This window comes from Hordeum vulgare, chromosome 1H, assembly GCF_904849725.1.
Source record: "Hordeum vulgare subsp. vulgare chromosome 1H, MorexV3_pseudomolecules_assembly, whole genome shotgun sequence".
Lineage (NCBI taxonomy): Eukaryota > Viridiplantae > Streptophyta > Magnoliopsida > Poales > Poaceae > Hordeum > Hordeum vulgare.
The window spans coordinates 411030960-411103048 of record NC_058518.1 but is presented as its reverse complement, the minus strand read 5'-3'; the positions used below and the strand labels follow the sequence as shown (position 1 = coordinate 411103048).

Genomic DNA, 72089 nt, shown 5'->3' with positions numbered 1-72089 from the left:
TATCTTGCCGAATCAAGAAGGCAGAGATCGTCATCAAGCTGCACGTGTGCTGAACGCGGAGGTGTCGTCCATTCGGCACTAGATCGTGATTGGATCGCGGGACGGCTTGCGATTTGGATCGCGAAGACATTCGATTACATCAACCGCGTTTCTTAACACTTGCTGCTTAGCGATATACAAGGGTATGTGGATCTGATCTCGCCTCTCGTAGATGGTCATCACCATGGATAGGTCTTTCGTGTGCGTAGGATTATTTTTCCCATGCAATGTTCCCCAACATGCTAAGCCAACACCGCATCTATCCAATAGATGGCTCACGTCCTCGTGAAAAATCAGCAGCAAGGCACGAATGGCAATGGCCATTCCATTGTGTCAGAGTTCATGAGAAATTCGCCCCCGACCTTGACCGAGGCTGTTGAACCTCTGGATGCCGATGACTGGGTCCACACCATCGAGGACCTCCTTGCATTGGTCAACTACAATGAGGATCGTAAGAAGGTTATCTATGCCTCTCACTACCTCGGAGGTACCGCCAGAGCTTGGCGGGATAGATTCAAGGTTATGCAAGGCGACCGTGTGGTCACCTGGACCGATTTCAAGTAAGGATTCCACAGTGCTCACATTCCTTCTGGGATTATGACCATCAAGAAGCGGGAGTTTCGAGCATTTAAGCAAGGAAGTGGCTCTGTCAAGGGGTACCTGTAGAAGTTCAATCTCTTGTCAAGATATGCACCTCAAGATGTCAGCACTCAGGCAACCAAGATAGAACGTTGCATGGAAGGACTCTAGCAAGTCCGGCAGTATCAAGTCGTTGTATGTGACTGTCGAACTTTCTTCGAGCTCGTGAACAAGGCCCGCATACTTCAGGACAAGCGCCATGCCATGGAAGACACTCACATGCGCAAGATGATCAGCAAGGGAAGTTCCAGCAACCAGAAGCCTCGCCCCTGGCAACCAGCCTGACCGAAGCCAACTTATCAGCATCAGCAGGCTAGGACTCGTGCACCTCGTCCGAGCTACCAGCCTCAACAGTATGCCAATCCAAGTTAGGCGTACAACAACCCCAATAACAACACTGGCATCAAGAACAACAACTTCGGGCTGGTCACGTGCTTTGGGTGTGGTCAGCCTGGACACATCTCGAAGCAATGCCCCAACAAGAAGCCACATGTATCACGCCCCAATGCGCCAAACCAAGGACAAGGCCGTGGAGCACCGCCAAGGAACCAAGCTCCCTGCAACCATCCCAACAATGGCAAATGTCGTGTGAACCACGTCACTACCAAGGAGGCCCAGGAAGACCCATATGTCATATTGGGTACGTTCCTTGTCAACTCAACCCCAGCAATAGTTTTGTTTGATTGTGGTGCTTCGCATTCTTTTGTCACCCAAAATTTTGCACTAGAGAGTGGTATGAAGCCTACACCTCTGAGTAGTCATATGATGGTTTGTACCCGGGTGCTGTATTAAGGACCAAGATAGGGTGTAAAGGAGTTGGAATTAACATCAAAGAGGTAGACTTCCTAGAAGATCTTATCATATTAAAGTCGCAAGGCTTGGATGTGATCCTTCCCATGGATTGGTTGACCAAGCACCAAGGCTTCCTCGACTACACTAAGGGGACTGTTACCATGAACAATAGCCAAGGAGTTGAAGTCAAGTATGTACCCAGCCCTACCTCCACTCAAGCCCTTCAAGTTAATTGTCTGTCTGGAATTGAGTTGGATCAAGTGCCAGTGGTATGCGAATACCCATATGTCTTTTGTAATGAGCTGGCCGGAATGCATCTTGACCACGACATTGAGTTTATTATTGAGCTGATGCCCGGAGTTGGACCCATCTATAAGACGCCCTATAGAATGGGATCCAAAGAGTTGTCTAAACTAAAGAAGCAACTAGAAGAGCAGCTCAGAAAAATGATTTATTCGTCCTAGTGCCCCTCCTTGGGGATCACCTATTTTATTTGTGTCAAAGAGGGACGGAACCATCTGACTCTGTGTCGATTGCCATTATCTCAATGAAGTCACAATAAAGAACAAGTACCCACTCCCCAAGATTGAAGACATGTTGGATCAGCTGAATGGTGCCAAGGTGTTCTCCAAGATTGATCTCAGGTTTGGGTACTACTAGTTGAAGATCCGACCCCAAGATATTCCGAAGACGACATCCGTGACCCGATATGGCCTGTATGAGTACACGGTCGTGTCATTTGGGTTAACCAATGCCCCAATCTACTTCATGTACCTCATGAACAAAGTCTTCATGGAGTATTTGGACAAGTTTTTCGTTGTCTTTATCGATGACATACTCGTCTTCTCCAAGTCTGAAGAAGAGCATGAGCAACACTTAAGGATGGTCCTGGATAAGCTTTGAGAGCACCGACATTATGCCAAATTCAGTAAGTGTGAATTCTGGCTGCATGAAGTTTGATTCTTGGGTCATGTGTTGACAGCAGAAGGATTGTCAGTGGATCCTGCCAAGATTGAAGTCGTGAACAAATGGCAATATCCAAGCAATGTGAAGGAATCCAGAAGCTTCCTCGGACTCATGAGATACTACCGCAAGTTCGTTGAAGGATTCTCAAGCATCGCCCGACCTATGAGTCAACTCTTGAAGAAGGACAAGAAGTTTGAATGGCCACCAAAGTGCGAAGAAAGCTTCCAGGAGCTCAAGAAGATATTGACGACGGCCCCAGTTCTGACCACTCCCGATATTCACAAGGAGTTTGTGATATATTGTGATGCATAAAGGACCGGGCTTGGTGGTGTTTGATGTCTACTATGCAACCTTCTCCTTGTAGACGTTGTTGGGCCTCCAAGTACAGAGGTTTGTAGGACAGTAGCAGTTTTCCCTCAAGTGGGTGACCTAAGGTTTATCAATCCGTGCGAGGCGTAGGATGAAGATGGTCTCTCTCAAGCAACCCTGTAACCAAATAACAAAGTCTCTTGTGTCCCCAACACACCCAATACAATGGTAAGTTGTATAGGTGCACTAGTTCGGCGAAGAGATGGTGATACAAGTGCAATATGGATGGTAGATATAGGTTTTTGTAATATGAAATTACAAAAACAGCAAGGTAACTAGTAACAAAAGTGATCACAAACGGTATTGCAATGCATGGAAACAAGGCCTAGGGTTCATACTTTCACTAGTGAAGTTCTCTCAACAATGATAACATAATTGGATCATATAACTAGCCCTCAACATGCAACAAAGAGTCACTCCAAAGTCACTAATAGCAGAGAACAAATGAAGAGATTATTGTCGGGTACGAAACCACCACAAAGTTACTCTTTCTGATCAATCTAGTCAAGAGTCCGTAGTAAAATAACACGAAGCTATTCTTTCCGTTCGATCCATCATAGAGTTCGTACTAGAATAACACCTTAAGACACATATCAACCAAGACCCTAATGTCACGTAGATACTCCATTGTCACCTCAAGTATCCGTGGGCATGATTATACGATATGCATCACACAATCTCAGAATCATCTATTCAACCAACACATAGAACTTCAAAGAGTGCCCCGAAGTTTCTACCGGAGAGTCAAAACGTGTGCCAACCCATATGCATAGGTTCCCAATGTCACGAAACCCGCAAGTTGATCACCAAAACATACATCGAGTACTCACATGAATATCCAAACGTGTGCCAATCCATATGCATAGGTTCCCAATGTCACAAACCCGCAAGTTGATCACCACAGATAGACACGTGCAAGACATACATCAAGTGTTCTTAAAGACTCAATCCGATAAGATAACTCCAAAGGGGAAACTCAATTCATTACAAGAAAGGAGAGGGGGAAGAACATCATAAGATCCAACTATAGTAGCAAAGCCCGCGGTACATCGAGATCAAGACATCTCAAGAACACGAGAGAGAGAGAGAGAGAGAGATCAAACACATAGCTACTGGTACATACCCTCAGCCCCGTGGGAGAACTACTCCCTCCTCGTCATGAAGATCGCCGGGATGATGAATATGGACACCAGAGATGGATTCCCCCTCCGGCAGGGTGCCGGAACGGGCTCCAGATTGGTTTTTGGTGGCTACAGAGGCTTGTGGCGGCGGAACTCCCGATCTAGGTTTCCTTTTGGGGGTTTCTGTATTTATAGGAATTTATGGCGGTGGAATTACATCGGTTGGGCCCACGAGGAGGTCACAAGTCTGGTAGGTGCGGCCTAGGGGGGTCGCGCCTCCCGGGCTTGTGACTCCCTCGTGGCTCTTTTGGCCTTGTTCTTCAGGGGTCTTTTTTGGTCAAAAAAAATCATCGCAAAGTTTTATTACATTTGGACTCCGTCTGAAATAGGGTCAAAACACGGAAAAAACAGAAACTGGCACTAGGCACTGAGTTAATAGGTTAGTCCCAAAAAAGATATAAAATAGCATATTCATGCATATAAAACATCCAAAGTTGACAAGATAATAGCATGGAACCATAAAAAATTATAGATACGTTGGAGACGTATCAAGCATCCCCAAGCTTAATTCCCGCTCGTCCTCGAGTAGGGAAGTGATAAAGACCGAATTTTTGATGTGGAATGCTACCTAACATATGTGTCCTTTGTAACTTATTTCTTGTGGCATGAATGTTCAAATCTGTAAGATTCAAAACAATAGTTTACTATTGACATGAAAGCAATAATACTTCAAGCATACTAGCAAAGTAATCATGAACTTTTGAAATAGCAAGGCCAAATAAAGTTATCCCTACAAAATCATATAGTCTGGTTATGCTCCATCATCCCCACACAACGAATTTAAATCATGCACAACCCCGGTATTGGCCAAGTAATTGTTTTTGCACTCTTACTTTCTAAAAAAATTCAACTCTCACGCAATACATGAGCGTGAGCCATGGATATAGCACTATAGGTGGAATAGAGTGTGGTGGAGGTTGTGAGGCAAAAAGGAGGAGATGGTCACATTGACTCGGCGTATCAATGGGCTATGGAGATGCCCATTAATAGATATCAATGTGAATCAATAGGGATTGCCATACAAAGGATGCACTAGAGCTATAAGTATGTGAAAGCTCAAAAGGAGAACTAGTGGGTGTGCACCCAACTTGCTTGCTCACGAAGACCTAGGGCAATTTTGAGGAAGCCCATCATTGGAATATACAAGCCAAGTTATATAATGAAAATTCCCACTAGTATATGGAAGTGTCAAAACAAGAGACTCTCTATCATGAAGAACATGGTGCTTTTTGAAGCACAATTGTGGAAACAGATAGTAGCATTGTCCGTTCTCTCTTTTTCTCTCATTTTTTTGTTTGGGCTCTTTGGCCTCTTTTCTTGTGGGAATCTCTCGCCTCTTTTTTATTTATTCCTCACATGGGACAATGCTCTAATAAAGATGACCATCACACTTTAATTTACTCAAAGCTCAATGCTAGAACAATGATGACTCTATAGGAAATGCCTCCGGCAGTGTACCGGGATGTGCAACGATCTAGCTTGGCGTATGAATCGCTTGCTATCTTACGATCATGCAATGGCAATATGAGAGTGACGGCAGAAGTCATGAGACGGAACGGTGGGAGTTTCATACGTCAATTTTGCATCATGTTTTCATGTTGATATTTATCACTTCTTTGGCTGTTATTTCACTTCACGGTACAATTCTTATGCCTTTTCTCTCTTATTTTTCAAGGTTTACATGAAGAGGGAGAATACCGGCAACTGGAATTCTGGCCTGAAAGTGGAGCAAAGTTGAGATATCTATTCTGCGCAACTCCAAACGCCGTAAAAATCAACGAGGATTTTTTCCCGATTTATGAAAAATACTGGGCCAAAGAAGTGCCAGAGGGGCGCCACGGGGTGGCCACAAGCCTGCACGGCGCAGCCACCCCCCCAGGCCGCTCCATGGGGGCTTGTGGGCACCCTGCTGGCCCACTTGCCCCCCTCTTTTGCTATATGGAGGGTTACATCCAGGAAAAAATCAAGGAGGAGCTTTTTCGTGGTTTTGTCGCCGGCACGAGGCGGAACTTGAACAAAACCAATCTAGAGCTCTGGCAGGACGATCCTGCCGGGGAAACTTCCCTCCCGGAGGGGGAAATCATTGCCATCGTCATCACCAACACTCCTCTCATCGGAGGGGACTCGTCACCATCAACATCTTCATCAGCACCATCTCATCTCCAAACCCTAGTTCATCACTTGTAACCAATCTCCGTCTCGCGACTCCGATTGGTACTTGTAAGGTTGCTAGTAGAGTTGATTACTCTTTGTAGTTGATGCTAGTTGGATTATTTGGTGGAAGAGTTTATGTTCAGATCCTTGATGCTACTCATTAACTCTCTGATCATGAGTATGATTATGCTTTGTGAGTAGTTACTTTTGTTCCTGAGGACATGGGATAAGTCATGCTAATAGTAGTCATGTGAATTTGGTATTCGTTCGGTATTTTGATATGTTGTATGTTGTTTTTCCTCTAGTGGTGTTATGTGAACGTCGACTATATAACACTTCACCATTATTTGGGCCTAGAGGAAGGCACTGGGAAGTAGTAAGTAGATGATGGGTTGCTAGAGTGACAGAAGCTTAAACCCTAGTTTATGCGTTGCTTCGTAAGGGGCTGATTTGGATCCACTAGTTTAATGCTATGGTTAGACTTTGTCTTAATTCTTCTTTTGTAGTTGCGGATGTGTCGGGGGGATAACCCCGGGGTAGGCTCATCAGGCATGTTCCTTCATTTTCGGCCCAATGGACATGAAGATATGGAGATTCCCAAGGCCCAAGTCTTCTGACCGGCTAGGCATCACCTGCTGGCTGGAAGACGAGGCGGCCACCTTTCTGGCCGGCCAGGCATCCCCTGCCGGCTGGAATGCAGGCGGCCTCCCCTTCAGAGCCGGCCTGGTCCCGCCAGCCGGACTGGGGAGGAGGCGGCCACCCTCAAGCCGGCTGACCAAGCAGGCTAGCCGGCTGAGGATCACAAGTCACATCAGATCGTAGGTCAGGAAAGGACCTCATGATTAAAGGTAGCTACGCGTCAGCAAAGGTACTGGATCAAGACGCCCGGCAGGTACGTGCGTCGGCGGACACGCTGCTGACCTACCCCGGCTCTGATCCATCACCTAGCCTAATGTCGGACCGTCACACTCCCACTCCATTACTGCACTTGGCGTGGGGAACAGTGGAGGCGGTCGTCCTACCTTCCCATGAAGAATCTCGCGGGGCGACGCTCGACGTACAGCGCGTGCTCAGCGTCAACCTTACGCGGGAGCCCCATTGGCCAGCCGGCGGGTCCCACGGGCAATCGGGACCATGCAGCCGGCAGGCCCCTCATCGACAAGACAAGACCCTTGTGGGCCCCTGGCCAGCCGGCGAAGCATCCAGCCGGGTCCCACGAGTGTACCCTTTATCCATATTGTAGGCCGGCGGGTTCGTCTATAAAACCCCCCGGTCGCCCCCCATGCAGAGGGGCCGATCACTTGCCAGTCATTCAACACTACACACTCACCAACCGGCTGCTCCCCTCTTCCTCCTCCCAACACAGCTCGAGGAGCAACATTGTACTCTGTTCCCGTACATCAAACACACCAACATGATTAGGGGTGTTATCTCTACGGAGAGCCCTGAACCTGGGTACATCGTGCGTCCCATGCGTGTACCAACCTTGTTCCCAGCGCCCACCTTTGTCCCTTCGGTTCTCACCGACTTTAGCCTACCCGTGGCATATGTTGTGAGTATTCACCGACATTTGGCACCCACCATGGGGCCGATTGCGGCATCGGCTGGCTATACGCGCTGGGCGGGGCCCCGCACCTACACCACCGGATGCATCGCGTCCGGATCAGTTTGCATGCCCGTGGAGCTCGCTTTCGATGAGGCGACGCCCATGATGATCGACGCCCCCGTCCGCCACGCGGATTCGGACGAAGATTCTGATGACGAGGCGCTCCCTACCGTCGTCGTCGCCGCCATGGAGAACCTCAGCGTTCTCTTCGGCGACCTTCGCCTCAACAACGGCCCGCGCTAGTTCGGCGAGGACTACGACGTGGAGGCACTCTGTGCCAGCTTCAGCATGCTCTCTATCGCTGAGATGCCTGCCCACGACGTTTACCCCAGTAACGTCCTCATCTTCGACGGCCCTCCGCCATCGGTAGGGTTCTTCACCCCTTACCACGTTGCTGCCGTCTCCAACACCGTGGAGGTGATGGTTATCAGCGCCGACACCAGCACGGCTCCCGGCAAGGCCTCCGCAGGCGCCGGCGAGCCCGCTGCGGCCGCCGCTGATACCCTTCGGGACGCCATCGCCGGCCTGAAGACACCGGTCGCCGCTTCTGCCGACCCTGCAGACGCTCGAGCCTCGCTGGAGGAGGCTCGCAGGCGTATCTTGGAGGAGGGCATCGCCGTCGCCTCGGCGAAAGTCGGTTGGAGGCTACGCATCGCGAGTACAACTCCGCTACGGTGTCACTCCGATTTCCGAGGCCCCTAGTCGGCTTGGATCGGTCCGCAGCCGTGACCGGTTCGTCGCCGAAGTTCTAGGTGGCGATCCGCCCACCTACGAGACTCCTGCGGCCAACATGCGGGCGGTGCAGGCGGCCATGGAGGAGATGGCAAGCCTGGAAGGCGAGGAGCGCACCTTCCAGGAGAAGCGTGTCAAGGATCTCCTTGACGCTGCTAACCAGCAACACGCTCGGATTGACCCTTGTCAGGCTCAATCGGAGTCCCGGGGACCAAACTCGGGGGCTCGCCGCAACCCTAGCGGCCAGCACCACGCCGAAGGATCTTCCTCGCATCGCCCTTCCGGCTGGAGGGGCGAGGGAAGCCAAGACCGGCGCTCACAACGCCAGAGCGAGCATACTTCGGGCTTACGTCGCGGAGGCGACGAGCGATTCGGAGTACGGGGATCTTCCCCCGCGAAGGACTCATGCCTCCGGCTCCCGAGGCGCCTCCCCTCTCATCACCGGGGCTGGCGCCCCGCCACCCAGGATGAGCGGGACACTCGCCGGCGCATCATCGCCCTGGCCCATGCGGCCCTCCTAGAGGAACACGGACCCGTCGGTCCGGCGTGCTTCGGCCCCCGGATCCGAGGGGAGCCATTCCCCCGAGGCTTCACCTTGCCTCGGGATACGCCAAAATATAACGGCACGGCCAAGCCAGAAGACTGGCTGATCGACTACACCACGGTTGTGGGCATCGCCAGGGGCAACAAGCGCGTAGCGGTTCGCTACGTTCCACTCATGCTAGCCGGCTCGGCCCGGACGTGGCTTAACAGCCTCCCGGCCGGCAGCGTCAACTCCTGGGTGGACTTCGAGGAGGCGTTCGTCCGCAACTTCACCGGCACCTACAAGCGCCCTGGTCGGCCTCGCGAGCTGGCCATGTGCGTCCAGAAGGCCAACGAACCCCTCCGCGACTATGTCACCCGGTGGACTGAGCTCCGCAACTCTTGTGAGGGGGTGCATGAGGTACAAGCCATACAGTACTTCATCGACGGATGCCGAGACGGCACCCTCCTCAAGCAGAAGCTCATGTGCGTCGAGCCCACCTCTTTGGCGGTGCTCATGGCCAAGGCGGACAAGTACGCCACGGCCGACTCCGCAATGCGCATCAGGGTGACCGCCTTGGACAAGGTTGTGCCCGCGTCGGCTACTCCCAAGCCGGCTGGGGACAACCGAGGCAGCCAGAACAACTACAAGCGCAAGGCGGATCAGATGGCCAACAACAAGCTAGTGGCCAACGTGGAGGGCGAGGCGTCGGCTTCCCAAGCCGGCCCTCCACGAAAGCGTCGCAATCAGGGCAACCCCAACTAGCTGCCCAAGCAGTCTCTCGAGCAGCTGCTCGACGCCCCCTGCAAGATACATTCGGGGGCGACGCCGTCTACCCATACCCTTCGACAGTGCAGCCTCGCATGCCGACTGTCGCAAGGGGAGGGAATGTCGGCTCCCCCGGGTGCGCAGGTGGCGCCCCGTGCACCGGCCCCCCATCACGCTCCGCTTCCGCCGCCGCCGCCTCGCGACGACGACCCACACCCTGACGACTATCCGCATCAAGACGGAGCGTTCGTCGTCTTCACCAGCGAAGGCGACAACAAGCACAGCCTGCGCCAAAGGCGGCGCGAGGTGAACGCCACCGTTCCCCCGGTTCCCCAGTACATGCATTGGTCGGACAGGCCGATCACATGGAGCCGGGTGGACCACCCTGCGGTGATGCCCAACCCGGGGTCATACGCACTCGTCCTCGACCCCACCTTCGCCTCCAAGAGGCTCACCTGCCGATTCTCCTGGGAGCTGGTCGATGGCGGCAACAGCATCAACATCCTCTACCTCGACACTCTCCGCAAGCTCGGGCTCAAGGAGACGGACGTCCTGCCAACCAGCACTGTCTTCCATGGCATCGTGCCTGGGTAGTCATGCTCGCCCATCGGCAAGATCCAGCTGGACGTCCTCTTCGGCGACAAGGCCCACTTCCGCCGAGAGTCCATATGGTTCGAGGTGGTGGACCTCAGTAGCCCGTATCACGCGCTGCTGGGGAGACCGGCTCTGGCCAAATTCATGGCCATCCTGCACTACGGCTACCTGAAAATGAAGATGTCGGGTCCCAAGGGCATCATCACTGTTGTTGGCGACTACAAGAAGTCGCTCGAGTGTGCCCAAGATAGCAGCCACCTCGCCGATGCCTTGGTGATTGCTGAGGAGAAGCGGCAGATCGACCGGCTCGTGGCCCAGGCTACCGAGCAGCCGGCGATTCCTTCTCCTCCGTCCCAATCGGCCGGCGAGGGCTCTTTCAAGCTGGCTAAAGAGACCAAGGATGTCCCACTCGACCCCGCCAACCCAAAGCAGTGCATCACCATCGGGGCTGGCCTCAGCCCCAAATAGGAAGGCGAGCTCGTCGACTTCCTTCGTAAGAAGGGACATCTTTGCATGGTCCCCCAAGGACATGCCGGGTGTTCCGAGGAAGTACGCCGAGCACAAACTTCACGTGCGGCCGGACGCAAAGCCGGTGAAACAACCTTTGCGCCGCTTCGCCGAGGGGAAGCGGTGCACAATCGGAGAAGAGATCACCCGGCTCCTTGTAGCCGGCTTTATCATGGAGGTTTTCCACCCGGACTGGCTGGCGAACCCAGTCCTGGTGCTGAAGAAGAACAACACCTGGCGAATGTGTATCGACTACACTAGCCTGAATAAGGCTTGTCCAAAAGACCCTTTCACGTTGCCTAGGATAGATCAAGTGATCGACTCCACTGCAGGCTGCGAACTGCTGTCATTTCTGGATGCTTATTCAGGCTACCATCAAATCAAGCTGGATCCAGCTGATCGCCTGAAGACCTCCTTCATCACGCCCTTCGGGGCCTACTGCTACACCACCATGACGTTCGGTATGAAGAACGCAGGTGCGACATTCCAATGCTGCATGCAGCAGTGCCTACTGCCACAGATTGGCAGAAACATCCACGTCTATGTGGATGACATCGTCGTCAAGACGAAGCAGCACTTCAGCCTCCTCGACGACCTGCGAGAGACATTCGCCAATCTGCGCGAATACAAGATCCGGCTCAATCCTGAGAAGTGCGTTTTCGGGGTCCCAGGCAACAAACTCTTGGGGTTCTTCGTAACCGCCCGCGGCATCGACGCGAACCCTGAGAAGATCAGCACCATCGAGCAAATGGTGCGGCCGGCTCGGATCCTCGACGTCCAGAAGTTCGCCGGCTGCTTGGCGTCCCTCAGTCGGTTCGTCAGCCGGCTTGGCGAGAAGGCTCTTCCACTCTACCAGCTCATGAAGAAGACGACAAAGTTCGAGTGGAACGACCAGGCGAACGAAGCCTTTCGCGACCTCAAGGGGGTAATCTCGAGCCTGCCAATCTTGGCAGCCCCATCTGAAAGGGAACCCATACTCATATACATCGCGTCGACCACTCGCGTGGTCAGCGTAGTGTTGGTAGTTCAGCGCAAAGAGGAAGGCAAGGCCCTGCCAGTGCAGCGCCCCGTCTACTACCTTAGTGAGCTCTTGTCCGCCTCTAAGCAGAACTACCCTCATTATCAGAAAATGTGTTATGGTGTTTACCTTGCTGCAAAGAAATTAAAACAATACTTCCAAGAGCATGCCATCACTGTGGTGAGCACTGCTCCGCTCTCAGAGATCATGGGCAACCGTGACGCCACGGGCAGAATTGCCAAATGGTCCATCGCCATGGCGGACCATGATATTCGGTACGAGCCTCACACCGCCATCAAATCACAGGTGGTGGCCGACTTCTTACTCGACTGGGCCGAGACCCAGTTCGAGCCACCGCCTCCAGACTCCACGCATTGGTGGATGCACTTCGACGGCTCGAAGATGCGAACAGGACTGGGAGCCGACATCATCTTGACGTCTTCGAAAGGAGACCAGCTCAAGTACGCTCTCCAGATCCATTTCGCCGCCTCGAACAACGTCGCCGAGTACAAAGCATTGGCTCATGGCCTCCGGCTTGCCAAGGAGGTTGGCATCCGGCGGCTGATATGCTTCGGCGATTCGGACTTGGTGGTGCAGCAGGTCTCTGGCGAATGGGACGCCAGGGACGCCAACATGGCAAGCTACCACTTCCTCATCCAGCAACTCAGCGGCCCCTTTGAGGGTTGTGAGTTCCACCATGTTCCCAGGGCGGAAAACGAGGCGGCAGATACGCTGGCAAAGATCGGCTCCACGAGGCAGGCCATCCCAGCCGGCGTCTCCCTCGAGCAACTCCACAAGCCATCTATCAAGCCGTCTCCGGAGTCAGCATCAATCTTCGTAACGGCCGACTCTATGATACAAGCGCCGCCGGCTCCGCCAGTTATGTCAGCTGCGGACCCCACGCCGGCTGCACTGACGGCACCGACTCCAAATGCGGCACCGACTGAATCTATGGTGCAAGCACCGTCGGCTCCACCAACTACGCCAGCTTCGGATCCTAATCCGGCTCCATTGGTCCACCTGACTCCAACAACGGCACCAGCTACAACGACAACCTCGGCTGTGCCCGGGCTCGAATCCTCCCAGTGGGTGGACGTCATGGAGATAGACGATGAGCCGGCTGCAGCAATAGCACCAGAGACGCCATTGTGATAGCCTCGCTTATTAGGGATGATAGACTACTCATATCAATAAGGAATTCCTTCTTTTCCGGGAGCCCATTCGAACAGAACTCTCAGGTTAAGCGTGCTCAGCTTGGAGTAGTTATAGGATGGGTGACCGACCGGGAAGTTCATCCCGGGTGCGCATGAGTGAGGACAAAGTGCGCAGAAAAGACTAGTATTGATATGTGGGGCCAGTCTAGATCCCGCCAGGAGTAAAGACCAACGGCGGGTGTGTCCGGGGCGTTACAAGTTTGGTATCAGAGTCGACCCTCGCGGTTACACGGATGTTTGCGGACATGTGCGCAGTCATGTTGTTCATGACGTTTGTGACCCGTCGTGCCACACAGCATGGCACATGTACTGGACTGGATGCACAGACGTTTGTGCCAAGAGGGAACGCTCCTGTGGCCCGACAAGGATGTCGGTTCCTCTGAGTGGTGGTGTATGTGATAGCCTCGCTTATTAGGGATGATAGACTACTCATATCAACAAGGAATTCCTTCTTTTTCGGGAGCCCATTCGAACAGAACTTTGAGGTGCGCATGAGTGAGGACAAAGTGCGCAGAAAAGACTAGTATTGATATGTGGGGCCAGTCTAGATCCCGCCAGGAGTAAAGACCAACGGCGGGTGTGTCCGGGGCGTTACAAGTTTGGTATCAGAGTCGACCCTCGCGGTTACACGGATGTTTGCGGACATGTGCGCAGTCATGTTGTTCATGACGTTTGTGACCCGTCGTGCCACACAGCATGGCACATGTACTGGACTGGATGCACACACGTTTGTGCCAAGAGGGAACGCTCCTGTGGCCCGACGAGGATGTCGGTTCCTCTGAGTGGTGGTGTATGTGATAGCCTCGCTTATTAGGGATGATAGACTACTCATATCAACAAGGAATTCCTTCTTTTCCGGGAGCCCATTCGAACAGAACTCTCAGGTTAAGCGTGCTCAGCTTTGAGTAGTTCTAGGATTGGCGACCGACCGGGAAGTTCATCCCGGGTGCGCATGAGTGAGGACAAAGTGCATAGAAAAGACTAGTATTGATATGTGGGGCCAGTCTAGATCCCGCCAGGAGTAACGACCGCCGGCGGGTGTGTCCGGGGCGTTACAGCCATCAAGCTCGGGGGCTCCAGAAGCCCCCAACAGTCAAGATGAAGCGGAGGCGACCCTTGTGTCGGCTCCATCATGGGCTCAGGCCATTCTGGCCTTCCTTCTTCGCGACGAACTTCCTCAGAACGAGGTATTTGATAGCCTCGCTTATTAGGGATGATAGACTAATCATATCAACAAGGAATTCCTTCTTTTCCGGGAGCCCATTCGAACAGAACTCTCAGGTTAAGCGTGCTCAGCTTCGAGTAGTTCTAGGATTGGCAACCGACCGGGAAGTTCATCCCGGGTGCGCATGAGTGAGGACAAAGTGCGTAGAAAAGACTAGTATTGATATGTGGGGCCAGTCTAGATCCCGCCAGGAGTAACGACCGCCGGCGGGTGTGTCCGGGGCGTTACAGCCATCAAGCTCGGGGGCTCCAGAAGCCCCCAACAGTCAAGATGAAGCGGAGGCGACCCTTGTGTCGGCTCCATCATGGGCTCAGGCCATTCTGGCCTTCCTTCTTCGCGACGAACTTCCTCAGAACGAGGTGGAGGCGAGACAGACCCAGCGCAGTTCCGCCGCCTACGCCATCATCAATCGCGAGCTGGTGCGACACAGCACGACCGGCGTGTTCGAACGGTGCATCGAATCAGAAAAAGGGCAGGAGATCCTTAGAGACATCCACCACGGGGAGTGTGGGCATCATGCTGCCTCCAGAACCCTGGTGGCCAAAGCATTCCGCCATGGATTCTACTAGCCCACGGCCCTCGAGGAGGCTATGGATCTGGTGGACAAATGTGAAGGCTGCCAATGCTTCAGTGCACAAAGCCATGTGCCACCTTAAGCGCTAAAAACCATTCCCTTATCATGGTCATTCGTCGTCTGGGGACTGGACATGGTTGGGCCCTTCAAGATGGCTCGCGGAGGGATGACGCATCTTCTGGTAGTCGTCGACAAGTTCACCAAGTGGATCGAAGCCAGGCCTATCAAGAAGCTTGACGGCCCCATTGCTGTCAGGTTTATCACAGACATCTCTGTCCGATATGGTGTTCCCCACAGCATCATCACCGACAATGGCACCAACTTCGCCAAGGGAGCCCTGGCGCTCTACTATTCCAAGGTAGGCATCCGGCTCGACCTGGCCTCGGTGGCACACCCCCAGTCAAACGGCCAAGCGGAGAGGGCCAACGGCCTGATCCTAGCCGGCATCAAGCCAAGGCTGGTGGCACCACTGGTCAGGTCAGCCGGCTGCTGGATCGAAGAACTGTCGGCTGTGCTATGGAGCCTCCGCACCACGCCCAACCGGTCGACCGGCTTCACTCCATTCTTTCTGGTATACGGGTCTGAGGCTATCATCCCCAAGGATGTCGAATTCGACTCGCCTCGGGTCACCCCATACACAAAAACGGAGGCGAAGGAGGCCAGAGAAGATGGTGTGGATCTCCTCGAGGAAGCAAGGGACTTGGCTTTGAGCCGGACGGTCATCTACCAACAGAAGATGAGATACTACCACAGCAAAAAGATCAGGCCTCTCTCTTTCAGGGAGGGAGATTTGGTCCTCTTGCTGGCTTGCTTAAGCTTGGAGGCTACACAGCGCGCCCCTTGCTAGCTTTAAACAAGCTCGGGGGCTCGCCAGCCGCTCGGACGGTCAATCCTTGTAGTCGGGCACATAGTGTACCGGCTGAATCCCGGTCCATCGCTTGAACCTGTGGGCTGGCTCCGGTCGCTCGGTTCGCGATGTGACACCGGGTCAGGTCGAATACATGCACAGTCCGGCTATACTTGGGACGACCGGCTTGGGCCGGCTCGATCGTATATACGATCTCCTTCAAAACTCAAGACGGCCTCTAACTGTCGGGAACAACAAATATGGTGAAAAAAGCAGGCTCCATGCTTTCTCTTGCTAAAAGAGTTTTCACTCAGTGTACGGGCTACACCGCGTACCACCTCTTGCTGGCTTGCTCAAGGCCGGAGGCTACACAGCACGGCCCCTTGCTAGCTTTAAACAAGCTTGGGGGCTCAGCAGCCGCTCGGACGGTCAATCCTTGTAGTCGGGCACATAGTGTACCGGCTGATTCCCGGTCCATCGCTTGAACCTGCGGGCAGGCTCCGGTCGCTCGGTTCGCGATGTGACGCCGGGTCAGGTCGAATACACACACAGTCCGGCTATACTAGTGATGACCGGCTCGAGTTGGTTCATTCAAGCCGGCCTCTGATTGTCTTATGTCTTGTTCTTTACGTCTTGATGGCTTCGGATAAGAGAAGTCAACCAGGAATCAAAAGACGGGATCATAAGACAACACGCTTGGTGACGAATATAATGCTGAATATATACATTCATAAAAAGCATTGGCCCACGACCCGCGTTTGTTACATCCCTCCGGGGGTAGAACCAAAAACACAAAAGGACATCAGTCACGGGACGGCGGCCTCAGTGGTCATCTTGGCTGCTGCTCCTGATGTGGTAGCATCGCGGCCTCCGGCTCCTCCCGAGGTGGATGCGCCGTCTCCCCCGTTGCGGCCCCCGGCTCCACTGATCCTGGAGTCGGCATACGCCCCACCGTTGGAGGCGGCTGCAGATTCCGCAGCCCAGACCGCCTCGTCGGAGCTACCGTCGGCGTCATAGAGCTGAAGGCCGTGCAGATCTTCAGCGATCACGCCGCCGTTCTCACCCTGCTCCAAGACGAAGTCATCCCAGGCGGCGTACTCGGCGATGGCGCTGGCTCTCACCCGGAGCTCCTCCTCCATGCCTTGCAGCTCTGCCTCTGAGCCGTCGCGCTGGGCAGCCAGCTTGCCCAAGTTCAGGTTGCGATACCATGACTTGGCCAAGCGTAGGGCCATATAAGCCCTGGACCGCGCTGTGGAGGCTCGCCAGGCGTCCAGGCGCTCTCCACCCGCTGCGAGCCAGCGGGCAAGCCGGGTCATGGTCGCCGGCTCCACGCCCTCCGGCCACAGGGCCGCCACCATCGACGAACCTGCAACCTGGAGCTGAGTCACAGACTCGCTCAGGGCGTGCATACGGGCCCGAAGGCCCACGCCGATCTCCTCTACACTCCAGCCAGAGGTAGTATCCACCTCCTGCCCGGCCGCGCGGCGCTCCTCACGGCTCACCTCGACGGCGGTGTCGGCTGCGACCTGGGTCTCGGAGAAGAGATCTGGGGAAAAGACAGTCAGTACGTAAGAACACAACAAGAGGAGGAGACGGCCAAAAAACCAAATGCAGAACAAGGAAAGGAGACCCACGCTGGAAGGCGCCGTCGGTCTCATGAAAGACCTCGAGGACCTCGCGCTCCCGCACCTCACTCGCATGAGTGAGGCGGGTGATTTCCTCCTGGAGGGTCGCGGCGGACTCCAACACCTTAGCCAGCTGCTTTTGCTTTTGCTTATGGGTAAGGGCTTCGTCCTTCGCCCTCAAGGCGGCGTCCTTGAGGTTCGCCTCCTCAAGATGGAGCGACGCGAGGCGGTCCATGTCGGCAGTGTAGGAGGCCTCCTTCTCCTGCAGCGTGGCCCACAGCCGCTCCAACTCGACCCGGCCGGCCGCCTAGAGCTCCTTCTTCTCCGCCTGAAGAAGGTCCAGCTGCTCTTGGAGCCGGCCGCCGTCTTGGCGCAAGGCATGACGCTCTGCGGCAGCCTCGCCCAGCCGGGCTTCAAGCTCGGCAATCCGGCTATCAGCCCCCAGGTGCTGGTCCCGAAGCTCGTTGTACGCCTGTACCTGAGCATCGTAAAGCGCCTGCCAAAGGGGAGGTAAAGGGAACATGATTAAGATTCGACCTGGTTAAAAGCATAACCGGCCCGATTCTTGGGGGCTACACCCAGTGGGAGCGCTTGCGCGCCCCCACTGAAGAAAAATATGCAGAGAAAAAGGCCTCCAAGAGATTTGGACCGGTTGGCAATCAACCCGCCCGATTCTCGGGGACTACACCCAGTGGGTGCGCTGTCGCGCCCCCACTAACGTCAAGAGAAGAGAAAAAGGCGCAAAGAAAAAGCAGAAAAGGCAAGGCCTACCTGGGTGCGGGCTTCCAGGCGCTCCATGTCGCCGCACACCACGCGGGCCGCCTGCTCCACCTTCGACCAGCCGCTGGTAAACAGCGTCACCAGCTCCGGCAAGCCGGAAAGGACGGTGGCGGCGGGCATTCGCAAGCGGGCCAAGTTCGCCGCCCGCCATGACTTCATGGGCCGGCTCCTAGGTCGGTCGCCTGCCCTTGGCGCAACAGGGCCCTGCTGGGGGACGACAATGGCGCCGGCTCCTGGTGCCAGCTCGACGGCCGGCTCGGGCGCCATCCCAGCCGGCGCTACCTCCTCCGCAGGAGGCGGATGAGCCGCGTCCGGCGCATCCATGGTCATCCCTGGAGCATTAGGGGCCGCATCCGACGCGGTCAGATCCAGCACCGGCGCGTCAGGAGCCGCTTCGGCCCTGGGAGAAACCGGGACCGTCTCCAGGTCCACCCGCTCCGGGGCTGCCGGTTCAGACGGCTGGGCCCCTTCGGTCCTTGGGTTCGGCCTGGAGGTGGCCTCGCTAGCTGGCTCCTCCACACGAGCGTGTGCGGAGGGGTCCTGTCTAGCCTTCGCACGCTTCTCCGCCGGCCTCTCGACCCGGCTGGGGCAAGGCTGGCCCACGGCGGCCTTCCCCGCAGCTATATCCCACCGGCGCTTGGACTCTCTCTCCAGCTCCCTATCGGCAGCATCGGCCGCTGCCCAGCCGGCCCGCTCGGCCGCGAAGGCGGTGTCTTCATCTGCATCCTCCGCCTCCTTGTCAAGCCAAGCTTCTCAGGAACAAAATTCATCTCAAAATATGCAAGGAAGAAGAGGAGGAAACCATACCCTACAACCACCGGGACCTGCAGCTCGTTGCCCGGCTAGGGAACCCATTGTCGGTCGCTTAGAGGCCGGCCGGGAAGCTGTGGGACCCTTGCCCTTCTTCCTGGCGGCCTCGTCAGCAGCGGTCGCTCCGCCACCTTGACGCCGGTCGCGCGACGGTAGTGGGCCGGTGACCTCCTCCACCTCGTCGGAATCTCCGTCGAAGGCTGCATCAGAGCAGAATGAGGCTTCCTCATTGTCGTCCGTCCAGTCTGCTAGGGCGTGCCGCGTGTACTTACCAGAAGGCTCGGTCCCTTCCGACTCCAGGGGACCTCCCGAGCCGGCGGAGGAGTCTGAGCGGGGCTCCATCGCATCCTCGTCCTCCATCTCGGAGGCGCCAGACGCCTCCACGTCAGGAGCAGGCAGACGGAGGGACCCCTGCAGGGTCTTGAACATCTACAAGAAAGGAATTCAACCAGGCTCAGCAAACGCCACCGGCTTCAAAACAAAACGACAGAAAAGAAGGGAGTAAGGCTACCATCGGAGACGGACGAGCCCGGTTGAACGGGACATCCCCCATCTCCATTCCCCGCCCTCATCCATGCGGGAGGTGGAGATCAGGTTCACCCGTCGCGCTACAGCGCCCGGGTGAACCCCTTGGTGGACAGCCGGCACGGATCAAGCCAGTCGCTCATCTGGCAGACCAGATGCGGCCACCTCTGCAAAGGCAGAATCCAGCGGACCACCATGGTGGCAAGAAGGTCGCGGTCGAGGAGGCCGCTCTCCCTCAAGATATCGAGGTGGGCGCGAATAAGCGCCACCTTAGGATGTGGCTTGGGAGTCTTCACGTCCCAGTTCTGCCGCGTCGGAGGGGCGATGGCGAACGGGGGCATGTTGAAGGCGTCCTGGGCCGGGTCGGTGCTCTTCACGTAGAAGAACCCCTTCTGCCAATGCTTGACGGAGTCTTGCAAAGGCATTTGGGGGAAGCCGGACTTCGGGCGGTGATGCACCAACGCGGCCCCGCACGGCGTCATGGGGCGCGGCCCCTTGAGCTTCTCCACCTCAGATTTCTCCATGGCGATGGATTGCTGCTTGAAGAAGAACAGGCTGCGCCACAGATCGACGCGAGGCTCGATCCCCACGAAGCCCTCGCACAGGACCACGAAGGCGGCCAGCTACAGCATGGCGTTCAGCGCCAGATGATGCGGCTGCAGGCCGAAGAACTAGAGCCACTCGGCAAAGAAAGAGCTAGCCGGGAGCCCGAAACCCCGATAGAAATGCTCGGCGAAGACCACAGCCTCTCCCGCGGCGGGTGCGGGAGAGGCCTCGGAGCTAGGAAGGCGCACTGACACTTGGCTGGCTGGGGACAGCAGTCGATGATGGCGGAGCGCTTCGATGAGCTCCTCGTCGACATCGCTGCCCAGCCAGGCCCCCTGCGCCGACGACTTCTTCGAAGAAGATCCACTGGCCATGGCTGCGGGTGGCGAGAGCTCGACGAAGGCCTCGACGACGAAGAAGAAGGAGACGAAGGGCGCGAGCTCTTCTTCTCAGGGCGCAAGAAGGAAGAAAGCACGGAGCAGGGCGAGAAGAGGGGCGAATGGCCTCCTCGAAACCCTCACGTCCCATTTAAACCCCCACGAAGCGTCGTGGGGAGGGGATCCGGTGCGCGCCGGGCCCCATTAACTCCGTGTATTACGGGCGGTAACGACCCCCTAAGCCCAACCGTCGCGGAGTAAATCCGCAGAGGATCTCCCGCGCGAAGGCCGAGGGGGCGTCGTGGCGGGACCCAAGGCCCAGGCCCGGTCCCGTCAGCAGTAATTGCCATCATTACGCCAGGCGGGGCCTGGCACGTGGCTTTCTCCGGGCCAGTTACGACTGGACCGAGGCGTCGCTTCGAAGCTACCCGGCTCCGAAGCCGGCGTCCTTCGCCGCAAACAACAGCCAAAATATCAAGACAAACCAACAAGCCGGTGAGGCCGCCCGCCAGCAGGCGGCAGACCTCGCTAGCTTCGGGGACTACTGTCGGGGGGATAACCCCGGGGTAGGCTCATCAGGCATGTTCCTTCATTTCCGGCCCAATGGACATGAAGATATGGAGATTCCCAAGGCCTAAGTCTTCTAACCAGCTAGGCATCACCTACCGGCTGGAAGACGAGGCGGCCACCTTTCTAGCCGGCCAGGCAGCCCCTACGGCTGGAATGCAGGCGGCCTCCCCTTCAGAGCCAGCCTGTTACCGCCAGCCGGACTGGGGAGGAGGCGGCTACCCTCAAGCCGGCTGACCAAGCAGGCTAGCCGGCTGAGGATCACAAGTCACATCAGATCGTAGGTCAGGAAAGGACCTCACGATTAAAGGTATCTACGCGTCAGCAAAGGTACTGGATCAAGACGCCCGGCAGGTACGAGCGTCGGCGGCCACGCCGCTGACCTACCCCGGCTATGATCCATCACCTAGCCTGACGTCGGACCGTCACACTCCCACTCCATTACTGCACTCGGCGTGGAGAATAGTGGAGGTGGTCGTACTACCTGCCCATGAAGAATCTCGCGGGGCGACGGTCGACGTACAGCGCGTGCTCAGTGTCAACCTTACGCGGGAGCCCCATTGGCCAGCCGACAGGTCCCACAGGCAATCGGGACCATGCAGCCGGCGGGCCTCTCATCGACAAGACAAGACCCTTGTGGGCCCCTGGCCAGCCGGCGAAGCAGCCAGCCGGGTCCCACGAGTGTAGCCTTTGTCCATATTGTAGGTCGGCGGGTTCGTCTATAAAACCCCCCGGTCGCCCCCCATGCAGAGGGGCTGATCACTTGTTAGTCATTCAACACTACACACTCACCAACCAACAGAGAGCGAGGTAGAGACGAGCCGGCTGCTGCCCTCTTCCTTCTCCCAACACAGCTCCAGGAGCAACATTGTACTCTGTTCCCGTACATCAAACACACCAACAGGATTAGGGGTATTATCTCTACGGAGAGCCCTGAACCTGGGTACATCGTGCGTCCCATGCGTGTACCAACCTCGTTCCGAGCGCCCACCTTTGTCCCTTCGGTTCTCACCGACTTTAGCCTACCCATGGCATATGTTGTGAGTATTCACCGACAGGATGCTTGCGAGAGGGGTTAATCATAAGTGGGATGCTTGTCCAAGTAAGGGCAGTACCCAAGCGCTGGTCCACCCACATATCAAACTATCAAAGTAACGAACGTGAATCATATGAACATGATGAAAACTAGCATGACAGAAATTCCCGTGTGTCCTCGGGAGCGTTTTTCCCCCTATAAGACTTTGTCCAGGCTTGTCCCTTGCTACAAAAGGGATTGGGCCACTTTGCTGCACCCTTGCTGCTTTTTTTACTCGTTGCTTACTACGAACCATCTCACCACACAATCACTTGTTACCGACAATTTTAGTGCCTGCCGATATTTCCTTGCTGAAAACCACTTGTGAGATCCTTCTGCTCCTCGTTGGGTTCGACACTTACTTATCAAAATGACTACGATTGATCCCCTATACTTGTGGGTCATCAAGACTCTTTTCTGACGCCGTTTCCGGGGAGTGAAGCGCCTTTGGTAAGTGGAACTTGGTAAGGAAACATTCATATAGTGTGCTGAAATTTATTGTCACTTGTCACTATGGATACTAATCCTTTGAGGGGCTTGTTCGGGGTATCTTCACCTCGAACGGAAGCACAAATAGTTGCTCCTCAACCTGCTGCACCTACTGAAAATATTTGCCTTGAATTTCCCTCGGGTATGCTTGAGAAACTACTGGCTAATCCTTTTACAGGAGACGGAACATCACATCTAGACTTGCATGTAATCTATGTAGATGAAGTTTGTGGTTTATTTAAGCTTGCAGGTGTGCCCGAGGATGAGGGCAAGAAGAAGGTCTTTCCTTTATCTTTGAAGGATAAGGCGTTGACATGGTATAGGCTATGTGATGACACTGGATCATGGGACTACAATCGGTTGAAATTGGAATTTCATCAAAAGTTTTATCCTATGCATTTAGTACATTGTGATCGGAATTATTTTACATGTTTTGGCCTCGTGACAGAGAAAGCATCACTCAAGCTTGGGGGAGGCTTAAATCAATGTTATATTCATGCCCCAATCATGAGCTCTTGAGAGAAATTATCATTCAGAACTTCTATGCTCGGCTTTCTCATGATGATCGCACCATGCTTGACACTTCTTGCACCAGTTCTTTTATGAAGAGAGATATTGACTTCAAATGGAATTTATTGTAGAGAATTAAATGCAACTCTGAAGATTGGGAGCTTGAAGAAGGTAAGGAGTCGGGTATGAATTTCACGTTTGATTGCGTTAAATCCTTTGTTGAGACAAATACCTTTAGTGATTTTAGCGCTAAGTATGGACTTGACTCTGAGATAGTAGCTTCATTCTGTGAATCTTTTGCTGCTCATCTTGATCTCCCCAAAGAGAAGTGGTTTAAATATCATCCTTCTTTCGAAGTCAATGTAGTTAAACCCACTCCAGTTGAAGAGAAAGTCATTGCCTATAATGATCATGTTGTTCCCAGTGCTTATATTGAGAAACCACCTTTCCATGTTAGGATAAAGGATCATTCTCAAGCTTCAACTCTGATACGTAGAGGCTATATTAGAACACCTACACCCCCTGAGGAAATTAGAGTTGAACCTAGCATTGCTATTATCAAAGATCTTCTGCGTGAAGAAGTTGAGGGACATAATATTCACTTATGTGAAGATGCTGCTAGAATTGCTAAACCTCACGCTAGAGTCAAACATAGGCCTGTTGTTGGCATACCTGTGGTTTCTGTTAAGATAGGAGATCATTGTTATCATGGCTTATGTGACGTGGGTGCTAGTGTTAGTGCAATACCTCAATCCTTATACGATGAAATCAAAGATGAGATTGCACCTGTTGAGATAGAGCCTATTGATGTCACTATTCAACTTGCCAATAGAGATACTATCTGCCCTGTAAGAATTGTTAGGGATGTTGAAGTCTTGTGTGGTAAAACGAAGTATCCTGCTGATTTCCTCGTTCTTGCTACCGCACAAGATAGCTTTTGTCCCATCATATTTGGTAGACCTTTTCTCAATATTGTCAATGCTCATATTGATTGTGAGAAGCAAATTGTCACTCTTGGCTTTGAAGGTGTGTCACATGAGTTCAATTTCTCTAAGTTTGGTAGACAACCTCATGAAAAGGAGTTGCCTAGTAGGGATGAAACTATTGCCTTAGCCTCTATTGCCGTGCCACCTACTCATCCCTTAGAGCAATACTTGCTTGAGCATGAAAATGATATGCATATGGATGAAAGGGATGAGATAGATAGAGTTGTCTTAGAACAATATCCTATCCTTAAGAATAACTTGTTTGTTGAACTGCTTGGGGATCCACCCCCACCAAAGGGTGATCCTGTGTTCGAGCTTAAACAGTTGCCTAATACTCTTAAGTATGCCTATCTTGATAAAAAGGAGATATATCTTGTTATTATTAGTGCTAGCCTCTTGGAGCATGAAGAAAAGAAGTTACTAAAAACTCTAAGGAAGCACCGTGCTGCTATTGGATATACTCTTGATGATCTTAAGGGCATTAGTCCTACCCTATGCCAGCACAAGATTAAAACCGATCCTGACTTCAAACCAGTTGCTGATCATCAAAGGAGATTGAATCCTAAGATGAAAGAGGTAGTAAGAAAAGAAATACTAAAGCTCCTGGAAGCAGGTATCATTTATCCTGTTTCTCATAGCGATTGGGTGAGTCCGGTGCATTGCGTTCCTAAGAAGGGAGGCATTACCGTTGTCCCCAATGATAAGGACAAATTGATCCCACAGAGGATTATGACTGGCTATAGGATGGTGATCGATTTTAGGAAATTGAATAAAGCCACTAGGAAAGATCATTACCCTTTGCCTTTTATCAACCAAATGCTAGAAAGGTTGTCCAAACACACACACTTCTGCTTTCTAGATGGTTATTCTGGTTTCTCCCAAATACCAGTTGCACAATCTGATCAGGAGAAGACCACTTTCACCTGCCCTTTTGGTACCTTTGCTTATAGACGTATGCCTTTTGGCTTATGCAATGCACTTGCCACCTTTCAAAGATGTATGATGGCTATATTCTCTGACTTTTGTACAAGATTGTTGAGGTTTTCATGGATGACTTCTCCGTTTACGGGTCTTCCTTTGATGATTGCCTGAGCAACCTTGATCGAGTCTTACAGAGATGTAAAGACACCAATCTTGTGTTGAATTGGGAGAAGTGCCACTTTATGGTTAATGAAGGCATCGTCTTAGGACATAAAATTTCTGAAACAGGTATTGAAGTCGATAAGGCTAAGGTTGATGCAATCGAGAAAATGTCGTACCCCACAGATATCAAAGGTATAAGAAGTTTCCTTGGTCATGCTGGTTTCTATAGAAGGTTCATCAAAGACTTCTCTAAGATTTCTAGGCCTCTTACCAATATCTTACAAAAGGATATTCCTTTTGTTTTTGACGATGATTGTGAGGAAGCCTTCGAAATACTTAAGAGGGCTTTGATAACTGCACCTATTGTTCAACCACCTAATTGGAACTTACCTTTTGAGATCATGTGTGACGCTAGTGATTATGTTGTCGGTGTTGTTCTAGGGCAAAGAGTTGATAAGAAGTTGAATGTTATTCACTACGCCAGCAAAACTCTAGACAGTGCCCAGAGAAACTATGCCACTACGGAAAAGGAGTTCTTAGCAGTCGTGTTTTCATGTGAAAAGTTCAGGTCTTACATAATTGATTCCAAAGTCACTATTCACACTGATCACGCCGCTATTAAGTACCTCATGGAGAAGAAGGACGCTAAACCTAGACTTATCAGATGGGTTCTCTTGCTACAAGAATTTGATTTGCATGTTGTCGACCGAAAGGGTGCTGATAACCCAGTAGCAGAGAACTTGTCTAGGTTGGAGAACGTTCTTGATGACCCACAACCTATTGATGATAGCTTTCCCGATGAGCAACTGAATGTCATCAATGCTTCACGTAGTGCACCATGGTATGCTGATTATGCAAACTATATCGTTGCCAAATATATACCACCTAGTTTCACATACCAGCAAAAGAAGAAATTCTTCTTTGACTTGAGACATTACTTTTGGGATGATCCTCACCTTTATAAGGAAGGAGTAGATGGTGTTATTAGACGTTGTGTACCTGAACATGAACAGGGACAGATCCTACAGAAGTGTCACTCCGAGGCCTACGGAGGACACCATGCGGGAGATAGAACTGCACACAAGGTATTGCAATCAGGTTTCTATTGGCCCACTCTCTTCAAGCTTGCCCGTAAGTTTGTCTTGTCTTGCGATGAATGTAAAAGAGTAGGTAATATTAGCAAACGTCAGGAAATGCCTATGAGCTATTCACTTGTCATTGAACCATTTGATGTTTGGGGCTTTGATTATATGGGACCTTTTCCAAATTACAATGGGTATACGCATATCTTAGTTGTTGTTGATTACGTCACTAAGTGGGTAGAAGCTATCCCCACTAGTAGTGCTGATCACAACACCTCTATCAAGATGCTGAAAGAAGTTATCTTCCCTAGATTTGGAGTCCCTAGATATCTAAGGATCGACGGTGGTTCACACTTCATTCATGGTGCTTTCCGTAAAATGCTTGCTAAATACGATGTCAACCATAGAATTGCGTCTCCCTATCACCCTCAGTCCAGTGGTCAAGTAGAGCTGAGTAATAGAGAGATTAAACTGATTCTGCAAAACACTGTCAATAGGTCTAGAAAGAATTGGTCTAAGAAGCTCGATGATGCACCGTGGGCTTATAGAACTGCCTATAAGAATCCCATGGGCATGTCTCCGTACAAAATGGTGTACGGGAAAGCATGTCACTTACCTCTTGAGCTAGAGCATAAAGCTTATTGGGCAATCAAAGAGCTCAACTTTGATTTCAAACTCGCCGGTGAGAAGAGGTTATTTGATATTAGCTCGCTTGATGAGAGGAGAACTCAGGCATATGAGAATGCCAAGTTATTAAAAGAGAAGGTTAAGAGGTGGCATGATAAGAGGATACAAAAGCGTGAGTTCAATGTAGGTGATTATGTCTTGCTATATAACTCTCGTTTAAGATTCTTTGCAGGCAAGCTTCTCTCTAAATGGGAAGGTCCCTATGTTGTTGAGGAAGTATATCGTTCCGGTGCTATCAACATCAACAACACGGAAGGTAATTGTCCGAGAGTGGTAAATGGGCAGAGAATCAAGCATTATATCTCAGGTACTCCCATAAATGTTGAAAGCAATATCATCAATACCATAACTCCGGAAGAATACCTAAGGGACATTTATCAGCCTGTTTCAGACTCCGAAAACGAAGAGGTATGTGTTTCGGTAAGAAAACATAGTCCAAAACTTTTCCAGTAGGAAATTTTCTCCGTTTTGGAATATTTGAAAAAATACAAAAATTGGAAGTAGTCTGGAAAGTGCGCGAGGAGGCGCCATGCCTGCACGGCGCGGGCCCACCCCGTGGTCGCGCCGTGAGGGCTTGTGGCCACCTCGTGCGTCTCCCGGACTCCGTTTTCGTGCAGGGTACTCCTTCTGGTCTGGAAAAATAATTATATATACTTCCGTTTGGTCTGACCCAATTTCAACCGATTGTAGCCCCATGATTGCTACTTTTGTTACTTGTTGCTTGCTACGAATCATCTCACCACACAATCACTTGTTACCGACAATTTCATTGCGTGCAGATATTTCCTTGCTGAAAACCACTTGTCAGATCCTTCTGCTCCTCGTTGGGTTCGACACTCTTACTTATCGAAAGGACTACGATTGATCCCCTATACTTGTGGGTCATCAGAGTTGCATGACAATATATCTCGGAATGGCTATGAAAATGCCATAATAGGTAGGTATGGTGGCTGTTTTGAGGAAGGTATATGGTGGGTTTGTGCACCGGCGAAAGTTGCGCGGTACTAGAGAGGCTAGCAATGGTGGAAGGTGAAAGTGCATACATACCATGGACTCACATTAGTCATGAAGAACTCATATACTTATTGCGAAAGTTTTTATTAGTAATCGAAACAAAGTGCTAAACGCACACTCCTAGGGGAAGGGTTGGTAGGTGTTAACCATCGCGCGATCCCGACCGCAACACAAAGGATGACAATCAATAGATCAATTATGCTCCGACTTCCTAACATAGCGTTTCACCATACGTGCATGTTACGGGAATCACTAACTTCAAAACAAGTATTTCTAGATTCACAACACCCTACTAACATAACTCTAATATTACCATATCCATATCTCAAAACCAATTGAGAGGAATCAAACTTCTCTTACTAATCAATGCACATGAATATGAAGGTTTTTATCCTCTTTGGATGCCTATCATATTAGGACTAGATTCATAACCTAAGCAAGGTACCATGCTGTTTAAGACTCTCAAAATTATCTAAGTGAAGCACGAGAGTTCAACTAGTTCTATAAAATAGAACCATTGCAATGCTCTTCAAAGATATAAGTGAAGCACTAGAGCAAAAGACAAACTACTCCAAAAGATATAAGTGAAGCTCAATGAGTAGTTGAACAACTATTTGGCTATGTGGAGACTCTCCCATCTAATAATTTTAGCTCCTAAGTACCTTATTCAAACAAAATAAAATGACGCTCCAAGCAAAACACATATCATGTGGTGAATAAAAATATAGCCCCAAGTAAAGTTACCGATGGATTGAAGACGAAAGAGGGGATGCCTTCCCGGGGCATCCCAAGCTTAGGCTTTTTGGTATCCTTGAATATGGCTTGGGATGCCTTGGTAATCCCCAAGCTTAGGCTCTTGACACTCCTTGTTCCATAGTCCATCGAAACTCTACCCAAAACTTGAAAACTTCACAACACAAAACTTAACGGAACTTCGTGAGATGGGTTAGTATGATAACGAGCAAATCAATCACTTGGGTACTGTCAAAACAAGACTCATAATTATTTTCAAACAATGCCTACTTTATCTTACTATTTCCATAATTTATATTACTCAAAATAATCTATGGAAACACCAAAACAAGCAAACTATGTATTGAAAACAGAATCTGTCAAAAACAGAACAGTCTGTAAAGATCTGAATGAGAACCATACTTATGCACCTCCAAAAATTCTGAAAATTTATGAAAATTAGGGAAATTTGCATATCAAGCAGAAGAAAAAAGAATAAACTCAAAAGCACTCTTTGGATAGAAATTAAAAATAATTTTGTGAGCATAAAGTTTCTGTCTTTTTCAGCATGATTAAACAGCTATCACCCAAACTAATCATAAAGGCTTTACTTGGCACAAACACTAATTAAAACACAAAAACACAATCATAACAGAATTATGATGGTGTGGACAAAACAAAACAGAAATAAAAAAGCAAAAATAAATTCATTGGGTTGCCTCCCAACAAGCGCTATTGTTTAACGCCCTTAGCTAGGCATGATGATTTCAATGATGCTCACATAAAAGATAAGGATTGAAACACAACGAGAGCATCATGGAGCATATGTCTAGCACATTTAAGTCTAACCCACTTCCTATGCTTAGGTATTTTGTGAACAAACAACTTGTTGGAGCAAGAATCAACTAGCATAGGAAGGCAAAACAAGCATAGCTTCAAAAATTTCAACACATGGAGAGGAAGCTTGATACTATTGCAATAAGTAGAAGCATATGATCCTCTCTCATAGTAATTTTCAGTAGAATCATGAATGAATTCAACAATATAACCAGCACCTAAGGCTTTCTTTTCATGATCTACAAGCATAGGAATTTTACTACTCTCCACATAAGGAAAACTATTCTCAAGAATAGTAGTGGGGGTATCGTAAAAGACTTGAGCACTACAAATTGTGTCCACAATGAAAAAGCAAGGTTTAGCAAAGGGGTTCTCGAGAGTATGACAAGTTGTATCATCCCTCTTCTTTATAGCATAAGTATCCTCACAATAATCATCATAGATAGGGGGCATGCTTTCATCAAAATGATTTTGTTCATTCAAAGTGGAAGAACTAAAAAGATCATCTTCATCAAATATAGCATCCCCAAGCTTGAGGCTTTGTATATCATTAGCATCATGGGTATTCAATGAATTGATGCTAACAACATTGCAATCATGCTCATCATTCACATATTCTATGCCAAGCATTCTATGTAATTCTTCTTTCAGCACTTGAGCACAATTTTCCTTCCCATCATGCTCACGAAAGACATTGAAAAGAAGGAGCATATGAGGCATCCTCAATTCCATTTTTTTGTAGTTTTCTAGTGAAAGAACAAGAAACAAAAAGATTTGATTGCAGGATCTAAAGATATACCTTCAAGCGCCAACCTCCCCGGCAACGGCACCAGAAAAGAGCTTCGTTGACGGGAGGTGAGTGCCGCTTACCTAGCCTCCCCGGCAATGGCGCCAGAAAAGAGCTTGATGTCTACTATGCAACCTTCTCCTTGTAGACGTTGTTGGGCCTCCAAGTGCAGAGGTTTGTAGGACAGTAGAAATTTTCCCTCAAGTGGGTGATCTAAGTTTTATCAATCCGTGGGAGGCGTAGGATGAAGATGGTCTCTCTCAAGCAACCCTGCAACCAAATAACAAAGAGTCTCTTGTGTCCCCAACACACCCAATACAATGGTAAGTTGTATAGGTGCACTAGTTCGGCGAAGAGATGGTGATACAAGTGCAATATGGATGGTAGATATAGGTTTTTGTAATCTAAAATTACAAAAACAGCAAGGTAACTAGTAACAAAAGTGAGCACGAACGGTATTGCAATGCGTGGAAACAAGGCCTAGGGTTCATACTTTCACTAGTGAAGTTCTCTCAACAATGATAACATAATTGGATCATATAACTAGCCCTCAACATGCAACAAAGAGTCACTCCAAAGTCACTAATAGCAAAGAACAAACTAAGAGATTATTGTCGGGTACGAAACCACGACAAAGTTATTCTTTCTCATCAATCTATTCAAGAGTCCGCAGTAAAATAACACGAAGCTATTCTTTCTGTTCGATCCATCATAGAGTTCGTACTAGAATAACACCTTAAGACACATATCAACCAAGACCCTAATGTCACCTAGATACTCCATTGTCACCTCAAGTATCTGTGGGCATGATTATACGATATGCATCACACAATCTCAGAATCATCTATTCAACCAACACATAGAACTTCGAAGAGTGCCCCGAAGTTTCTACCGGAGAGTCAGAACGTGTGCCAACCCATATGCATAGGTTCCCAATGTCATGAAACCCGCAAGTTGATCACCAAAACATACATCGAGTACTCACATGAATATCCAAACATGTGCCCAACCCATATGCATACGTTCCCAATGTCACAAACCCACAAGTTGATCACCACAGATAGACACGTGCAAGACATACATCAAGCATTCTTAAAGACTCAATCCGATATGATAACTCCAAAGGGGAAACTCAATTCATTACAAGAAAGGAGAGGGGGAAGAACATCATAAGATCCAACTATAGTAGCAAAGCCCGCGGTACATCGAGATCAAGACATCTCAAGAACACGAGAGAGAGAGAGATCAAACACATAGCTACTGGTACATACCCTCAGCCCCGAGGGAGAACTACTCTCTCCTCGTCATGGAGATCGCCGGGATGATGAAGATGGCCACCCGAGATGGATTCCCCCTCCGGCAGGGTGCCGGAACGGGCTCCAGATTGGTTTTTGGTGGCTACAGAGGCTTGAGGCGGTGGAACTCCTGATCTAGGTTTCTTTTGGGGGTTTTCTGTATTTATAGGAATTTATGGAGGTGGAATTACGTCGGTTGGGCCCACGAGGAGGTCACAAGCCTGGTAGGTGCGGCCTAGGGGGGTCGCTCCTCCCTGGCTTGTGACTCCCTCGTGGCTCTTCTGGCCTTGTTCCAAACCTTGAGGGTCTCTTTTGGTCCAAAAAAATCATCGCAAAGTTTTATTCCATTTGGACTCCGTCTGAAAAAGGGTCAAAAACACGGAAAAAATATAAACTGGCACTAGGCACTGAGTTAATAGGTTAGTCCCAAAAAAGATATAAAATGGCATATTCATGCATATAAAACATCCAAAGTTGACAAGATAATAGCATGGAACCATCAAAAATTATAGATACGTTGGAGACGTATCAGTGTTCTGATCCAAGAGGGCAGGGTCGTAGCATATCTATCAAAGAGAACTACGCCACTCACGATCTCAGTTGGCAGCTGTGGTCCATGCCTTGAATACATGGCGACATTATCTTCTGGGAAAGCGGTGTGATATATACACAGACCACAAGATTTTGAAGTATATTTTTACTCAAAAGGAATTGAACATGAGGCATCGAAGATGGTTGGTGTTGGAGCATATATCTCCATATGTGGTTTTGGTACTTGATGACAATTCCTATGGACTAATGGTTGCCTTAAGTTACGTTTGTAGGATTTGTCCATAGGCACTTCTTGAAGTCCATCTGTTGGGTTCAAGGAGTTTATATGATGACCAAGATGGTATTCAAGGTATTATCCAAAGAATGGTCATAGAGACACATGGTTGATCAAGATCTCAGACAAAGAGTAAATCAAGATGATCAACACACAAAGCGTACAAGATGTACCGAGAGGGATCAAGTGATCCCATGGTATGGATTTGTCCATAGGCACTTCTTGAAGTCCATCTGTTGGGTTCAAGGAGTTTATATGATGACCAAGATGGTATTCAAGGTATTATCCAAAGAATGGTCATAGAGACACATGGTTGATCAAGATCTCAGACAAAGAGTAAATCAAGATGATCAACACACAAAGCGTACAAGATGTACCGAGAGGGATCAAGTGATCCCATGGTATGGTATGCATTGTCCATTACGTGTTTGTGTACTAACCCATGGTCTTCGTGAGAGTTCTATGTGGGGGTTAGGTGTGTTTACATGGGCTTGCGTCAAAGGGAAGATCTCATACAACCCATGGAGTATGACGTCAAGTTGTGATCATCATCAATGGTTGATCAAGATCTCAGACAAAGAGTAAATCAAGATGATCAACACACAAAGCGTACAAGATGTACCGAGAGGTATCAAGTGATCCCGTGGTATGGTAAGCATTGTCCATTACGTGTTTGTGTACTAACCCATGGTCTTCGTGAGAGTTCTATGTGGGGGTTAGGTGTGTTTCCATGGGCTTGCGTCAAAGGGAAGATCTCATACAACCCATGGAGTATGACGTCAAGTTGTGATCGTCATCAAGATTGCGATGTGCAAGTTCAAGTGGATCAGCACGAAGATAGCATGCTTGAAGCTTGCCGTCCATTGTGGTGGCAATGGACTTGTGAAGATATGCTGAAGAATGGCTCACCCATAGTGAGTATGGGGGAGCAATCAACTAGTCTTCATCAAGCCAACACAATCAAGAAAGGTGGTCCATCTTGAGGAAGCCAAGATCATCATCATCTAGCTCAAGAGGACGAGGTGCAAGGTATAGGTTTGCCCTTGATAGGTTTTCTGGTTAGGATAGATTGCTGTTCTATCAAGGGGGGCTCTCAAGTGAGTAGCTTGATCGTATCGTTCGTTGAGAGCTCAAACCATTTGCATCCTTGCATCATACTTCTTGGTTCTTGTTTGGTGTTTCTCTTTGTGAGTTTTAGAGCTTATGGTCATCTTCGTGACAAGCTCGAGTTCATCGAAAACGGAGTCCACATGCATCTACTATGATGTTTTCGATGTTGGAGTTTTTGCCGGTTCTTCATTCATAGAGATCTCACATCTCTATATCTTTGGCATATTCATAACCGCATGGTCTTAAGATTTCCTGAATCCAACAAGCTTGGGTTTGCTTGATTCGGAGCTCGTATGCGAAAGTTATGGCTGTTTCAGTGGCGAGCGGTAGTACCGCTGGACCTAGCGGTAGTACCGCTGGCTCGCGGTAGTACCGCTGGCTCGCGGTAGTACCGCTCCAGGAGCTTAGTACCGCCTGCCTAGCGGTTGTTCGTGGATGGACCTTTTTGCGAAGACTTTCTTGGCGGTGGTAGTGCCGTTGCACTACCAGGGGCCCAGCGGTAGTACCGCTGGGGCCAACGGTAGTACCGCTGGAGTGCCGGCGGTAGTACCGCTGGAGCTCGGGCAGAAAGTGGGGGTAACGGTCTGATTCCTTCCCCCACTATATAAAGGGGGTCTTCTTCCCCCTTGGTCTTATCCATCCGTTGAGCTCTTGTTCTACCTCCATTGTTGACATTCTTAGAGCTTGATTACTCTCAATCCCTCCAATGATTCTTGCTTGTTCTTGAGGGAAAAGAGAGAGGAGATCTAGATCCACATCTCCACCAATCACTTTCTCCTCTATGTGAGGGGAACCCCTTGGATCTTGATCTTGGAGTTCTTTGTGAGCTCCTTGTTCTTCCTCTCATATTTCTCCATAGCTTTTTTTGTTGTGGAGGGATTTGAGTGTGAGGGACTTGACCACTTCGTGTGTTCTTGCCATTGCATTAGTTGCATCGGTTTGAGTTCTCCACGGTGATACGTGGAAGTGAAGTTTGAGAAGCTTACTACCTTTGGTACTTATTACCCTAGATATTGTTCTTCGTGGATGCTTTGGCGTCCTAGAAGCTTGGTGGTGTCTCGGAGCTCAATCATTGTGGTGTGAAGCTCCGGAAAGCGTCGGGGTCTCCAATTAGGTTGTGGAGATTGCCCCGAGCAATTTGTACGGGTACCGGTAACCGCCCCCAAGGGTTGCCACGTGTACGGGTTCGGTGACCGCCCCCAAGGGTTGCCATTTGTACGGGTTCGGTGACCGCCCTCAAGGGTCCCTTAGTGGAATCACGGCATCTTGCATTGTGCGAGGGCGTGAGGAGATTACGGTGGCCTTAGTGGCATCTTGGGGAGCATTGTGCCTCCACACCGCTCTAACGGAGATTAGCATCCGCAAGGGTGTGAACTTCGGGATACATCATCGTCTCCCCGTGCCTCGGTTATCTCATACCCGAACCCTTTACTTATGCACTTTACTTTGTGATAGACATATTGTTTATTGTAATATATCTTGCTATCACTTAGTTGTTTATCTTGCTTAGCATAAGTTGTTGGTGCACATAGGTGAGCCTAGTTGTTTGTAGGTTTTGTGCTTGACATATTAAACGTTAGTTTTATTCCGCATTTGTTCAAGCCTAAACCTTAACTATTTTAAAGCGCCTATTCACCCCCCCTCTAGGCGACATCCACGTCCTTTTCAGTTGGAGTTGATCAAAGACTACGACCTCAGTGTCCAATACCACCCTAGAAAAGCCAATGTGGTAGTCGATGCCTTGAGCAGGAAGGCTTGTTCCTTGAATGCTACGATTAAGGAAAGGCTACCCGCCCTGTATGAGGAACTTGAGAGCTTCGGGTTAGAGCTCGTTGCACCAGGATCTCTAGCCAACCTCAAGGCGAAGCCTATGCTGGCGGATGACACCAAGGAAGCTCAAAAGGGACATGTGAGCATCGAAGGCATCAAGAATAAGATCGAGAAAGGCAAGGCCCCAGGATTCTCAATGGATCAACGTGGAGTCGTATGGTTTGGGAATCGCATCTGGGTACCCAACAAAGTCGAGCTCAAGAACTTGATCTTGCAAGAGGCTCATGTTGGAAATATGCCCTAGAGGCAATGATAAATTAGTTATTATTATATTTCTTTGTTCATGATAATCATTTATTATCCATGCTATAATTGTATTGATTGGAAACACAAATACATGTGTGGATATATAGACAAAACACTGTCCCTAGTAAGCCTCTAGTTGACTAGCTCGTTGATCAAAGATTGTCAAGGTTTCCTGGCCATAAACAAGTGTTATCACTTGATAACGGGATCACATCATTAGGAGAATCATGCGATGGACAAGACCCAAATTATAAACGTAGCATGTGATCGTGTTATTTTGTTGCTATTGTTTTATGCATGTCAAGTATTCATTGCTATGACCATGAGATCATGTAACTCACTGACACCGGAGGAATGCCCTGTGTGTATCAAACGTCACAACGTTACTGAGTGACTATAAAGGTGCTCTACAGGTATCTCTGGAGGTGTCCGTTGAGTTAGCATGGATCAAGACTGGGATTTGTCACCCCGTGTGACGGAGAGGTATCTCAGAGCCCACTCGGTAATACAACATCACATATAAGCCTTGCAAGCAATGTGACTCAAGTGTATACTAGAGGTTTAGCGCTGTTTGAGACACAACTTTGCCACGTGCAACTCAAACCTACACCTCGTAGTTCTTCCTCTAGATTAGATTTCTGCGGAGCTCTGCACGAATAGATCATCACCAACACTGGCGCGTCGTCACGCTGCTGGAGAACTCATCTACTTCTCCGTCTCTCTTGCTGTATCAAGAAGGCCGAGATCGTCATCGAGTTGTACGTGGGCTGAACGCGGAGGTGTCGTCCGTTCGGCGCTAGATCGGAACGGATCGTGGGACGGATCGTGGGACGACGGTGATTTGAATAACGAAGTTGTACCACTACATCAACCACATTTCTTAACGCTTCCCGCTGAGCGGTCTACAAGGGTATGTGGATCTAATCTCCTCTAGTAGATGAACATCACCATGATAGGTCTTCGTGTGCGTAGGAAAATTTTTGTTTCCCGTGCAACGTTCCCCAACAACTCATGACACTCTGTATTCCATCCATCCTATAGGAACCAAGAACCAAGACCTCAAAGAAAGATTTTGGTGGCATGGAATGAACAGAGAGATAGCTTCTTATGTCGCTAAGTGTGACATATGCCAAAGGGTGAAAGCTGAGCATCAGTTGCCCACTGGACTACTACAACCTCTCAAGGTGTCGGAATGTAAGCGGGACAAAGTTGGGATGGACTTCATCACCGGTCTACCCAAATCAAGCAAAGGACATGATTCCATTTGGGTCATTGTCGACCACGTGACCAAGGTAGTCCACTTCATCCCCGTCAAGACAACCTACACCGGGGACCAATTAGCAAGTCTCCAAATCAACCAAATTGTAAGCCTCCACGGAGTTCCTAAGGAGATCATGTCAGATTGAGGTACCCAGTTCACCTCGAGATTCTGGAATAAGTTTCAAAAAAGCCATGGGAACCAAGCTATCCTTCAGCACCGCTTTTCACACTCAGACACGCAGACAGACAAAACGAGTAAACCAGATACTCGAGGGCATGCTTCGTGCTTGTGTGTTGGCATGTGGAGCCAAATGGGAAGACTGATTACCCTTTGCTGAGTTCTCCTACAACATCTATCATTCCAGTCTTCAGATGGCACCATTTGAGGTATTGTATGGACGCAAGTGCCACACTCCCCTCAACTGGTCAGAAACGGAGAAGGGCTAGTCTTTGGACCATATGTTCTCCATGAAGCAAAAGAGCAAGTCCAACTTGTTAGAGAACGTCTGGAGACCGCCAAGTCGAGACAGAAGATCCATGTCGATTCACACCGCCGAGAAGTGAACTTCTATGACGGAGACCATGTTTATCTGTGGGTCACACCTCTCAAGGGAAACAAGCACTTCCACATCAAGGGAAAGCTCGCACCAAGGTATATCGACCCCTTCAAGATCACCACAAAGCAAGGAGAAGTTGCCTACCAGCTAGATCCACCTTCCGAGCTTTCAAATGTGCACAACGTTTTCCACGTGTCGCAGCTTCGGAAGTGCCTTCAAGTTCCCAACCGTCTAGATCTCTACAAAGACATCGATCATCAAGCCATCGATTTTCAGCCGGACCTCACTTATCATGAGAGACCCGTTCACATCTGGGATGAAGCCGAGCGTTGCACCCAAAGCTGCACCATCAAGTACTTCGAGGAAGGGGCCGAGCCAAGATTTTAACACGAGGGGGGCGAAAATACAACAATTATATAGTATGAGATAAAACATGCCGGTATATCCATTAGATGTGGATATCGAAGCATAACTATATACATGCAAAGATATCTATATTTCTGATAGATTAAATATATAGGATGCGGCTTGTTTGCAATTAGAATTTATTGTTGTAGTCCCCCTCTTATTTTGTGGCATAGGTCACAAAAAATTCAAAGTATTAACATCAGTACTGTTTTGTAATCTATACATAAATAAAATGCTAGTGATGGTAGTAAATAGGATTCATATGTCTGTGTACCTTTAGATTTGAAGTTCTTGATCATGCATGAATATGGTGCTTAGCTGACTCAATGGAATGACATCATAGCACAATTAAGTACCGTGGCACAGCGACGCTGCCCATGTTTTAGTCTCTCATGGCGACTGCAGGGGTGGCAAGTGATGGCAGGCGAATGGTAGTGATGGCAAGAGACTTGCTGGACATTGAGCGATGGCAAGCGCTAGGGACTAGAACGAACGGCGACTTGCAGGGACGGCCGGCAAGGCATGGCAGACGCCCTAGCAGCAAATAGATCAGAGTCGACGACGCCTAGCCTAGGTCCGGAAAGATAATGGATTGATGAATAAGTAACAAGAATCAACCTAGCTTCCAATAGTACATGCGCTAGGCTAATGGGTAATTATTTTGGGCACTCGCTGAATATAGATATATCCTATTGTACATAATAGAAGAGATTTTGCTTGGGCCTAAAACTAATTAAGTTATAATTAGTTACAACCATTATATGTATTCTAGATATATCCTGCTGTACATACGCTACGAACCAATAGGGGGGCTGATCGCACCCCCCCCCCCCCGCCCCGCCCGTCTTTCAATGGAGCAACCACACGGAAGGAGAAGCAACATGGGAGAGTGAATACTAGTTAGATCAAAGTTTCCTTATCTCTTTAGCGCTTAGCCTAGGAATCTTGGGGACAAGGTTCTTGTAAGGGGGTAGATCTGTCACACCATGTGTTTGTACCACTTTGCCACACTATGTCTTACAAAAAATTGGAACTATTAAAACATTTTATGTGCATGAGATGATTGAATGGTTTGCTATGTGCTTGTTTGTCTATTTGGGTTTTTACTCACAAATATTATTCCCTCTCTCTCAATACTCATATTCCTTCTCCAAATTCTTGCCCAATGATCATACCATGTGTATAGAACATAAAATTATTTTTACAAAATATTATTTTGACCAAATAGCATTTATTTATTTTAAGCCTTAAAAAACCCTTGAGTTGAGATTTGTACTACAAGTCCTCTATTTACGATGAATGTTTTGCCCCAAAGACTTTATTTGGATCCCATTATCAAAAATACTTCGCAACACCACAGAATTATTATTCTAAAATTTATTTTCCTATTTTAAATAAAACTTCTTTCGGAGGCTAGAAATGGTCTTTTGTGAAGAAAAAATATTTGCTTGCTTTAAAAATAATTGAAAATTATTAGGAAAACTCACTCGACATATATTTTACATATATATGAGTTTCAACATATGGTCATTTTTAAAATATTGGACAAAAGCCTTGTAAACCCTTTGTGCCTATTTCAAACTTTTGAAATATTTCCATAGGAAATACTGTCAATAAATTTCAGGAAACTTCTAGCAAGTCACACATGCTATATGTGATGATCTTGCCAAGTTTCATCTCAATCCAAGTTGATTTCACCAAAATATTTCAAAACCCTCTTTGTCCAGAACCAAATTTGAGCAACTCTACATTGCCAAGTTTGTCCAATTGCTCTCAAACTTTGCAGGAGTGCTCTAGACTCCAAATAAGGATGCTACACCAAGTTATGTGTTTGTGGGAATTGATTTACCCAGATAGATCAATAGAAACCTGATTCTGTTGATTTCTAGGGTTTTCTATGTTTGCATTGCTAACTTCCTCCAAATGAGCTCAAAGTTGGTATTAAAGCTCAATTATTCCCACCATATGATTGTGTTAAATCTCAGAGTAAATGTGCAAGGGTATCTTGCCCAAAACTGCATCAAACACCTTGTGGTCATTCTCCAAAGTGGCTAGTTTCACCACTTAACTTATTCTCCTTGCCCCAAAAATTTACCACGGTTCCCTGAGACCTAAAGCATCTCCACTAGCCACCTCAACGGATAGATGCATGATTGAGGGGGTGAAAGTCCACTTGCACCTCTCTAGACAACAAGTTTTTCCTCCCTCTTCAGCTTTTTCTCTTCGCTAGCCTGCTACCAGAGCATCCCAAGCACTTTCTCCCTTTTTTAACCCTCATGCAGCAAAAGGGCGCAAGTGGCCGCGCCAGAGCGCGTCAGTGGCATCATCATGCCGGCCAAAAATGCGCTCTGGAGCGTGCTATAGTGCACCTGAGAGCTGACTTTGCTCAAAGCCCATCCCCTTGCCGCCGAGCCACTCTCGCGCCGCCGAGGCTTCTGTTCAGCGACACGCGAGAGTGTCGGAGCCCCTCTCTCTCTCTCTCTCTCTCTCTCTCTCTCTCCTCTCTCTCTCTCTCTCTCTCTCTCTCTCTCTCTCTCTCTCTCTCTCTCTCACACACACACACACACACACACACTGTGCAGCGCGCGCCCGTGGCTGCCCGAGCCGGCCAATGTGTGAGCTCACATGCGCGGAAACCCCCGCTCCCTCTCCTCTCCCCACGACCATAGACGATCCCCAGGAACGCCTCCGAGCAGCATGTCCCTCTCGTGTGAACCACATCATCGCCTGCAACCTCGATAGCACATGGGTCCACAGTGAGCCCGTGCCCTGGCTATATAAAGCCACCCCGCTCCGCCTTTCCCGTGGACTCTCTTCCCCTCCCCAAATCGACCACTTGGACCACCATAGCCACCCGAAAGCCACACGAGCTCGAGGTCGAGCTCGAGCTCCGTCGGAAGGACCCGCCGTCAATTCGCTCGGTACGACCTTCCCCCGTTGTCGTTCTTTTTTGATTTGGAGCCTGTGCAGCCTCCTGATCCTCCCCCTCTCCCTCATGTTTTGCAGTCGGAGCCGACGTCGGCGGCCCCCTCCCGAAGCTCCTCCACCACGTTCTTCGTCGCTGGTGAGCAGCTGCTCCTCCCCGTCCATCTCCACCTCCCCCCGACCGGCGACTCAACCATGCATCCATCCCTGCAGCTCCCTCGTCTCGTAGAGCACTCCTCCGCCGCCGGTGAGCATCGTCCCCTCTTTGTCGCGAGGAAGGAGATGACAAGTGAGCCTCGCTTGTCATCCTCTCTCTCACCAGGGGCCCGTCTGTCGAGTTTGAACCCAGGCAGGCGCGCGCTTGGCTCGCCTAGGCCGACTCAGTTGGCTAGCCTGGCTTGGCCATGCCAATTAGGACCATGGAGCACAGTGCATTTTCCCTTTTTATTTCCTTGCAAGGTTGCAAAAATCCCCCAGACTTAAATATTTATCCAAATCTAGTGATTCCAATTTCTAAAAATTTGTAATAATACAGCCTATTTATTAGTGCCACTTGTGCAATTTTTGAAAAGAGTTTTAGACACTGTTTTGTTTTAGAACCTTTTTAAAAGCATTTTTTACTTTCTGTTAAATTGCTTTTCACAATTTTTTACACTTGAAAACTAAAACCAAATAATTTTTACAGTACTAATACTCACCCTAATATTTTACAAAAATAAATGGACATTTTTTGGCGTGATTTATTTTCTCTGTTTTTGTCGTGCTCTTATTTTTGCCTGTATTATTCTGACAAATAGATTACGTTGTTGACGAAGAGCTTGGATCGGAAGACTTTGAAGACCCTAAGAACTTTGTTGAGGAAGGCAATCAGCCCCTTGACCATGACTTGAAACCCTTTTGCATGGCATATATCACTTACTTTTTGCATTGAATCATGGTGACTATGGTGACCACCTCTATGGGTTGCACCCGTTAATTCCTCGTTGATACTAGCATTGCATAACTCTATATGTGTTTAGAGTTGTGCGAGCGGGAAGTAGATAGATTGCTATGTAGTTGCTACACAAATGGGATGGGACTATGCATGGTGATGGAAACAGTCGTGTTTTCAAAGACTTCTCGAAAATCTGTCGGGTGCCACTAATGCCCGAGGAAGATGGTGTTGAGACTAAGTGACCACTTGAGAAAGAAGTGGTGTACCAAGGTAGATGTGTGTGTGTTTTAAAAAACAGAGAGATTTATGATTTGTCGACCGTCCCAACCTTACATGTACAACCACGATACCCCTTATGGTACGGGGCGGGAGTGACGTGGTCACTCTCGAAACGGGGTCGTGCCAGGAAGGACGACCATGGGCTGAAAACGAACATCGGGCGCGCCGTTGCGTGCCCTCGTGGGTGATACTAATGATGTACATCACAAGGAATGGCACCAACGAGTGGACTCTTTGTTAGTATCATCATGAAAAAGGCATTGTTCGGATATTTACCTTAGGTACCAAAAATACCGCGAGTCGTGAATTGCCACGGAAGTTTCCCGAGTCTTTTCGGTAAAGTGTGCAACCTCTGCAAGATGTAAAACTATTCGAATAGTCGTGTCTATGATCAAGGACAGTTGGATGGTGCTGCTTAAACTATGTCCGATGTTTTTCTAAATGGGTGTGCGTGTGAGAAGGATGATAATGTGAGAAAGGTGACACATGTGCTAAGTCGCGTGACAACGGAACATGAGATGTTCCTCCTCTGTTTATGTTGATATTTGTGACTTGTTCATAAAGATGTTCGTTGCATCATGATGCATGCCTTCATATGATATTGATCATTGTCATTGCACTTAAAACTAGCTTTCTGTAACTTATCTACTTAGTGCTATATGGGTTGCTTGCGAGTACGTTCAAAGTACTCATTGACTTGTCATTGGTTATTTAATTTGTCAGGCATGAAAAAGCAGGAGTTTGATGAAGAGTTTGTTGGAGACCAACACACGAACTAGGACGCTTTTCAATCAGAATGCATGTAGGGTTAAGACAAATAATATGGGTTCACATTTTGGTTCAAAAATTTCGCTGCTAGTTAAGTTGGTGTGTTGGTCTTCAAGGCCATATCTATGTAAAACTTGACCTTAACGGTCTTCATTTATACCAAACGGTATGTATGAATCTTATTATTCAGGTTATGAATGTTCACTGTTACGTATGTTCAGTGAAATTGATCTTTGGGATTAGTGTTTACATTATGAGTTGAGTCCCCACATGTATAGACATATTTCAAGTATAAATTCATTCTTTTTAGATATTTCAATATAAATACATACAGATGTATATAGACATATTTCACGTATAAATTTGACATATTTCAAGTATAAATTCACTCTTTTTCCTCCATGTGTAGTCCATATTGGAATATCTAAAATAGACTTAGATTAAAGAATGAATTGAGCAGAACGGTATGCAAGTACTGGGCCCTTCTCCTATTCCAGACCCTTTTCCTGTTTAATAAAAATAATAATACAATTCCACCATAAATGGGGTTTATCTTCAGTAACATTGGAAAAACTAAGCCACGAGGTGACGGAGTGGCGCTTTTCTCTGTATGCATCATCGGGTGCCTGAGCCAACATAATCAGAACAGGGCTATTTTTTTTCCTTTTCTTTTTGAGAGAACAGAGAAGAACATGGCTAGTTGATTGCAAAACTAGCAAAGGAACCTAGACTGGCTTCAATTTCTTCAGTTCCTCAGAATAAACCTACAGACCAGGGGGCTTGAGAATTGGAATCGGGAACAGGCTCTCGACATCGATTTGAGTACCAACAATGTTATTCAGAAGCTCAGGCGAAGCAGTCGTGCCTTTCCACCCGTTGAACCAGGGACCTCCCCCAACTTCCACCGCCGCCATGTTGCTTGTGGTGTCAAGTATCATCTGCAAATAAGCAAGTTAATGTTGTTGGAACATACTATTGCCAAAAGGATGTTTTTCAAAGACCGCGAAATCAAACAGCAATACATCCTGCAACAGGTGTGAAAACACATTCAATTTTTCCAGCACAGAAGAGAAGTTGCCTTTACTTGTGCAACCATCAAAATGAATGCATACCTTCCCTTTGCTCCCATCGTATTTCTTTTCCCACATTTGCAGCTTGAGATCTCCATAACAGGTGTCTTTGCATGCTGGTACAAATCCAGCCTCTATTGTTGGGGCTCGCAAAGCAGTCCCCGGTTCTTTGGTGGTTGCTTCTATTTCTACCTGTGGAATGTGTCAGAATGCATGTTATTGTAGTGCATAGAATGTAATGCAGGTGTCACCAAAACTTCCTCCAGTAAATATGGCAGGGAAGTGCATAAAGTGCACTTGAATTTAACTGCAACAGAGATTGTTGCAACTGAAGATATTTAAGATTATAGGACTAAAAGGATTAAAAGTGTGCTTCTGCTCAGTTATGAATACATGTAAAGAAAACCCAACACAAGTACACGCAAACACTCAAGCAAAGTTCACATTTTAACCACATTAGGCAATAATAATTACCAGATGATTTTTGTTTTCGCCAGACATCCTCCAGTGACCCCAAGGAGCAATGTCCCAGCTTACTGTCCCAGTCCAAGGCACAAACTCGTAAAATTTTCCCTCGTGATGGACGCCAATCTGAACAGAGCAGCAAGAGTTTTTATGAGGATAAGTAGCGCCAAATATCTCAATAGTCCATTTGCGGATAACAAATCAGCAACATTATGGAATATAATTTCATATTCTACTTAGAAATAATACTTACTACTCCCTCCATTCCTAAATATAAGACATTTTATAGATTCCACTATAGACTACATACGGATGTATATAGACATATTTAGAATGTAGATTCACTCATTTTGCTCCGTATGTAGTCTATAGTGAAATCTCTAAAAGGTCTTATATTTAGGAATGGAGGGAGTACTCACTATGTTAATTAAGTTGCTTTAAATACTTGTAAAAAATAACAAAACAGGTAAAACTGCATTTTATTATGGTTTTCGGGTGCCCAATGGGAAACATATATTTGGACTTCCAACGACGGTGCTATTTCCACCTTGGTATCCTTGTTTTTCGAGAAAATGCAAAGAGCTCTTTGCGTTTCATTTCACTGAAAAGGTGGGAGAGTACAAACCTCCTAGGAGGTAATGGTTACAAGGCCAATGCCCCATCAATGGACATCCCAGGAGCCGGGCAGCACAACCCTCAGCCCCTGTTCCCCAGCTTGTGCCCAGCATTTGGCCTCTACTTTGATCCTATCAGCTAATGTAAGAGGGTCTCGCATTGTCGAAGACACATTCCATTTGTTCCTTTGTTTCCAAATCATCCAAGCGACAAGCATTGTGATGGATTGTAGAGTCTTGTGGAGTGTGGACGGGGTCTGTGCCTTCGCTCGCTGCCACCAGTCCAGCATGGTAGGTTCGGTACCTGGTGGCGCAGGTATGTGTGCCCAGTCCAGGATGATGCGCCAAGTTTGCGAATGGGCACGCCAGGAGCAGGTGCTGGATGGTCTCTGGGTCTTGGTCGCAGAGGAGGCATTTGGGGTGGTGCTGCAGGCCGCGTTGGGCAAGTCACTCTGCCGTCCAGCATCTGTCTTGGTTGGCGAACCAGTGGAAGAATTTGACGCGGGGCGGCGCCCAACCCTTCCAGATGAGCTTCCAGGAGGGACAGCGAGTGGATCCTAGGAATGTGGCGGTGTAGCAAGACTGCACCGTATATATGCCGCTGGCCGTCCATCTCCAGAGCAGCCGGTCAGGTTCAGCCGAGAGGGCGAAATGTTGGATGGCCTGCCAGAGCATCAGGTACTGACCGATCTCGTGTATCCAAGGGTCCCTTGGATGTCACGGGCCCAGGAACAGTGTTCCTGTGGAGGCCCTCTGCCACTGTTCTCGTCCTGCGTCGCCGCTCGGGGATGCACTGGTATAACAAGGGGGCGAGTTCCCGGGGGATTACCCGTTATCCAGCAGTCCTCCCAGAAAGGGCTGTCAGTCCGTCTCCAAGCACCATAGTGGTGGATGCAAAGAACATCTCACTCTCCTCTTTAGAGAACTGGAGGTCCAGTCCCTGCCATGTTCGACCAGCATCCGTGCGGGCAAACCACATCCATCGCAGCCGAAGCGCTCCAGATCATGAATCCCAAGGCAGCCATATTCTACAGGGCGGCAAGTGTGGCGCCAATTGACATGGCAGTGCCCTCCGTTCGCGGTGGCGCGGCCGGCTCAAAGAAATCCACGTTGTATTTTCTCGAGCTGCTTCAGGGTCTTCTTGGGAGGGGCAAATGCGAGCAGTTCTTGGTTTGCCACCCTGACTGTCAGATTTATGAAGAGAGATTAGAACCTATGTTATGTTATTTTCTTTGAACAAAATTATTTGCTATCAACTTATAGTGTCATGAACCTATGTTTTTTCTGCTTTGAGCAGACTATTTACACTCGGATTGTAATGGTGCGAATCCAGATTATTTTTTGTTAATTTGTGTGGTCGTGGATCTATTTTCTACTAATATGTAATGTCATGTATGGTGTGGTGTGCAGCATTTTTTGTTCTGTGTTGTCATGGTCAAAATTATAAAATTATAATGGCATGTATCTTGTGTTGTTTATGTGACAGATGAATATCTCTGTTGAGGAAGATGAAGAACTTGATTTTTGTATTCTTGCAATGGCATATTATCTTCAAAACAAAGAGAAGGTGCCGTATGCACCTAGAAGAGTACCGACGATAACAGGATTGCAGTGGGTGCAAGAGAAAGAGATGAATCCAAAAGCATTCTACTCCATGTTCAGGATGCTGAGGTTAGTGTTTTACCCATTACATGAGTTGCTAGTTGAGAAATACGGTTTAAGGTCAACTTGCAACATGTCAAGCAAAGAAGCATTAGCACTGTTTTTATGGACTCTGGGGACATGTCAGACCACCCACAATGTTGCGGATCGATTTGAACACAGTCGATCTACCATTAACAAAAAGTTTAAAGAGGTTTTAAAGCATGTAGATTGTATGGCTGGTGATTACCTTCGACCCAAAGATGAAACTTTCAGCCAAGTTCATGACTCGCTAGAAAAAAACAAGATTTTGGCCTCACTTCCAGAATGCTATTGGGGCCATAGATGGAACACACATTCCTTGCGTTGTGCCGGAAGCAGAGCAACCTAAATACCGCCACGGAAAATATTTCATCAGTCAGAATGTCATGGCAATTTGTGATTTCGACATGAGGTTCATTTTTTTTTTGTTGGATGGCCTGGATCTGTTCATGACACGTGTGTATGGGCTGATGCACGAGCTGAATATTCCAGTTTCCCACACCCTCCCAACGGTAATGACTAGTGCAGGCATTCTATTACAGTACCATTTCTCTTCTTTAACTTACTGGTCTTCATTGTATTTTTTTCATCACCACAGGAAAATACTATCTTGTTGACTCCGGATATCCTAAGTTCCTAACCGAGATGGGTATCTAGCACCATACAAAGGACAACGATACCATGTTCCTGATTTCCAGCAAGTACCTCCACGAGGGAGAAATGAGACCTTCAATCATCGACATTCCTCACTACGAAACGTCATTGAAAGATCATTTGGTGTTCTCAAGATGAAATGGAGAATCCTTCTTGGCATCAGACGTTACAAAGTTGGTACGCAAACAATGATAATTACTGCATGCACATATCTTCATAACTACATCCGTGAGAGCAAACTGCGTGATGAGCATTTCCACAAGGTTGAGAATGGGTCCTATGTTCACGAGGAGAGCGTTTCTCATCACTTTGCACCCTATGATGAGGATAATATGGGTACAACACGTGATGCTATTGCTGTGAGTGTCTTCCCTTGAGGAATAGCTTTGTGGTGTATGTTTTTCTTGGGAGAACCTTGTAATAACTTCAACATATTTATTTTGTTCGCCTTAATAGCACTTTGTGTTACTTGTATGTGAGACAATGATGTTTGAACGATGTTTGTATGTGTGATAATAATCTTCCTTTGTTCGACTTTAAACATTTTATGATATTCAAAAAATCGATTTTATGTTCGTATCTGCGATATAACAACAACTATTATTTAACTCAATATTATTTAAACAACAAAAACAAAGCCTTTAGTCCCAAACAAGTTGGGGTAGGCTAGAGGTGAAACTCATAAGATCTCGCGACCAACTCATGGTTCTGGCACATGGATAGCAAGCTTCCACGCACCCCTGTCCATGGCTAGTTCTTTGGTGATGCTCCAATCCTTCAGATCTCTCTTTACGGACTCTTCCCATGTCAAGTTCGGTCTACCCCGGCCTCTTTTGACATTATCCGCATGCTTTAGCCGTCCGCTATGCACTGCGGCTTCTGGAGGCCTGCGCTGAATATGCCCAAACCATCTGAGACGATGTTGGACAAGCTTCTCTTCAATTGGCGCTACCCCAACTCTATCTCGTATATCATCATTCGGATTCGGTCCTTCCTTGTGTGGCCACACATCCATCTCAACATGCGCATCTCCGCCACACCCAACTGTTGCACATGTCGCCTTTTAGTCGGCCAACACTCAGCTCCATACAACATTGCGGGTCGAACCGCGGTCCTATAGAACTTGCCTTTTAGCTTTTGTGGCACCCTCCTGTCACAAAGAACGCCTTTTAGCTTTTGTGGCACCCTCCTGTCACAAAGAACACCAGAAGCTTGGCGCCACTTCAGCCATCCGGCTTTAATTCGATGGTTCACATCTTCATCGATATCCCCATCCTTCTGCAACAGACCCCAAATATCGGAAGGTATCCTTCTGAGGCACCACCTGACCATCAAGGCTTACAACCTCCTCCTCCTCGTGCATTGTAGTGTACTGAAAGCGCACCTCATGTACTCGGTTTTAGTCCTACTAAGTCTAAAACCTTTCAATTCCAAGGTTTGCCTCCATAACTCCAACTTCTTGTTGCCTCAATATTATTTAACGAGAACAAAATTACAGTCCAAGGGTATCATAGACTTTTCACTGGTATATCTAAAAATAAGCCAAACAAACAAAAACAGAAAAGAACTGTATGGCTTATTCACAGGGGGCTTATTCTCACTGCAGCTTCTCGTGGGCTTAATTTCACTGCAGCTTATTTCACTTCTACTTATTTGGATGTCTGTGTGACCCATAGAAAGTTGGTCATATAATACATAACTATAAGAAAAAGGAAGAGAAATTGTATAAGATCAAGAAAGCTCGTGGGTAGAGATATAGAAAAGAAAAAGTAAAAAAAAAAATAGGATTAAAAAAGAGGGAATTCCTAATCCAATCAAAAAAACCATTTTGGTCTTAGTATGGATATAGGATCTTCCTATGTTATACTATATAACTCTCATCCATGAAATATAACTCTCATCCATGAATTGATTTGATAGATCCGATACTCATAATATTGAATTGATTCAGTATTATCAGAATGCAAGCCCTACTCATGAATTTACAAGATACCCCTTTTTCCTCTCCATGGGATTACATCTCGAGTGATTGTGAAAATAAAAAATAAAGAGGTTATGGAAGTCACCTTCCATCTCAAGAAATTCTTTTTTTCCCGCAAGGGGGCGTGATGTCTTTCTACGGAATCGCATGCCTATTCATTAGCTCCTACCTATGGTGTACTATTTTGTGGAATGTAGGTAGTGGTTATGACCGATTCGATAGAAAAGAAGGAATAATGTGCATTTTTCATTGGGGATTCCCTGGAATAAAACGTCGCATCTTCCTTCAATTCCTTATGCGGGATATCCAATCAATTACAATTCAGATTAAAGAGGGACTTTATCCTCGTCATATTCTTTATATGGAAATCAGGGGCCAGGAGATCATTCCCTTGACTCGTACTGATAATAAGTTTTTTACTCCATGAGAAATTGAACAAAAAACTGCCGAATTGGCCTATTTCTTGCGCGTACCAATTGAAGTATTTTGAGGTATCTTTTTTGAACTGAATTGAATGGAGAAAAGATAAATTGGAAGAAGAAAAGTTTTCTCAACATGGGGAGGAAGTCCCTTCGAAATTGGATTTGTTATTGTAAGGGATTTTTAAGTACTTACCTAAAGGAAGGAACAAACGAGGATAAGATAAAATTAAAAGGAAGGAGTGGTCGATCTGGATGGTCTTTTTGGACAGAACTTGTTGTAGTGTACTTCTGCATTTTTTATAGTTAACCGAGTTTTGTTTGGTTTTCAGCCTGGTTTCCCTCATAAACAGGGCTAACTCTTTTATTCTCAATTAATAGCAAGAATACCCTCCCTTTTGGGGTTTCTTGGATAAATAAGTCCAAAACAAATCCTCTTTTTGGGCAGATATCCACAGATCAAGCTTGCATGATGAGCTAAGTAACATATATAACACAAAATGGAAGTATGCACCAGATTAAGTTCGAAAGTATCAGATATATACCAGTGAAGGGCTCTCGTAGGTATCTCCCAATCCAATTTTCCTTAATCCACCGGCAGCAGTTAAAGCAACTTCACCAGATGCGCCCGGGAAGACATTACACTGGATCTGCACGAGCAAAGATGTTACAATTGGTTACCTGGGTTATGCATGCAATTGCGGAGTTAACCAAAATTCTATAACCATAAACAACGAACAGTCTACTTCAAAACTATCCAACTGGGAGCCTACGTGACAAAATCATGGCTAGAAGGGTAAAATAAATATCAAGTGTCATAATACTATGTCTACAGAAGGTGATCTTCAGTGTACCACAGATAATCAACTGAGGACTGGAATATACTTAACATCATCAAGACACCTAATATGAATAGCGTCATCAAGACACCTAATATGGAGAAATGACATGCTTGGCATGACACTATCCGAATGGTACAGAAGCTTACTGTTCTTGTTCGGTATCTCCGAAAGACTTCTGTCTTGTACCTCCGAGCCAACTAAGTTGATTTCAAAGTTACGACACTCTTCTGTCCGAACATTCTGAGATTATCTAGTAGCAAAATCCATGCGTCCCAGTATAGTTCAGATCCTCCGAATGATGTGTGATGGGAGCCTCCGAGCTGGCAGTAGCAAAATCCCTATGTACTAGTATAGTTCAGACCCTCCAAATGATGTGTGGTCGGAGCCTCCCAGCTGGAACCATGTTCTAGCCAAAATTTCCAAGTATCATATTTTGTGGACATATCACTTCCTCCGTTCAGAGCCTACGAGCGACTTCTCTCTGGACCCTCTGAGGTCTTTTCTTTCGGCGAGCCAGTTGAAAGTTGCCACCCTTAGCCTATTTGGAACCTCAAAGTAATTTTGCCAGGAGCCTCCGAGCTGTGCTAATTAGTTTGTAATGGTAGGATATCTAGATCTAGCCTGTAAATAACCCCACCCCATCCCACCTTGTGCCAAGTCATTCCAAGCACTTCACAACTCATTTCCTCCAAGTTTCAAGCCATATTTTCAGAACTCTCCTCCCATGAGATTCATTCCTATCACCGGCGAGGGGTAGGATTGCACCCAACAATCCGAACCTCAAGGCAAATCCTTGTGTTTGATGTGGTATCTATCCCTTACTCCATTTAGGTTCATGAAAGTTGGCTTCCGCTCTTTCAATTCATAGCCTTGCATGTCTAAGGTGTTTTACGCAAATGTAGCTTAAAGTTAAAAATTCCATCAACTAAGACTGTCTAGTGGTTCTTTGTGATGGTTTCTATTCACCAAAATTTGGGAAACCAACCAAGCAAGAGCCAAGATATCATAGGCTGCGAAATGTTTGGCCGAGTCAAATTTGGGCACCGACAAACAAACATGAGGACAGAAGAATAATACAGGTGAGACCGTTGATAATGAAATATGTATAATGCATCTTGGTTATAGAATTATATCTTGTCAACAAGTACAGACATTCCTTTACATCAATTTATACTGAAACCATGGGCGCAGATTAATGGCAATACATAACTAAAAATACAAAGTAGGCATATTGTCTGATCCTTAAATGAGTTAGCATGCACTTCATATTTTAATCTATATGAATCAAGAACAATAGAAGATCAAAGCTCAGAAAGAGGATAGAGAAACACACCCAGTACCACTTCCTTGGGAAACCCCCACCCCAGTTCTTCTCTGAGTAGGAGGGAGCATTTTCAAATTCATACCGTTCTCCATCCCATTCTATCCATCCTGGAAAGTACACGCACATCACAGAAACCAATATATAACTCAATAATATGAATAGGTCCTTATATGAAGTATTATAACTTCTTTTATTATCAAGCACGCTAGTTGTTCGAGTAACATGAAGCAAACCAGCTTAAAAAATGCCTTTACATCAAATGATACCATACTAGTGCCATGCCTGATGACCCACAAAATTGTAAATGTCTGCTATAACTATGAAAGTGTTGAAGTGTATATGTGGATTGCCAAGCCCTTTCCATTAGTTCAGACTTTTGGTTACATTGGCTACTGCACGAAGCTTAACATGGTATCAGAGCTAGGGTCTTGAGTTCAAGCCCTGGTTTCAGAATTTATCTAAAAATTGCTGATGCCCCCCTTTGTGTCTACGTATAGGCCTCTTGAGCCATACCTCCGAGTCTATCCACGTGTTGACTTCTTGAAGTGTATATGTGGATTGCCTAGCTCTTTCCATTAGTTCTGACTTTTGGTTGCGTTGGCTAGTGCATGAAGCTTAACAGAAAGAAATGTGAAAAGCATACCTTTTAACAAATAATAACGTACTACAATTTACGACTGGACAGGAGAGTTGCTCAACGGAAGATAAAAACTGGGCTCATAGATAAAGAATTGAAGATAAGGATAGATCCAAATCCTGGTATGTGCTGATGTCCTAAATGCATCTAGGAGTTTATGAACATTATTGAAGGGGAACAAAATTTTATGAGCACATCCGATTTTATATTTTAGATTAAGAATTACGGCTCCACTGAACATGGTAATTTTACACATGAGAGATGACCATTTCCTACCATAAAATTAATTGGCAGTACATGTGCCATCTTCAAGATAGTTCTACACATGAGAGGCGAACATCAACTTCAGTAAATTAATTGATGGTAAATGTGCCCCTGCCACATATCTAGGATAAAGTTTAAACAGCATTTCAATCAAATAGCTCAAGAAGTTTCTATATTCAAGCTCAGGGTATCAAAAACAAACCTGTGGATAGGCCACCAGCCATGCATATCTGCCAATGAGGTTCAAAGAATGGAAAAGCAGCAAGCCAACCAGCTGTTGACTTCTGCTTAGATGTGACATCACCCCAGCCATACACTGGACGAGTGCTGTACTCCCAACGAGCTGTTTGGACATTAGGCACATACTTTGACCTGTGATGGGCAACAACTAGCTCCAATTAGAATATAAAAAAGTGTGCATACATCATACATTCTTTACCCAATCTCCATTTCAACAACTTATATGCTATATTCTGCTGCAGTTATAGGAGGCAGCTTTAAGGAATTTACCCTGCTCTGTATTAGGGCTATGGAAAGACACTCACCACTGCAGGCAAGATGGAACTATTCTTGTAATACTTCCTTTATTCCAATCCAAGTAATAAATCGGAGATCTTATCTCTTAACTAGCTTAAGGCCCAAGTTAAACAATATATTCCTAATTTAAAAATGATAAATTTCCTAACTGGGAGATCACAGGGATCCTCTTCCAAGTTTGGTGAAGGGCACGCCCACACCTCTCTAGAGGCTCATCCACGAGCTGCTAGGGGCAGCCACTGGCAGCCGAAGGAAGCCCTAGATGATGACGCTTCACCTTGTGGCAAGGAAAAACTTGCAGCTCTTTGGCCCTGCGCCCAAAGTGGAGGTCATACTGGCCTAGGGTAGAAGGCATCGTCTTCATCTGTTCATGCATGAACGACGTCAATTCTGAAAATGTTGAAACGCCGACGCCACTCCTCAACCACAGAAGGCCACTGACTACATCAAAGCATTATCTGTGATTTGTTTAATTTTCCTTACACTAAGATGTAACCAAAATCTTCATGGCGATATTTCTTCATGTTGTCTGGAACCATGGTTCTATTTTTGAACCATAATTCTTTCAGTGGCATACAATTTTAACTACATGATGCAGTTATCACACAATGAAAGGACGATAGTGGTTCAGCAACAACCAGCGTAATGCTTCTAAATAACCAACCTACTAATCATTAAAAGCACAGATCTTTAACAAACATGGGATTTCACATGCCTTCCATCATCACGTATGAAGCCCTGATGCCAAGTTGGAGTGACTTGGTAGCCTTCCAAAACGCGATTAGAAAATTCCTAGATCATCAAATACAGATAACTGTTCAGAATTTGAAGAAGTCTTTGCAAGTCATAAGACTACAGAGAACTTAAAATCCATGAATCGCCATAAAGACAACTAGAAATATGAGACGTCAATACAAGTCGCATTTTCAGTTCATTCAAAAACTTGCAATCTGAGGAAGTATCCAATCATACATGCATATGTACTGGAAAAATTTCTATTCAGAGATTTTTTTTACTGTCAGTTACTGAACAGCAGAAGCAGTTAAAAATATCAACAAGAATTGTCACAACAAGATGCTCAGAAAGCATGTTAAGGCAACATAGAATGGGAAACAAAACAATATATATGAAGTGGGAGTAAATCAATCTTTTTGCATAGTTACCAGCAAAAAAAAATCTCCTTACATAGTTGTTAAGACGATGCCAGAATTAAGGAACAGAAATAAAGCACCAACCAAGTTTAAAAGCTTCAAGACATACAAATCTGTTAATTCAATGGAAAATCTTGCACATAGTCTAGAAAGTTAGATGAACATGGAAGAATGTAATACATAAATAAGTAAATAGAGTAGAGACGGAAAGAAACAAGTTATAACCACAAATCAAACAAGAAAATTAAGCCTTTTCAAATAGTCCGCTAGGCAGCAAGTAGATATGGAGCAGCTCAGCACATGTCATTCAATGTGTTTTAGTAAGAAGTCGTGCTAAGGAAGAAAAAACTTTAGATAATCAAACTGGCTCTCAAATTTCATAAGAAGCCATAAATCATCTACCTGAGGAGGGATTTCCCGCTCCGGGGGAGTTGAGCCTTTACTGGGTATGAAAGTGTTTCCGAGAATTAGCTCATGTCTACCTATCGAATTGCAGCTTATTAATTGGGAAACACAGAGTGATGAATTACAAAAGTTCAAGCAAACAGGGAAAGTAAACTAATTGTCTGACAACAGAAAAATTAGTGAAGCAACTTGGTTTAGTTTGGCTGCTTGGTTTTTTACGTGCAGCAACTCCTCATATAAGTAAATAAACAGGGCTTCCAAGAATATGCAGTTGACTTTTCTAAGCATTTAAATTGAGCATGAAAACATTACAAGAATATTGGTTGAACAGAAACACTGAGATATTATAGCTCTATTATGCTTTACAATGTATTGAAATATAAGTCAGTGGTCAAAATTACATTTTTTGTGGCCATGGTGATGTCTGAAGACTGGAAATGCCGCTATTTTGTGACTGAAGGTACTAGTTGATGTCTGATAACCTCTTGTTTGGAGCATAATTTTTAAAAACTGGACCAGATTAGTTGTTCAACCGAATAAAACCGAGTAAGGGCTCGACTGGGAAAAATCAGACCCAATGCTTTCTCTGGTCTGGTTCCCAATCCTTTTGAGATTTCTCCAATGGAAAGAACAGATTATTCAACGTACAGAACTAAATTTGTGAGGGTTTTTATTCATGATGGATAATCCAGCTTCATATTTGTATTTTCATCAGATGCAGACCATAAGATCTCAAATATATATGACAACACAAGTTCACAACTACATTTCATTAGAACAGAAAGCAATACTGTTTATTTTGATTCTGTAAACCTTGTTGCAAGAAATATAGCTCTATCAGTTAATAAATAGACAGTGACAGTACCATACACAACACAATCTTACTATGTCCACTTAATCTTAATAACTGAGATGTTTTAAGGGAAGAATTGCCAGAAAAGAAGCATCTGGAAAGGAAAAACAATTGAAGAGAAGAGATTGAACAAGTATCTTACTCCCCCAAAAGTTGTTTGATTTTTCAGAGTACTGGCATATGTACTTGTCATCCGCACCAAGAATGTGCGCTCCCACCCCGGTAAACCGTGGACCGTGTATGGCCTGGTCGAGAGCAGTCATCCCATCACGAAAGAATGGATTCTCAACAGAGTACATGAAACAGAAGCTCTGCCTGCACTCTGGAATGGACACCTTGAAGTACCATCCTTCGAAGAAAGCCCTGGCGGTTCCATCATAGTGATACCTGAAAATATTTCATCACCACTATTAGCTTCTAAATCTCCCGCAACATGAACATAGTGTTGTGAATGCAGAGTAGCACACATTAAAAAACGGTCTACAAAATCTGAGCCCACCCCACTTGAGGGTTGCATCATATCAGGTTGGTGTTAAATTCAGTGACTCCTTAATTCAGAAAACCAAGCGTGCGGGCTGCTGGGGGTGAATCTGCGAACTAGAGTTACATTTCTTCAATCAAAACGGAAAGCAGCAAAATCTTCTTCCTAACCGACACGCAACCCCACAGAAATCGCCCCGCGCCTGATTCAGGAACTCTGACATCTATCATATAAAAAAATGAAGGAACCCTCCGAATCGGCCGTTTACAAATTACCCGCTGTGCGGCGTCCGCAGAGGCCGATCCCGCGGGGTGGGGGCGTAGGTGGGCGCCGCCGCCGGCGGCGGCTCGGTGGCGGCGCGTGGGCTGACGCTGCAGCGGGCCCGGGGGTGGCACCAGAGCGGTCGCGGGGCGCGGGGCGCTGGCCTGGCGGTCGGCACGAAAGCGGTGGCGGAGCCGGCGACGTTCATGTGGCTGAGCGGCTGTGGACGCTTCGTGGCGGCGCACGCGGGAGCTGTGCTGGTCCCGTTGCGTCTCTGGTTTTGTTTGCCCCAGCCGTGGAGGGGTCGGCACTCGTTGCCTCGCGGAACGGTGGCCAGTCCAAGTGTCGAATTGCGGTCGTGGCGGACGGGGGCATTGACAGGTTGCGTTTTGCATGCGGGGATCATCTTTGCCACGCGGTGGATCCGGAGAAACTCGTCGTTCACGTGCATACCGGGAGAGCCCTTTTTCTTCACGCCTGGTTTGGTTAATGGGGATTCGAGAGATTTTAAGAGTAAAATCCCCGGGGCCTCAGAAGCCCCATAGATCCTCGGGCGCTCATTTGGTAGGACGGGTTTGTTCAGACCAATTTCCTCCGTCCCCTTCAATCCATTTCTATCCATGTGTTTCAAAACCCTCCTCAAGGGACTAGTGGAAGTAAAACCCCGGAGATTCGAGAGGATTGGGTGAAACAAAGGGATTCACCCAATCCCCTGAAATCCCTCCCTCTTAAAACCTCCCTAACTCCCTTTAACCAAACGAGGCCTTACGGACTAGGGAGCATTTCGGGTCACGTTTTTTGCATTTCGCGTCACATGGACACGAGGTAACATAATTAGTGGATCAAATGATACAGAGGCATCCTAAATCCATGTGGGCGAGAAAAATTGTCCATGATTCAATTACCTTTAACAGAAGACATGGTGGATTATTGTCTATAATGAAATGTATATAGAAATTTTAAATTAATAGCACAAAATATTTGCTATCATGTTCGAAGAGTCCGATTTAAAAGCATGTTCGCATTGGAAATATTTGCGTTTTCGAGTGACTTTGTGTTTAAGCAAAAAAATACATAGGATTTTGTTTAAAAATATATGTGCCTTGAAAATCATGAATGCTTTGGCCCATACACATAGTAGAATACAAAGTGGCCAACGGATTACATACCATTTCCTATCTTGTTCTTAAAACAAAGAAAAAACACATGTCATTTTCTTTCTCCACACCCTTCTCCTTTTCTCCTCCTCGCTTACTCTATTTGGCTTTTAAAGAATCTCGCGTCACCAGCGCCAAAGCCAAGGCAAATGTTATTTACTCCCTCTGTTTCTAAATATAAGTCTTTTAAACGACTTTACTAAGGGTCTATATACGGAGCAAAATGATTGAATCTACACTCTAAAATATGTTTACATACATCCGTATGTAGTTCACTAATAAAACAGAAAAACAATGCATAATACACAGTACAGGAATCTGAGACTTTGTCGTCTGCCATGGCAGACGGCAAAGGGGGCACCCCGGACGGCAAAGCCTTTGTCATCCGTCAGCAGACGACAAACTAGACGGTAAAGATTTATCCGGTGAAGAGGTCATTTGTCGTCTACCTTTAGAAAGCGGACGGCAAAGAATCTTTGTCATGGGGGGCAGACGACAAAGAAAATGGGACGGCAAATCCGCAAGGCGCTCCCGTTAAGTGCTAACGGCAGCATGCTGGGCCCATCTTTCCTTTGTCGTCTCCCTATCCCCCCCCCATTTGTCGTCTCCCTAACCCCCTTTGCCGTCAGCCATGTTTGAGGCACACGGCAAAGGGGGGCACACAGACCCTCTCTCCCTTCACCTTTGCCGCCTGCCCCTCCCTCTTTTGCCGTCTGCCCTCCCCCTTTGCCGTCAGCCATGTTTGAGGCAGACGACAAGGGGACACCCCCGGTGTGTTTCAACCCCAGGCTTTGGAGCCTTTGCCGTTTGCTACAAGCCCTTTGCCATCGGTGAGCGGACGGCAAAGGCTCAAAAAACCCTTATTTATTTTATTTTCTATAATATCCAGCAATTTTCACACAAATCGGGATATATATATTTGACAGAAATAATTGTGTTTTCATACTCATAACCATATTAAAATAACTTTCATCTATAATACATACATATTATGCAAGTTGCATCTGTACCAAACCATATATTACACTAGTTTCATCCATGCATACAAAGTTTCATATATATCCATATACTACAATAGTTTCAATCCAAGCTTTCATGAAGTCATGGTAGAAGAAACCATATTCAAGCGCTCCATTAATATAATCCAAACTTCCTGTGAAGTGAATGTAGTCTGCAAAATGGAAAATAAGAAAGTTAGAAGAAGAAGACTAGATGAAGAAGAGAAGTATAGGTCATTTCGGAGAGAACTTAGCTAAGTATATGCCATTTAATAGCTGAGTTACGGGGAATAAGTCATCTTGGAGCTACATAGCCTTATTATGTCATTTAGGAGAGAACTTAGCTAAGTAATGTCATTTTGGAGCTACTTAGGAAAAAATATGTCATTTTGGAGCCAACTATGCTTATTAAGCCATTTTGGAGCTAGCTAAGCTAATTATAGGCCATTTAATAGCTAAGTTAGGTGGAATAGGTCATCTTGGAGCTGCATAGTCTTATTATGTCATTTTGGAGAGAACTTAGCTCAGTATAGGCCATTCTAGAGCTAACTTGGATAAAATATGTCATTTTGGAGCCGACTATGATTATTAAGCCATTTTGGAGCTAGCTAAGCTAATTATAGGCCATTTAATAGCTAAGTTAGGTGGAATAGGTCATCCTGAAGCTACATAGCCTTATTATGTCATTTAGAAGAGAACTGTGATAGCCCGAGACCGACGTTCCAGAAGATTCCCTTTCTATTCCGTTTTCGTCGTGTGTTTATTTTTATTTGTCGCATCATCATCGCATCATGCGCGTCATCCGCATTGCATCGGCATCCCGTTGCCGCTAATTTTCAAACTTGCATCCGTTGTTAGTTGTTGGTTCTCGTCGTTGTCCGTTCTGAGCCCGACCACACACGCACGCGCCCGCGGCATCATCAAAACCCTGTTTTAAAAGTGTGTATAAAACTTTCTATGATTGGGTTGAAACTTGGTGTGCGGTCTTAATATAATATAGGTAGGCTGTCTGCCAAATTTCGTCGCAATCGGGGTCCGTCTGGTACCCGAACGGTCGACCGTAGTGGCACTGTATTCGGTCTATCGTCGGACGTTTTATCGGTGTTTTGAAGTAAGTTGTCGGGTGTTTGTTTTCCCTCTTATCCCCACCTAGCCTACTCTACATAGCTAACCCTAACCCGCCTCTCCGATCGGATCATACGATCGCGATCGGAGGGTCGAAAAACGCCCAAAACCACTACCCCTAGCCCCTAATGCTATTTAAACAGCTCCCCTTGTTATGTTTTGGGCAACCCTAGCTTCCCCCACCTCGAAACCAGTGCCAGCCGCCACCTGGTCGCCTCCCGCCTCCTCCTCCAGCCGCAGGCCCGCCAGGACCCAGATCGGGCCCTAGGAAGCCCATTTGGGCCCGACCCCGAGCTCCCTGGCCGCACCTCCATGGCAGCCATGCCCGAGCCCCGTGCTGCTCCCGTCGTTGCCAAATCGTCAGTCGAGCCCCGCGCCAGCCTCCCGCCGGCCATGCCCGGCCTTCGCGCCCGCCGGTGACCGCCGCCGCCATCTCCCCGCCGGCGCAGCCGCCGCCGCCATCTCCCTGCCGGCGCAGCCGCCGCCGCCTCTCCCTGCCTGCGCAGCCGCCGCGTGCTCCACCGCCCGCCGCCGGCCGGATCCGATCCGGTCCGGGATAGGGCCTCTCCACCGCCAAGCGCTGCCGGAGCCTTGCCGGCCTTGCCCCTGCTGCCGCCGTTGCAAGGCCTCCCGCCAGGAGATCGAGACCGCGACGCCTCGCTCGCGAGCGTTGACCCGCGCGTGGGCCGCGCCCCGCCCTGGTTACCGAGCGGCCCAACAACCGCCTTCGCCATGTTGGCCCAGTCTGGAGAGCTTCAGTTCGGCCCAGGCGCCCCTGAGTCCCAGCCACCTTCGCCCCTTCAGCCCACCAAGGTGAGGCCTCCCCTCGCTATTCCTCGCTTGTGCATCATTTAGTTAAGATGCACTCACCCTGTTTCGGCCCAATAGTGTTTTTTTAGGATTTAGAATTTAATTCTATTTCAGTATTTAATAGAATTTTAGAGCTGTTGGGGAACGTCGCATGGGAAACAAAAAATTTCCTACGCGCACGAAGACCTATCATGGTGATGTCCATCTACGAGAGGAGATTTGGATCTACGTACCCTTGTAGATCGCACAGCAGGAAGCGTTAAGAAACACGGTTGATGTAGTGGAACGTCCTCATGTCCCTCGACCCGCCCCGCGAACCGTCCCACGAACCGTCCCGCGATCCGTCCCACGATCCCTCCGATCTAGTGCCGAACGGACGGCACCTCCGCGTTCAGCACACGTACAGCTCGACGATGATCTCGGCCTTCTTGATCCAGCAAGCAAGACGGAGAAGTAGATGAGTTCTCTGGCAGTGTGACGATACTCCAGTGGTGGTGAAGGATCTACTCCTGCAGGGCTCTGCCCGAGCTCCGCAGAAATACGATCTAGAGGAAAAACCGTGGTGTTTGTGGTCGGGATGCCATGGAAAAAGTTGTCTCAAATCAGCCCTAGAACTCCACTATATATAGGAGGAGGGGAGGGGAGGCTTGCCTTGGGGTCCAAGACCCCAAGGGTCCGCCAGCCAAGGAGGTGGAGGAGTCTACCTCCAATCCTAGTCCAACTAGGATTGGAAGGTGGAGTCCTTCCCTTCCTTCCCACCTTTTTTTTTCTTTTCTCTTTGATTTTTTTATTTCCTGTGCATAGGGCCCTTTTGGGCTGTCCCACCAGCCCATCAAGGGCTGGTGCAACACCCCTAAGGCCTATGGGCTTCCCCGGGTGGGTTGGCCCCTTCCGGTGAACATCCGGAACCCACTCGTCACTCCCGGTACATTCCCGGTAATGCCCGAAAACTTTCCGGTAACCAAATGACGTCATCCTATATATCAATCTTCGTCTCCGGACCATTCCGGAAACCCTAACGGCATCCGTTATCTCATCCGGGACTCCGAACAACATTCGGTAATCACACATATAACTCAACCATACTAAAACATTGCCGAACCTTAAGTGTGCAGAACCTACGGGTTCGAGAACTATGCAGACATGCCCCGAGGTACTCCTCGGTCAATATCCAATAGCGGGACCTGGATGCCCATATTGGATCCTACATATTCTCCGAATAACTTATCGGTTGAACCTCAGTGTCAAGGATTCATATAATCCCGTATGTCATTCCCTTTGTCCTTCGGTATGTTACTTGCCCGATATTCGATCGTCGATATCCGCATACCTATTTCAATCTCGTTACCAGCAAGTCTCTTTACTCGTCCTTTAATACAAGATCTCGTGACTTACACTTAGTCACATTGCTTGCAAGGCTTGTGGGTGATGTTGTATTACCGAGTGGGCCCCGAGATACCTCTTCGTCACACGGAGTGACAAATCCTAGTCTTGATCCATACTAACTCAACGGACACCTTCGGAGATACCTGTAGATCACCTTTATAGTCACTTATGTTGTGACGTTTGATACACACAAGGCATTCCTCCGGTGCCAGTGAGTTATATGATCTCATGGTCATAGGAACAAATACTTAACACGCAGAAAACAATAGCAATAAAACGACATGATCAATATGATACGTTCATAGTTTGGGTCTTGTCCATCACATGATTCTCCTAATGATGTGATCCCGTTATCAAGTGACAACACTTGTCTATGGCTAGGAAACCTTGACCATCTTTGATCAACGAACTAGTCAACTAGAGGCTCACTAGGGACAGTGTGTTGTCTATATATCCACACATGTATTTGAGTTTCCAATCAATACAATTCTAGCATGGATAATAAACGATTATTATGAACAAGGAAATATAATAATAACTAATTTATTATTGCCTCTAGGGCATATTTCCAATAGTCTCCCACTTGCACTAGAGTCAATAATCTAGTTCACATCACCATGTGATTTCGACGAATCCAACACCCATATAGTTCTGGGGTCTGATCTCGTCTTGCTCGTGAGAGAGGTTTTAGTCAACGGTTCTGAAACTTTCAGATCTGTGTGTACTTTACAAATCTTTATGTCATCTAACAGATGCTGCTACTACGTGCTATTCGGAACTACTACAAATATCTACTCTACTATACGAATCCGTTTCACTACTCATAGTTATTCGGATTAGTGTCAAAGCTTGCATCGACGTAACCCTTTACGACGAACTCTTTAACCACCTCCATAATCGAGAAAAAAATCCTTAGTCCATTAGTTACTAAGGATAACTTTGACCGATGTTCAGTGATTCAATCCTGGATCACTCTCTGTACCTCTTAACAGACTTGTGGCAAGGCACGCATTAGGTGCGGTACGCAGCATGGCATATTGTAGAGTCTATGGCTAAGGCATAGGGGCGACCTTCGTCCTTTCTCTTTCTTCTGCTGTGGTCGGGATTTTGAGTCTTACTCATATTCACACCTTAGAACACAGCCAATAACTCTTTCTTTGCTGATCTATTTTGAACTCCTTCAAAAACTTGTCAAGGCATGCATTTCATTTGAAAGTTATGTTTAGCATTTTGATCCATCTTCATAGATATTGATGCTCAATGTTCAAGTAGCTCTATCCAGGTCTTCCTTTAAAAAAACCCTTTCAAACAACCTTTATGCTTTACAGAAATTCTACATTACTTTCGATCAACAATATGTCAACCACATATACTTATCAGAAATTCTATAGTGCTCCCACTCACTTCTTTGGAAATACAAGTTTCTCATAAACCTTGTACAAACCCAAAAGCTTTGATCATCTCATCAAAGCGTATATTCCAACTCCGAGATGCTTGCACCAGTCCATAAAAGGATCGCTCGTGCTAGCATACTTGTTAGTATCCTTAGGATCGACAAAACCTTCTGATTGTATCACATACAATCTTTCCTCAAGGAATCCGTCGAGGAAACAATGTTTTGACTTCCTATGTGCAACATTTCACAAATAATGCAGCAATCACTAACATAATTCCAACAGACTTTTAGCATCGCTACGAGTGAGAAAGTCTCATCATAGTCAACTGTTTGATCTTGTCGGAAACATCTTTGTGACAAGTCGAGCTTTTCTTAATAGTGACTTATCACCATCATCGTCTGTCTTCCTTTTAAAGATCCATCTTTACTCAATAGTCCTACGACCATCAAGTAGTTTTTCCAAAGTCTACACTTTGTTTTCATACATGGATCCTCACTCGGATTTCATGGCCTCCAGCCATTTGTCAGAATCCGGGCCCACCATCGCTTCTCCATAGCTTGTAGGTTCATTGTTGTTCAACAACATGACCTCCAAGACAGGGTTACCGTACCACTCTGCAGTAGTACGCGACCTTTGTCGACCTATGAGGTTTGTAGTAACTTGATCCGAAGCTCTAATGATCACTATCATCAGCTTCCACTTCAATTGGTGTAGGCGCCACAGGAACAACTTCATGCGCCCTGCTACACACTGGTTGAAGTGACGGTTCAGTAACCTCATCAAGTTCCACCACTCTCCCACTCAATTCTTTCGAGAGAAACCTTTTCTCGAGAAAGGACTCGTTTCTAGAAACAAACACTTTGCTTCTGGATCTGAGATAGGAGATGTATCCAACTGTTTTTGATATCCTATGAAGATGCATTTATCCACTTTGGGTTCGAGCTTATCAGAGTGAAACTTTTTCACATAAGCATCGCAGCCCCAAACTTTCAAGAAATGACAACTTAGGTTTCTCCAAACCAAAGTCTATAATGTGTCATCTCAATGGAAATATGTGGTGCCCTATTTAAAGTGAATGCGGTTGTCTCTAATGCATAACCTAAAAACGATAGTGGTAATTCGATAAGAGACATCATAGTATGCACCATATCTAATAGAGCGTGGCTATGACGTTCGTACACACCATCACACTATGGTCTTCGAGGTGGCATGAATTGTGAAACAATTTACACATTGTCTTAATTGTGTACCAAAAACTCATAACTCATATATTCATCTCTATGATCATATCGTAGACAGTTTATCCTCTTGTCACGACGATCTTCACTCTGAAATAGCTTTGAACTTTTCAATATTTCAGACTTGTGATTCATCAAGTAAATACTCCCGCATCTACTCAAATCGTCAGTGAAGTAAGAACATGACGATATCCACTGCGTGCTTTAGCACTCATTGGACTGCACACATCAAAAAATGTATTACTCCCAACAAGTTACTCTCTTGTTTCATGTGGCATGATTTGCATGTCTCAAGTGATTCAAAATCAAGTGAGTCCAAACGATCCATCTCTATGGAGCTTCTTCATGCATTTATACCAACATGTATGGTTTGCATGTCTCAAACGTTTCAAAAATGAGTGAGTACAAAGATCCATCGGCATGGAGCTTCTTCATGCATTTTATACCAACATGACTCAAGTGGAAGTGCCACAACTAAGTGGTACTATCATTATTACTTTGTATCTTTTGGCACCAATATTATAAACATGTGTAACACTACGATCGAGATTCAATAAACCATTGAGGGTAATTATTCAAGAAAATAGAATAACTATTATTCTCTTTAAATGAATAATCGTATTGCAATAAACACGGTCCAATCATGTTCATGCTCAACGCAAACACCAAATAACAATTATTTAGGTTTTACCACCAATCCCGATGATAGAGGGAGCGTGCGATGTTTGATCACATCAACCTTGGAAACACTTCCAACACGTATCGTCACCTCGCCTTTAGCTAGTCTCCGTTTATATTGTAGCTTTCATTTCAAGTTATTAATCACTTAGCAACCGAACCGGTATCCAATACCCTCGTGCTACTAGGAGTACTAGTAAAGTACACATCAATATCATGTATATCAAATATACTTCTGTCGACTTTGCCAGCCTTCTTATCTACCAAGTATCTAGGGTAGCTCCGCCTCAATGACCGTTCCCCTCATAACAGAAGCACTTAGTCTCGGGTTTGGGTTCAATTTTTGGGTTTCTTCATTAGAGCAGCAACTGGTTTGCCGTTTTATGAAGTATCCCTTCTAGCCCTTGCCCTTCTTGAAACTAGTGGTTTTACTAACCATCAACATTTGATGCTCCTTCTTGATTTCTACTTTCGTAGTGTCAAACATTGTGAATCACTCAAGGATCATCATATCTATCCTTGATTTGTTTATAGTTCATCACTCAGCTCTAGCAGCTTAGTGGGAGTGACTTTGGAGAACCATCACTATCTCATCTGGAAGATTAACTCCCACTTGATTCAAGCGATTGTTGTACTCAGACAATCTGAGAACATGCTCAACGATTTGAGCTTTTCTCCTTTAATTTGTAGGCAAAGAATCTTTGTCGGAGGTCTTATACCTCTCAATAAGGGCACGAGCATGAAACCTCAATTTCATCTCTTTGAACATCTCTTATGTTTTGCGACGTTTTCAAAACGTCTTCGGCGCCTTGCTTCTAAGCCATTAAGTATTGCGCACTGAACTATCATATAGTCATCAAAGACGTGCATGTCACATGTTCGCAACATCCACAGACGACGCCCGAGGTGCAGCACACCGAGTGGTGCATTAAGGACATAAGCCTTCTGCGCAGCAATGAGGACAATCCTCAGTTTTACGGACTCAGTCCGCAAAGTTTCTACTATCAACTTTCAATTAAGCTTTCTCTAGGAACATATAAAAGCAGTAGAGCTATAGCGCAAGCTACATCGTAATTCGCAAAGACCATTAGACTATGTTCATGATAATTAGTTCAATTAATCATATTACTTAAGAACTCCCACGCAAAAAGTACATCTCTCTAGTCATTTGAGTGGTACATGATCCAAATCCACTATCTCAAGTCCGATCATCACGTGAGTCGAGAATAGTTTTAGTGGTAAGCATCTCTATGACAATCAAATCAACTATACGATTCATGCTCGACATTTCGGTCTCTTGTGTTCTGAGTCCATGTCTGCACATGCTAGGCTCGTCAAGTTTAACCCGAGTGTTCCGCGTGTGCAACTTTTTTGCACCCGTTGTATGTGAACGTTGAGTCTATCACACCCGATCAACACATGGTGTCTCAAAATGACGAACTGTAGCAACGGTGCACAGTCGGGGAGAACACAATTTTGTCTTGAAATTTTAGTGAGAGATCACCTCATAGTGCTACCGTCGTTCTAAGCAAAATAAGGTGCATAAAAGGATTAACATAACATGCAATTCATAAGTGACATGATATGGCCATCATCATGTGCTTCTTGATCTCCATCACCAAAGCACTGGCACGATCTTCTTGTCACCGGCACCACACCATGATCTCCATAATCATGATCTCCATCAACGTGTCACCATCGGGGTTGTCGTGCTACTCATGCTATTACTACTAAAGCTACGTCTTAGCAATATAGTAAACACATATGCAAGCACAAACGTTAGTTTAAAGACAACCCTATGGCTCCTGCCGGTTGCCGTACCATCGACATGCAAGGCGATATTAACTATTACAACATGATCATCTCATACATCCAATATATCATATCACGTCATTGGCCATATCATATTACAAGCATACCCTGCAAAAACAAGTTAGATTTCCTCTATTTGTTGTTGCATGTTTTACGTGGCTGCTATGGGTATCTAGTAGATCGCATCTTACTTACGCAAAAACCACAACGGAGATGTGCAAATTGCTATTTAACCTCTCCAAGGACCGCCTCGGTCAAAACCAATTCAACTAAAGTTGAAGAAACCGACACCCACCAGTCATCTTTATGCAACGAGGTTGCATGTCAAGCGATGAAACCAGTCTTTCGTAAGCGTACGAATAATGTCGGTCCGGGCCGCTTCAATCCAACAATATCGCCGAATCGAGAAAAGACTAAGGAGGGCAGCAAATCAGACATCACCGTCCACAAAACCCTTTGTGTTCTACTCGAGATTACATCTACGCATGAACCTAGATCATGATGCCACTGTTGGGGAACGTCGCATGGGAAACAAAAAAATTCCTACGCGCACGAAGACCTATCATGGTGATGTCCATCTACGAGAGGAGATTTGGATCTACATACCCTTGTAGATCGCACAGTAGGAAGCGTTAAGAAATGCGGTTGATGTAGTGGAACGTCCTCACGTCCCTCGATCCACCCCGCGAACCGTCCCACGAACCGTCCCGCGATTCGTCCCGCGATCCGCTCCGATCTAGTGCCGAACGGACGACACCTCCGCGTTCAGCACACGTACACCTCGACGATGATCTCGTCCTTCTTGATCCAGCAAGCAAGACGGAGAAGTAGATGAGTTCTTGGGCAGCGTGACGACGCTCCGGTGGTGGTGAAGGATCTACTCCTGCAGGGCTCCGCCCGAGCTCCACAGAAATATGATCTAGAGGAAAAACCGTGGTGTTTGTGGTTGGGCTGCTATGGCAAAAGTAGTCTCAAATCAGCCCTAGAACACCACTATATATAGGAGGAGGGGAGGCTTGCCTTGGGGTCCAAGACCCCATGGGTCCGCCGGCCAAGGAGGTGGAGGAGTCCACCTCCAATCCTAGTCCAACTAGGATTGGAAGTTGGAGTCCTTCCCTTCCTTCCCACCTTTTTTTTTCTATTTGATTTTTATCTCCTGCGCATAGGGCCCTTTTGGGCTGTCCCACCAGCCCATCAAGGGCTGGTGCGGCACCCCTAAGGCCTATGGGCTTCCCCGGGTGGGCTGGCCCCTCCCGGTGAACATCCAGAACCCATTCGTCACTCCCGGTACATTCCCGGTAATGCCTGAAAACTTTCCGGTAACCAAATGAGGTCATCCTATATATTAATCTTCGTCTCTCGACTATTCCGGAAACCCTCGTGATGTCTGTGATCTCATCCGGGACTCCAAACAACATTCGGTAACCACACATATAACTCAACTATACTAAACATCGCCCAACCTTAAGTGTGCAGACCGTGCGGGTTCGAGAACTATGCAGACATGCCCTGAGGTACTCCTCGGTCAATATCCAATAGCGGGACCTGGATGCCCATATTGGATACTACATATTCTCCGAATAACTTATCGGTTGAACCTCAGTGTCAAGGATTTATATAATCCCGTATGTCATTCCCTTTGTCCTTCGGTATGTTACTTGCCCGAGATTCGATCGTCGGTATCCGCATACCTATTTCAATCTCATTACCAGCAAGTCTCTTTACTCGTTGTGTAATACAAGATCCCGTGACTTACACTTAGTCAAATTGCCTGCAAGGCTTGTGGGTGATGTTATATTACCGAGTGGGCCTCGAGATACCTCTCCGTCACACGGAGTGACAAATCCCAGTCTTGATCCATACTAACTCAACGGACACCCTCGGAGATACCTGTAGAGCACCTTTATAGTCACCCAGTTACGTTGTGACGTTTGATACACACAAGGCATTCCTCCGGTGCCAGTGAGTTATATGATCTCATGGTCATAGGAACAAATACTTGACACGCAGAAAACAATAGCAATAAAACGACACGATCAATATGCTACGTTCATAGTTTGGGTCTTGTCCATCACTTGATTCTCCTAATGATGCGATCCCGTTATCAACTGACAACATTTGTCTATGGCCAGGAAACCTTGACCATCTTTGATCAACGAACTAGTCAACTAGAGGCTCACTAGGGACAGTGTGTTGTCTATATATCCACACATGTATTTGAGTTTCCAATCAATACAATTCTAGCATGGATAGTAAACGATTATTATGAACAAGGAAATATAATAATAACTAATTTATTATTGTCTTTAGGGCATATTTCCAACAAGAACGTCCGTATCTTTTAAACCGTATGTCGTATCGAGGCGATTTGTATATGGATCTTATGTAGATTTTCGCTTAGATTACGAATTTGCAACTTGCATGCATGTTTGAATTAGTTTGACGTGTCGTATGCCTAGTTTTGCATGCTGTTCCAATAGGTTAATTGCCCCATATTTATTTTCACGCGTGTTCGGATTGCTCGAACTCCGTAGATAAAATGCTCTTGTTTTTAGGGACCTCTTGCCCCGTATTTTAGAGTAGTCGGTTGTATTTTTGCATGTATGATTATGTCGCTAGTTTATTATACCGCGTTTAGGACATATTCCCGCATATACGTATGGCGTTATTTTATTTTGCAACCCCTCATGTTATATATGTTTTCGGGGTATAAAAATCCACAGAAATTAACTGTGCATCTAGTTTTAGCTTTTGACCAAGTTAGTTCGCGTGATATTTTGCCGTGATGCCCTTTTGTTTATTTTGTGGGATTTAATCCGTGCATGATATAATTGAGTTGTCAACTAGAGATATGCCCTTGGATGTGTAGACTAGCCTCTGGTAATTTTGGTTGCAATAGAAATCCATGTTTACGTGTGATTTGCTTGTTCTCTACTTGCTAGGAAATAGTGTTGTTTTGTAGATGCTGAAATATTTCTAAGTCTGACATCAGTTATATTTTGTTGTTGTCTTTGCATGAGTTTATCTGGTGATCTCTAGCTCTTTTGAGGTTGGTGCAATGGAGTTAGTTGTAGACTTTAGGATTCTCTAGCATGCTGTCAATTTTCATGCCATTTGGAATCCTGTAGCTTATGGTTTTCCTGCTGTCAATATGCCTTCAGATCAAAAACTGCAGTTTCATAAACTGTGGTTTTCGCTAAGTCTGAAACAGTGTGTGAGATGCCATTTTGTGACTTCTTTTCCTTGTGTTCCATGCTTCCATGCTAGATGTTATTAGTTGTATGTGGTAGTGCATCTTGCCCTCTATCGTCTCATGCCTTGGTTGAGTATATTGGTTTTGTGTAGCTCGTAGTTGTGGGGTGTAGAAAATGCTATGTGGATGATTTTGGCAGATTGTAGTGATATCTTGTTTTGCTCGTAGTTGTTGAACCGTAGCTCCGTTTTGATCGTGTCCTATATGGAACTTGCTTAGAATCTCGTGTAGTTTCATATTTTCTTGCTGGTTGTGTGTTTTGAAATGCTTGTGACTGTCGTTGCACACATTTTGCATTCATGCCATCATATCTTGCGGTGCTTGTATCTTTTGAATCGTAGCCCCGTTGGAGATGCTCTCTATGTGTAAATTGCTTGTAACGACGCGTAGAATCACGTGAACCTATTTGTTTTGTTGTTTAACAAACATTTAAACGTGTTAGTTCAGATCTGGACAGAATTGTAAATTAATATGTGAGGTCGTCTCAGAGGTGCTATATGTCATTTCTGACCTCATTTAAAATGCCTAGATACGTAGTTTAATTACGCTTCACCTCTTGCCATGTTTAACCACATTTAATATTGCCGTGTACTTAATCGGGATAGAACTAAATAACTCGTATGTGGAGTTTCGTCAATATGCAACTCGTTGCATATTGAACTTCACTTAATGTGTAGTGTTTGATTGTTGTGATTGACGTGCCATGTCCTGCATATATTCTTCCGCTCATGCATCATATGTGTTGTGCATCGTGTGGTGAATATCTGAGTTGATGCTTGTTTCTGGTTTCCTTCGTCTCGTTAGAGTTCCGCAAGCATGTTGGAATGTGAGGACCCGTTCGACTACATCAGTTCGTGTGCTTCACGGAGTCATTCTTATTCCAAGCGGGATCTCAGGCAAGATGACCATTTCCCCAGATACCATTACTATCATTGCCATGCTAGTTTTATCGCTTCTATCGATTATGTCTCGTTTCCTACCACCTGTTAAATATCAGCCTCTCAACAATGCCATGAAACCTTCAACCCGTTCACAACCTAGCAAACCACTGATTGGCTATGTTACCGCTTGCTTAACCATGTGTTAGCGTGGCTAGTTGCAGGTGCAGCTGCTTCCTTGTGATAACATGGGTTCCTTGTTATATCACCATATTAAATGCTATTTAATTTAATGCACCTATATACTTGGTAAAAGGTGGAAGGCTCGACCCTTTCTAGCCTGGTGTTTTGTTCCACCTTTGCCCCCTTAGTTTCGGCTACCGGTGTTATGTTCCATAATTGAGTGCTCCTAACACGATCGGGGTTGTTATGGGGACCCCCTTGATAATTCGTTTTAGATTAAAGCTGGTCTGGCAAGGCCCAACATTGGTACTACATTTGTCCAACATAATAATTTTGTTAATACTGAAAGCATAAGGCGTCATGAACCCGAGGAGTAATTTTACATAATACAGGGAGGGCCAGTGCTGATGGTGTTGGTCCAAAACAGAGCAGCTTACTAACGCTACCCGGGGAAACTCGACGTCTGGCGTGGTAACCATCGCTCATCCGTCGTGTCCTGAGAACGAGATATGCGGCTCCTATCGGGATCGTCGACACGCCGGGCGGCCTTGATGGATTAGTTTTACCTTTGACGAATGTCTTGTGCATCGGGATTCCGGTGATGCTTTGGGTAATCTCAGAGTTGAGGTTTTCCACTAAGGAGTTCTATGAGATCGCGAGTTTCGTGATCGAGGATTTCTATGCGGCTTGTGGTAATTTGTGATGGATTAGTTGGAGCACCCCTGTAGGGTTAAATCTTTCGGAAAGCCGTGCCCGCAGTTATGTGGCAACGTGGAAACTTTGTTTAACACTGGTTCTAGACAACTTGAAGTTAACTTAATTAAAACTTGACAAC

General features: G+C 46.9%; 1 protein-coding gene and 1 long non-coding RNA gene across 2 annotated transcripts; both read right to left on the bottom strand.

Annotated features, from left to right (window-relative positions):
- Window positions 1-43165: 43165 nt before the first annotated feature.
- Window positions 43166-56692, bottom strand: LOC123441129 (probable tocopherol cyclase, chloroplastic). The gene is made up of 10 exons (XM_045117645.1): window positions 56354-56692; window positions 55740-55984; window positions 54742-54821; window positions 53904-53980; window positions 52854-53023; window positions 51760-51857; window positions 50130-50234; window positions 44243-44359; window positions 43811-43960; window positions 43166-43636 (listed from the first exon to the last, which is right to left on the bottom strand). Exons 1-10 carry the CDS (start codon window positions 56545-56547, stop codon window positions 43463-43465), a joined length of 1410 nt encoding a protein of 469 aa, XP_044973580.1. The 5' UTR covers window positions 56548-56692; the 3' UTR covers window positions 43166-43462.
- Window positions 44694-47872, bottom strand: LOC123441141. The gene is made up of 2 exons (XR_006630415.1): window positions 46739-47872; window positions 44694-46031 (listed from the first exon to the last, which is right to left on the bottom strand). It is a non-coding gene; the product is annotated as an uncharacterized LOC123441141 (long non-coding RNA).
- Window positions 56693-72089: the final 15397 nt, after the last annotated feature.

Coding starts and splice junctions, on each gene's coding strand:
- LOC123441129 (XM_045117645.1), bottom strand. CDS start 56,547: ATGAACGTCGCCGGCTCCGCCACCGCTTTCGTGCCGACCGCCAGGCCA. Junction 55,985..56,353: donor CTGCGGACGCCGCACAGCGG/GTAATTTGTAAA, acceptor AAATATTTTCAG/GTATCACTATGATGGAACCG. Junction 50,235..51,759: donor TCCCAAGGAAGTGGTACTGG/GTGTGTTTCTCT, acceptor TTGCTCGTGCAG/ATCCAGTGTAATGTCTTCCC.